The sequence below is a fragment of the Echiichthys vipera genome, assembly GCF_963691815.1.
Source record: "Echiichthys vipera genome assembly, chromosome: X".
In the NCBI taxonomy this organism is placed as follows: Eukaryota; Metazoa; Chordata; class Actinopteri; order Perciformes; family Trachinidae; genus Echiichthys; species Echiichthys vipera.
In genome coordinates, this window is record NC_139825.1 from 15,242,735 (window position 1) to 15,303,682 (window position 60,948).

Sequence of the window (60,948 nt, forward strand, 5' to 3'; positions counted from 1 at the left end):
ACACATTGAAGCAGATATTGGGCAGGAAAAGGGAAGTGACAGTGCAGCTGCTAAAAGCTATAAGACCTACACCCCCCCCCAAACACAAGGCCTCTGTTGTTGTTGTTGTTTGTCATGAATGAGAACTCCTCTGGCTGTTAGAAGTGAGATCCACTGAGAGGAAACCCCCTCAGTGATTTAGTCAGTATGTAGGCGAAGTCAGCAAACAGAAAGCAGTTTTTCCAAGAAACAGAAATATTTATAGATATTTACATCATGTTGAACAAGAAAGCAACAGCTAGTATCAAACACCCAAATATACCCACTGTGAAAAAAAATGTGCTGAAACGATCGAGCAACAAACAATTTAAATTTAGATATGTAATTTTCATGATCAATTAATTGCTACAGTCATTGTCCACACAACAATGCCAATTATTCTCTGGTTCAAGCTTCTCACATGTGATTATTTGCCGGTGTGTTTTGGTCACTTGGATATGACAGGTAACGAAAATATATTTGGTTTTAGGAATGATTGTAAGATAAAACAAGGAATCTGAAGTTGTTAATTTGGGCTCTGGGAAATTAAATAGTAATAAAAAGAGACCATTTTATGTATACATTTATGATTGAAACAATAATAGTTTGCAGCCCTAAAGAAATACAGAAATTTAAATGCTAAGTTTGAAGGTTCATTTCTGGCAGCAGTTGACATAATGAACTTATTTCCATTTATTAGCTGTTCTGGAGCTTTTGATCATATCACATGATCCTCATCAGCAGATGATGACTAAGAAAATACATATCTAAACGTTTACGTCAACATCGAAGAGAGGAAAAGATAAACATTTGAGGCTGAATGCTCCGTACCAGCTAATATACAGTATGTGCCTTGAAGTAAGATTGTTTTGTCAAATTTTCCTAATTAAGTAATTTTTCAAGCAAAAATCTAAAACATTAGCTGCTTTTCAAATGTCAGCCATTTTGTATACTTAACAACTGCTCAGTTCATCAGAAAAAACATTAGACAGGTGAATCTATAATGTATTATATATATATATATATATATTTTGGGGGTTGATCAAATTTCTAATCAGGGAATTTAAAAACTTGTAACCTAAACTGATACCTACTCATACTCATGTGTACATTACTTAGGGCGCACTCACACTGTCCTTCTGTACCGGACCAAAACCGCTTTTTCAGCTAAAGCCTAGTACGTTTAAGCAGTTGAGTGCACCCGTTCCGGACATTTAACAACAACAACAATGGCGGTGAAAGGTTCACGTCGGTGTGATGCGGAGGTGGAGTGTTTACTGCAGATTTGGTCGGATGAAAATATTCAAAAACAGTCGGCAAGACGCACAAAAACTCCAAGGCCTATGGAAAGATTTGTAAACAAAGCCACACACACGCGATCAATGCGTATGACGTGTTATGGCAAGATGACGTATGGACAGCAAGAAGCATTTGCGCGAGGCCCTGGCAGTGTGAGTACAAACGGGCCTGGGGCGCGGGGGGAGAGGGAGGGGGGACAAGTACCCTAAAGCACGGGGCACGGTGCGGAAGGACAGTGTGAGTGCGCCCTTAGATGCAGGACATTTGTTGAGATGAAATCTCATCTCATCTCATATCATCTTCAACCGCTTATCCGGGGTCGGGTCGCGGGGGCAGCAGCTTTAGCAGGGGAACCCCAAACTTCCCTCTCCCGGGCCACATTAACCAGCTCTAACTGGGGGATCCCGAGGCGTTCCCAGGCCATTGTGGAGATATAATCTCTCCACCTAGTCCTTGGTCTTCCCCGAGGCCTCCTCCCAGCCGGACGTGCCTGGAACATCTCCCTAGGGAGGCGCCCAGGGGGCATCCTCACCAGATGCCCGAACCACCTCCACTGGCTCCTTTCAACGCAAAGGAGCAGCGGCTCTACTCTCTATACCCTCCTGAGAAAACCCATTTCGGCCGCTTGTACTTTCTTTCTTTTGTACTTTCTTTCGGTCATGACCCAGCTTTCATGACCATAGGTGAGGGTAGGAACAAAGATTGATCGGTAGATCGAGAGCTTTGCCTTCCGGCTCAGCTCTCTTTTCGTCACAACGGTGCGGTAGAGCGACTGCAACACCACCCCCGCTGCTCCGATTCTCCAGCCAAACTCACGCTTAATCGTCCCCTCACTCGTGAACATGATCCCGAGGTACTTGAACTCCTTCACTTGGGGTAAGGACTCATTCCCTACCTGGAGTAAGCAATCCACCGGTTTCCTGCTGAGAGCCATGGCCTCAGATTTAGAGGTGCTGATCCTCATCCCAGCTGTTTCACACTCGAGTGCGAACCGATCCAGTGAGTGCTGAAGGTCACTGACCGACGATGCCATCAGGACCACATTGTAGGAGAGTAAGCTTACAAGTATTATGGCTAGAATATATTAGTCGCTGAATTAATTATGAATTAAATCGACTCGTTAAAATTTAGGATTTATTTTACCTCGAAGTAGGGCACCACACCAAAATAAGACAGGGTGTTTATTAAACTTTGGTGAAGGTTTAATACCTGTTAGTAATTGATTGTTTAAATTTTATCAGTCTCGTCTTGAACACGTTAGTTCGTACCACAGCCTTTATCAGGGACCAACACTTTCTTTACAGAACAGAAGACTCTCACAACGACGTAAAGTTATAAACATTTATTTGACTACCTAGCAAGGAGAATACAGGATAGTGCAACACTGAATAGAGAAGTGAAAAAGGGTTATGTGGATATAAAAAAGTTTAAGACCAGAGTGATTCAGACTTACGGGGCTGGTTTATAATATTACTGGTGGACTTAAACTGGCTCTAATTAGCCGACCAACAGAACTCGGATCAGACTTTAATTAACACCACGTTTCAACCAGGAGTTGTATTAAAAGGCCAACTTTACTTTGCCGTTGATATTACAGTCGCCCTGGCGTCTTACAGTACTGATGCAGGTTTCGTAGGTCCTAGTCCCGGTGTTTGGCGGACCTGAGTTCTGGTCTGTAGACTGGGTCAGCTGCGCAGTTGGATCGGCGGGGCTTGTCTGCTTCCGTCCCGGCTTGGATTCAGGTGGCTGCGGCTCTGCACGTGGCTTGCCTCAGGAGGTTGTTTGTGGGTTGACAAAAATTCTGACCGGTTCTGAACTAGAGTTTGATGCAATATGTCGGCCGGAAAAAAAGGCAAAGAAAGCCGAAGGGGTTTTACTATACTTATAAAAGATGAAAACGTGGCATAGAAAACGTATAAAGTTGCGCGATAAAAATAGATTAAAACAGAAAAAATTTTGGATAACAAAGTTGAACAAAAGAAACAAAAGAAAACAAAAAGTAGGAAGCGCAGGAGAGGGGAGAAGAGAGAAGAGTTGAAGTAAAGAATGAGGTGGGTGAAGTAGAGTGCGAAGAGCAGTGAGAGACAGAACTGTCCCTTCATTATCTACGGACGAGCAAGAAGGGGGGGTCTTGGCCTACCCCAACCCTCTGGTTCTGAGCGAATTAACTGCTTTATATGCCGGAATTCTAACAGGGAAGATTAAACTATCTGGTTGATTTTCCGTTATTAATCTTTCTGATATCCAATTTAACCAAAATTATTAGGCAGACAGTTTTAACAGATACCCTACTGAGTGACGGGAAGTATTATTAAAACACAGAATATTTCAGGAATTTGACATTGAGAGACTTTGCACTTCTGAAACCACATAAACATAATCACAACAAGATACAAATAATGCATATACTGTTACACATTTGCAAGAATGTCTATGAACAGCCAGTCGCGATGAAACATTGAACTTAAAAACTTTAACTGTTTTTCAAACTTTCAAACAAAGTCCTGTTGTTTCGTCCTCATGACTGAAAGTCCCTCTGTCTCCAAACAGAGACCAACCCTCCAGTTGGAATTGCGGTCAGATTTGACGTTGATTTAGGATAAAAGGGTCCTTCATCCTGAAGTTCTGGGTTTTAATTACTCTAGGAGGGTTTGAGGCAGTAAAACAGACCGTATCTCATATTGAAGTATAAAAACGTCTTATCTCCCGCTCCCTTCCTGTGATGCTGAGCAGAAAATCAGACACAGAGGACTTACATGGAGCACTTCCTATCAGGTCCTACAACATCATCTGCAAAAAGCAGAGACGAAATCCTCAGCCCACCGAACTGCAACCCCCTGCAACCCCCCCCCCGTGAAAATCACGAACAGGATTGGTGACAAAGCGCACCCCTGGCGGAGGCCAACCCCCATCGGCAACGAATCCGACTTACTGCCGAGGATCCGGACACAGCTCTCGCTTTGGGTGTACAGAGATTGGACGGCCCACAGAAGTGACCCCCTCACCCCATACTCCCACAGCACCTCCAACAGTATCTGCGGAGGGACCTGGTCATATGCCTTCTTCAGATCCACAAAACACATGTAGAATGGATGGGCATACTCCAAGTCCCCCTCCAGGATTGTTGTGAGCGTGAAGAGCTGGTCCGTTTTTCCACGTCCAGGACGAAATCTGCATTTTTCCTCTTCAATCTGAGGTTCGACTATAGGACGAACCCTCCTTTCCAGCACCTTGGAGTGGACTTTACCAGGGAGGCTGAGTAGTGTGATACCCCTGTAATTGGCACACACCCTCTGATCCCTCCTTTTAAATAGGGGAACCACCACCCCAGTCTGCCACTCCCTTGGCACTGTCCCAGACTTCCACGCAATGTGGAAGAAACGTGTCAACCAAGACAGCCCCTCCAAACCCAAAGCTTTCAGCATTTCTGGACGAATCTCATCAATCCCTGGGGCTTTGCTACTGTGGAGTTGTTTGACTACCTCAGTGACTTCCACCAGAGATATTGACAATGATTCCCCATCAGCCTCCAGCTCTGCCTCAACAAAAGAGGGCGTGTTAGTCGGATCAAGGAATTCCTCAAAGTGCTCCTTCCACAGCCCCATTCCCTTATCGGCTGAGGTCACCAGTGTCCCATCCTTACTGTTAACAGCTTGGACGGTTCCCTGTTTCCCCCTCCTGAGATGTCGAATGGTTTTCCAGAAGCACCTTGGTGCCGCCAGAAAGTCCTTCTCCATGACTTCTCCAAACTCCTCCCACACCCGCTGCTTTGCCTCTGACACAGCAGAGGCTGCAGCCCTTCTGGCCGGTCGGTACCTTGCAACGGCCTCCGGAGTCTTCTGGGATAATATATCCCGGAAGGCCTCCTTCTTCAGTCAGACAGCTTCCCTGAGCTACGGTGTCCACCTTGGTGCTCGAGGGTTACCGCCCCTTGAGGCCACAGCTCACCGCTGCAGCTTCAGCAGTGGAAGTTTTGAACATTGCCCACTCCGGTTCAATGCCCCCAATCTCCACAGGGATGCCAGAAAAGCTCTGTTGGAGGTGTGAGTTGAAGATCTCTCGGACAGCTCTGCCCCTCTCTTCACTCGAGTGTCCAAAACATACGATCACAAAATCGATCATCCACCTTTGGCCTAGGGTGCTCTGGTACCACGTACACTTATGAGCATCCTTATGTTCGAACATGGTGTTAGTTATAGACAATCTGTGACTAGCACAGAAGTCTAATAACAGACGACCCCTCGGGTTTAGATCAGGGAGGCCGTTCCTCCAAATCACGCTTCTCCAGGTGTCTCCATCATTGCCCACGTGGGCAGAACTATGGAGTCCCCTACTGGAGCCCCATACAGGACTCCATTCAGGATCTCCAAGAAGGCAAGAGTTTTCCCCCTTACCACCCGCAGGCGCAAGGAGGCGACCCTCTCGTCCACCGGGGTGAACTCCAACACCGCGACGCTCCGCCTCATGAAACTGAAACTAGCATTATTCACTATTATCTGACATACGACCTGCTAATCATGTAAACCATTTTTATCTGTAGCCCTCAACATTCACCTACACAGTCCCTCCTATTGCTGCACACACACACACACACCACACAGACGCCATCTTTAACAAAACCAGTCACCATGGCAACAACCAGCCCTCTTCCTTCCTCCTCCGTCGGCTCTAAAGCACTTCACTGACACTATAAATCTGACACGCTTGAGCCTCAGAGAAGCAAAGCAAACGCGCAGCCAACAACCTCTAATAGCCTCTTCTTGTTCCTCTTAAGCTGTCCGATGGGTTTTGTAATGTACCATCTACAGCTCGGGCGCACCGGGGATACAACGTGATTTATCACGCTTGGGAAAGTGGAAGCATGCAAGTTACATGATGCAGATTCCCAACAACTTAACCCATGGGGCTTACTCTATGAGACACTCAGCACTAGTCATACAACTTTGAACTCGCCTGAAATGTAGTTTTAACTGGTTACCTGCCTTTTGGTCTTGTGTCCCCTTAAAATGAAGAAAGATATCTGTGATACTTCAACGCAGTTTCAGGCAGTCAGTATTGACTGTTGGGAGTTGAAAGCAGTTCAACAAGAGTGATTTTTTTTCTTATAATAGTTTATTTGAAGGATTTTTAGAAGCTTTAAAAAATAAACATAGAGATAAAGTCAGAAAACTAGATAAAATTTCTGCCTTAAACCATCCTGTGACCCCTTGGATTCATCTCGAGGCCTCCTGATCCCCGGGTTAGGAATTAGAGAGTGATCTTCATAATGGATGCAACTAATCAGTGGGCCGAGTTTTTTCTCAATTAACAGATCTATTTTTTTCTTGATTAACTGATTGATTGACTAGGACTGCAACTAATGATCATTTTCTCAACTAATCGTTTAACCTGCAAATAATGTTGTCAATGTTTTGTCAATAAAACATTGAGAAAAGTGTGAATCACAATATTCTAAAGGTAAGCAACAGCAGTAAAAAAACAAAAACATATTTTATTTACTATAATGTAAGACAGAGAAAAACCCAATATTTTAACATTTGAGCATCATAGTTATGTCCTTTTTGCTTGAAAAATTACTTAACAATTAATTGATTATCAAAATAGTTGCTGTTTATTTCTTAAACTACTGCATGGTTAGGCTAAATCTTGTATCAGATGATCAGCAGATATTTTTTTTTCCATCAAACAAATTCAGATGAAAAGTATTTTTTAAAGTTTAAACCTATAGTGTCTTTCTGTTCATGAATTTATCATCAGGCAGGGACCTGGATGCACCTCTGGATAGAAGAGCTGCATGGCTGGTTTGTGTTGGCATGAAGCCGCTCGTTGCTGACCTGCACCGTGCAGCCGGCTGCTTAGATTCTGCTGATTCAGCATCTATAGGCACCTTGAAGCAGCAGAGTCGGACAGTATAGACACAACAGGGAATTTATTATGAGTGGCTGGGAAGATTCTTTCAAAACACCTCATACATAACACATGACAGTAGATTGGCCTTTCATGACTGCTATGTCAGCTATGGTTGAAAACTAGCAGCTCTCAACTTAAACAGATACCTATGCTATGTGTGTATTATTTACACAAAATATATTTTTCCAATCCTGAAATAATTTATCAACAAGTGAACTGACAGAAAAATAACACTTTCCCCATGATCGTTTAAGTTTATTTTAAGCAAAAATGCTCCAAAATCCCTTTTATTCGATTCTCAAACGTGAATATTTGATGGTTTGATGATAACGTTCACTCATTCTCTACTCCAGTATACTCTGCTCTACTCTGTAGATGATCTACAGTGATCAGTAAACTCACTTTTGGAATAATTATGAACCACCAGGATTTTGTGTCATCAAGGGCACAGATTTCCTTTCAGCAATGATTAAACACATATTCAATTTCGACTGTCAAAAACTTAGTTTCCTGCATTTGGGTGGATTTGTATGCACCACTTTTTGGTGCACATGTCTTTATTTAAATAAGGGAAAACACAGGTGACACTTTAAAACATTTACAATATGTCGTTGTAGTTCAATGACTAGAATTCAACCTTTTAGTTATTATTCTTGGTTAATTTGCATCTGTATTTGCAGCTTTTCTCATGTTTACTTCATCAATGTTCAGTCTCAACATTGTTTCTTCTTTTTTTCTGTTTTATGACGGATTGAATCTGTTGCTTTTGAGGTTGCATACTGCCCCTGGACCCTTTACCTGGTTGTAGTGCTTGTTAATACATACAATCAGGTTCATTCTGGCTTTTTTATTTTCTATCACAGAGCTGTTTCCATCTTACACAAAACACAAAACAATGAATGACATTTATTCTGTGTCCATGCGGGACAAATTTGTCTCATGCATTTATAGTTGGTAAGCCACTCCACAGTTCAGCTGCACAACACAACACAGTACTGTATGCCCTGGTATGTAATGACACTTGGGCCTTTAAGGAAATGCAGCCTGTTTTTCTCCCATGATCCCCTGTGAGGATCCTATCTCAGGCTCCAATTACCTTACAGTTCAGACCAAAGCCAAAGCCCTGCTCTTTCACAATGAGTCTCTAAACATGTATGGAGGAAGCTATAAAAGGATCCTTTCCATTCAGGAGTGTAAATTATTGACTTGAGTGTTCGTCCATAGATGTCAGATACAATCGCTTTGAAAAGATGCTCCAAATCTGCTCATTCAGATTCTTTCAGGAGAGCAGTACATGCATTTGAAACAATTTTAACATGTTGTTTTGCTATATTCTCAGTAGAACTGAAATCAAATTAAAAAATGTAATTGTATTGATGAAAAACCCAGACATAGATGGAAGGGATGTCTGAAGCCACATTCTTGGTAACAAAGGCAAAGGGGGACTATAGAAAAGAATAAGTTTATTCGCTTTCAATCAACTCACAACAGGCAGGGCTCGTGAGCACCAGATGTGACATGCCAAGCTTGTAAGTGCAAATGGAAATTGGAAGAAAACAGTGGAGTCCATGCCCACTGGGAATAACATGGTAGTTAAAAAGAAAAGAAAGACGTGGGGTTTAGTCTAATTAATTACATTAGCAATGATGACTCATCTGTCATTGCTCCTATAAAAACAGAGAAGTTGAACCAGGCGCCACAAATCAAATGAGCGCCTCCCATTTGTCTCGTGAATTAATCCAACTAGGCACTCACTCAAATAAAAGCTCTTTAACATTGGTGGCACACACATATCCACCCATGCCTCTTTTTCTCTCTAAATGACCCTCAACTATGATATTTATTTGAAATAAAACACTGAATCATACTTGAGCATGAGATACATTCTCCAAAATAAACATAATTATTGAGTGGCCCTCAAAAAACGTCCAGAGTTGTGTAAAACTTTATGACTCATATTCCTCCCTTTTGTAGTTCATGATAAAAAAAGAATGATTCACTCGCTCACACTATTCAGTTGCTGCATCCAAATGACCCGCTCTTAAAGTATATCAGTGTCTGTTTAAGCTTTGTTATTTCAGGTTGGCAGTTGATGATCAAAAATGAGAGCCGGACGAGTAGTTCTAATCACTTTGTTGACAGCAAAAACACTGAGTGGTAATAATTATTATTCAACCATGATTTTTCTGTAATAACAACTTACAGTGCAGAAACCAAATGTACACAATTTACAACGATTATAAAACGGGGAAAACTTGATTAATGAATTAATTGACTAACTAATTACCGTCATTGCTGTGGACTAATTACGATTAATCAACTAATCATTTCAGCACTAGAGAATAGAGAAGAGAATCATGAAATGTAAAGCTGACAGTCTTTTTGTCCAGCACACACTGTAGCGGAAACCTACCATTGATCCCTCTGCTGCAGATTACGCAGGTTATACACACCAAATGCAAATACACTGAGTGACATAAAATGTACTTTGTCAAGCTGACAATCTCCACCATACAGGTGGAAAGTGGAAAATGACAGTATTAGTCTGTTGAAAGGACTCCCAACTGTCACCAAGTTTGGACTCTTTAAAGTGTGATTCCGGCGCAAAAGCATCCCATGGTATTTTTCGGCAGTTACATACTGTACATCAAATAAGCCATTGATGTGCAGGGACTCTTATCATGCTACTTTAGAGGTTTTGTGTTATTTTGAGCAGCATTAGTGGTACAAAAAAAAGAGCCATTTTTATGCCTTCACTGTACTGCCCGGAGCAAATCAGTGTTAGCCACGGCCGGCGGTTAGCAACTCTACCGGATTTCCCCGTTAATAGTTTATACATGGAAAAAACTGTCTCGATGGCTTATTAGATGTATGTACGTGCCGAAAAAGACGATGGGAGGATTTTGTGCTGGAATCACACTTTAGAGCAGCACAGGCCAAGATATCCTGACCTTTACTCATGTTTACAAAGGTCAAAAACACTGAATACTTCACTTCCCAAAATGCAACTCTATGGCATCTTCTGTGGGACTTGCTAAATGCCCACTTCTTTTCTTCTCTCTGAGTCAAAGCTGAGACAGCTACAATGTCTCTATTCTAAGGGGCCGTCAAAACCAAGATTCATTCTGCTGTAATTACAAACATTTTGTATCGTTTTGGCCGATCATCCAGACAGGAGCCTGACATTTTTTTAAACCGGGGTCACACAGTGGATAAACCTCAGAACGCCACCCTCGCGTTGTCGTCTGGACGTATGTACACAGATATTCTTGAGATGATGGCTGGGAAAAGATCGTTTTGAGATGTGGGGACATACCCTTAGAAAACTTAAAAAGCTCCTCCAGGTCTAACTGTCCAGCTGTGGGTCAGCAGACCATCAGACCCATGGTGAATAGTCCTTGTGAACAGCAAACAAGGTGGAACACATTGGCCATAATAAAATCACACGACCCCTGGCCTACTGTGTGACGATGATTTAGCTTTTAATTAGAATTTTGTTGTTATTTATTAGTATTCATGCGCAGATATCTGTTTATAGAAATGTCATCTCTCAACCCCAACTCAATTCTCGCATCTCAAGTTGCTATGAGGACCGTAAACAGTGACGCCAATCCGAAGAGAAAGTCTTTGCCTGAATATCCGCTGGCTTTCCCGAAATATTAGCTGATGCCCACAGGAATAAATTGTCAGCTGATGGGTTCTGGGATTGCTACTCCACTGCTCGTTTGGTCATTGGTACAAAACCTCACCTCCACCACTTCCCACTGTCACTTTATATGTTAAGTTTATGCGGAAGGTACATACAAATGGCTGCCTCTCTGACCATTCTGCTAAACTGATTTGAATGGGAATGTCATTTCTATCCAATTTAATTTCTACGGTCCACAGTCTGAGCAGTAAGCAGAGTGAACTGAACTTGATGTGTAAAAACAGTGTAGCTTTAAGACATGAGGAAGAACAAAATGTTTTTTGAATACAGTGAATTCTGTGTAGATCAAACTGCTTCTATAGATGGTATTTAATACCTACAGAGAAGAGATGCACAGCAGCCTGTTGTAACTGTATGTAACAGCCTATCAGTAATCACACTTCAGAACCGTGGACAGAGCTCACACACAGCCATCACAGTCTGAGCTCACATGGAGGTCAGCACCTCACAGCAGCTGATCTACCACCAGCTACTCTACGATGATAAATCAAAGAAATGTGCTGGTCTGTAGGAAGCACAAGCTCTCTCCCCTGAGACGAAGCTTTTTCACTTTAGACATCATTCTCTGCCCTCTGCTGCAGCCACCACACAATGCTTCTCATTGCATCCTCTGCACAGCAACTCTACTATATGTTGTTGTTGCATGTATTTACTTATGTCAAACAGCTAATCTTAATTATATAATGTAATATAATATATATATATATATATATATATATATATATAGAGAGAGAGAGAGAGAGAGAGAGAGAGAGAGAGAGAGAGAGAGAGGTGAAAATAGTGGCTGGAAGCAGGGGTACTGTGCCAGTGCTTCAAGTTACCCGCACTTCAGCACAAAACTGCAGGTTTTATGATGCAATATACACTGTAACAACAATGCAATTTCCTCTCAAAAACAATTAACTTGTAATGTTGTGGACATTAATTCCGACTCAGCAACGACACCATTGGTTGGAAAACGCCTGTTCTCACCGATAGCAGATGTAACGGTGCAGCGATGTGAGCTATTAATAAAGACATTTATTCACAGTGAACCTAAAATAGCAGCCACTTTTATATTATGTGCTTATAAAATATCAAGAATAACGTACCGGAAGGGAAATTTTTAATCCGGCCTCTTTGAATATGTTTTAAATTGAGATCATTGTCTTCATCAGCAGGAGATGCCCCCTCCGTTGTATCGCCGGTAGATGTGCAGCTGAGAGGAGCCGCCAGATGGGGGGGATGGTCTGAGGGTCAAGGTGGAAATAATGAACCTCCACACCTCCGGGAGGCTCTTTCAAAATAAACGTTTTAAGAGGGCACTTTCAGCGTAAATGTATGCTGGAAAAAATAAATAAATAAATAAAAACAAGTTAAATTATATACAAGTAGAGATGAGATGAGATGAGTTAAAACTCATTATAACTAGGGATAATAAAAGAAAAATAAACTAATCTTGCTATACATTAAGAGTGAATCATATTATTTTAGAAAATGAATATGCTTTGAAGGTAAAACCTTATTCTGTAAAGTATTTAATAACTCAAGCTAAAGATGTAAAAAGTGCAATATTTGTAGTGGTGTAGAATAATAAAGTAGCATTGAATTATATATATATATATATATATATATATATATATATATATATTGAATTATATATATATATATATATATATATACATATATATATATATATATATATATATATATATATATATATATATATATACTAGCTGACAGTCATTTACCATTTACCAGTTCATTCATTCATTTACCAATTTATTTATTAATTTTGCCATTGCCGTACACCTGTCTATCACACATTTATATTATAGGCTTTATTTTATCCCTACATTTAACTTTTTATTCCGTCTCTTTCTCTTTTACTTGCTTTATTTGCTTTTTATACATAGACCTATGTAATGAACATTGTTGAAGGAAGCCTTAGATCTGTGCATGACAATAAAGAACTTGAAAATATAGTTACATTTCACTCCTGATTATCACAGATTTCATCCATTGTTTTTGTATGATTTTATAGAAATACATAATAGTAATAATAACAAAATTATTATTAATTATAACGATAAAATGTATGTATACAGTACATTTCAAAACAAAGTTACAAAGTTCATGGTGAAATCAGGATTTAAATATTTCAGAATAAGACATGTTGGAAATCAAACATTTTGCTGATATTAAAAAAAAGCTTATTTTAAAGATGTAAAGTAATTTAAAGTATGTCACATAATCTGCAAAACATACAGTATATACTTGTATGTTGTTATTAAAGGTTGAATATGGAGAATGAGCAGAACACCGCCATCTAGTGTCTCAAGATCGTAGTCGCAACAGCGAAAATAATTACTGGACCCGGTTCAGTAGCCTACCTTCGTCTGTTTGAGCCTGTTTGAACTATACAGTCCATGGTTTGGACCCATCCCCTCCGGTAAATCACACCATGAAAACAAGTAGAGGAGTTGTGACAGTGACTGACAGTTAGCGTTAGCTGTTACAGCTAAGTAAACATAAATTACAGTCTATGGGAAATACAAGTAATATTTCCATGTTTTTTGGATAGAATGTTGGCAGAAAGATGACAGACTACGGTGGGATTTGTATTTACGGACAGTCAAAGCCGGCAGTTTGTTTTCACCGAAATGGGGGCACGGCCTCATGCCTTACTCTCTTCTATTGACTGGGACAATGTAAACTGAACTTGACAGAAAGTCATAAGATATTTCTTTATTAGTCTCACAAAGGAGAAATTTCCTTGTCAAACCCGCCAAAAACTTTAAAATATTAATTCAGACAAAATATATTTTTTTTATGGAAATCAATACTTTTTATTTGAAATAAAACACTGAATCATACTTGAGCATGAGATACATTCTCCAAAATAAACATAATTATTGAGTGGCCCTCAAAAAACGTCCAGAGTTGTGTAAAACTTTATGACTCATATTCCTCCCTTTTGTAGTTCATGATAAAAAAAGAATGATTCACTCGCTCACACTATTCAGTTGCTGCATCCAAATGACCCGCTCTTAAAGTATATCAGTGTCTGTTTAAGCTTTGTTATTTCAGGTTGGCAGTTGATGATCAAAAATGAGAGCCGGACGAGTAGTTCTAATCACTTTGTTGACAGCAAAAACACTGAGTGGTAATAATTATTATTCAACCATGATTTTTCTGTAATAACAACTTACAGTGCAGAAACCAAATGTACACAATTTACAACGATTATAAAACGGGGAAAACTTGATTAATGAATTAATTGACTAACCAATTACCGTCATTGCTGTGGACTAATTACGATTAATCAACTAATCATTTCAGCACTAGAGAATAGAGAAGAGAATCATGAAATGTAAAGCTGACAGTCTTTTTGTCCAGCACACACTGTAGCGGAAACCTACCATCGATCCCTCTGCTGCAGATTACGCAGGTTATACACACCAAATGCAAATACACTGAGTGACATAAAATGTACTTTGTCAAGCTGACAATCTCCACCATACAGGTGGAAAGTGGAAAATGACAGTATTAGTCTGTTGAAAGGACTCCCAACTGTCACCAAGTTTGGACTCTTTAAAGTGTGATTCCGGCGCAAAAGCATCCCATGGTTAAACCCGCCAAAAACTTTAAAATATTAATTCAGACAAAATATATTTTTTTATGGAAATCAATACTTTCATTCTGTTCTCCTCAAAACGACCCGTGGGTGTATTATTATTATTATTTTTAAATATAGCTTTTAATGAAGATTCTAAATATTCAACCTTTAATTGATGGCTGTTAGTTTTATATTTAACTACAAAAATAAATTAGCAAGACACTTTTGGAGGACATTATTTTATTGGAAAATAGTTTTAAAGGCTCATAAGAACTTATATGCAGTCTAACTATAGTCTATGAGCCAGGACCCCATGAGCCATCGTTATCATCTGGGGGGTGTTGTGGGAAAATTTGTTTCATAAGGGTCAATCAAGAAAGATGTAAAAAGAAAGAGATCGGCTTCTCCTTGCAAGGAAGCCCTCTTCCAAACGTCTGCACAAGAAGAGTGCCCCCAAGGTCAGGTTCTGTAGTTTAAATACAGATTTAAACATTTCGTTGACAGAGCAAAAGGCCGACTTGTCCTGTACTTTGAGTAAATTCCAGTCCCACTTGTATCACAGGATAAAGGGAAGTATCTTCACGAGATATACAGGACTGTACGTTACATGCAAAGATAAAGAAAACTTTTGCATCACGAGGAGATAAAGAATGTGTTTTGTCCCGAGTTTTCAAACCCAAAACATGTTAATTGTAATTCCCGTCACAGGGGACCAAGTCTTATAGTCATTTTTGGCAAGGTATACACCCCTAGTACTAGAAAAATCTCGACAGCCATGCAGGGTCGGTAGCGTAATCTCTTTTTTCAGCCCATGAAGTTACTTACCTCCTGATAGAAATTGGGTTTTTGAAATCCGGTGTATACCTGCTTTAGGCTCATGGTAAGGAAATTGTCAGTATTCTATAATATGGAGCTTGGTATCATTGGAAAGGGGACCTTATAGGCTTTCATTTAAGCCAGTTGCTTTAGACTCAAATTGCTTTGGGGATAACGATGATCTGGACAAATGAGAACATTCACAGGTTTACTGTGAACTAGGAACTTTTAGTGCTCTTTTGGAGTACTCTTTAGTCCTTAGATAAAATGTTTTGTGAATATGGCCCCAGTTCTGGTGGGAGGTCCTATTCCTGGCCCAACTTCAAGAATGTGTCTTGTGTTTCTTTGTTGTTCATCAGGAGTGTCAGTGTCATTGTCTTCTCTTTGCCTGCAAAAGTGCTTACAGTGTCACATCCTGTGTAGGCGTGCAACCTAGTGAAAGCCCTAGAAGTGTTCATGCCAACATTGGCTGCAACCTTCCTGATAGCTACCAGCCTTGTACAGGTTCTTGTGCCACAATGGGCCCCTGAGCTTATCAGTGTTAGCCACGGCAAGCTGTTAGCGACTCTCCGGAAAATCTACGTTAATCGTATACACGAAAAAAACTGTCTCAATGGCTTTTTTTGATGACCGAATTTTCCTAAAAAGACCCTGGGATGATTTTACACCGGAATTTCACTTTAAGGGCTGGTGAGACAATGTTGACAAGCTCTTTTAGTTTCACCTTGAAGCTTGAAAAGAAGCAGTTCAGTTCCTCTGCCAGTGAGGCGTCATCGGCTGTTTCTAGGCTTGTAGTTGGTGATGTGCCCTGCCACACCTGCCGTGGATCGTTGTCGTTAAAGTGGTCCTCTATCTTCCTCTTGTAGGTCGCTTTGGTATGGCATCCCTGATCAACTCTACCATGTTCATAATGTTATCTTGATTAAGGCGATCCTTTTTAAAAGCTCACTATCATTTAATCTCTCCAAAATGTTGACTGCAAAAGCCATGTTAGGATATGTCTTTGGACTGTCGAAGGAAGCCAGGGAACCCGGAGAAAACAGAACATGCAAACTCCACACAGAAGGGCCCAAGCCGGGATTCGAACCAGGAACCCTCTTGCTCTTACATACAAACCAGTCTTTGAATAAATATATTCAATTTAAAACCTGTTTCTTTATTGACTTTTACAACTAATAAGGCTACATCCTATTGGTCCATTCCATTCACTCTATTCTATTTTGAGGACTTGTGCTGGCTGCACAAGTCTAATTTAAGGCTCACAGTCACCTCTCACAAATAAAAAGTATGGCTATATTATACATTTTCTGAATCACCAGAGTGCATTGAGTATTGACGTTGTTGAGTTTTATGTCTCTGATGTTCCTTCATGCTCCAGGGATAAAAGAAAGCCTGCAGTTTAGGTGGAAATTGTGAACAAATGTGTGTTATTTCTGGTTTAAAACAGTCATGTGACCTCTGTGTTTGTCAGACATATTCAGTACTGGGCTTAAATGAAAGCCTATGAGGTCCCCTTTCCAATGATACCAAGCTCCATATTATAGAATACTGACAATTTCCTTACCATGAGCCTAAAGCAGGTATACACCGGATTTCAAAAACGCAATTTCTATCAGGAGGTAAGTAACTTCATGGGCTGAAAAAAGGGATTTGTTGCCAAAACACAATGATAACGTTTGCTCCCCCCGATGATACCGACCACCCCCCCAGGCTCATGGACTACTATGCTTGGTACACTGCACTACTAAAGTATATACTCGCCAGGGGTTGTTCCCCTCCGCACCAACAGGGAGCGCAACGTCTCCAGCAGGACCCGGAATTTAAGACTTAACCTTCCCGATCAACGACAGGCGTTCTTTCTGGCCCCGGTCCCTAAATAAGTGGCAAGGTAAGGACAGACCCGGCGTTGTAATCTAAATACATCTTCAACATCTCGTGTTCTATAAAACTACAATGTTTGATGTTCGATTGTTTATCCTACCACAACATAATACCTGAAGCTATTTTATCCGTTAACGCCTCAGAAATGGTGGATATTAGACTTAGAAATGGGGAAGTGTCTCTGGCACTGATGCTCATGAACGGTTGCTATTTTTCCCAGTTAACACGGGTCGCTTTTTAGATAGTAGTTTGTGTATTCAAGTGTGTGGTAAGTGATGTGAATGCTACAAAATAAACTTACCGCATTGGTGTATAAGGCGTTAGTTGCAGGGTTGCTGCTGTGATCCATATCCTTACATGAAGCTAAGATGGCTAACGTGCTAGCCTGCTAACGTGCCGTCACAGTGGACGCTGTTGTAAACGGTCTGGCCTTCATGTCGACATTAAAGCATCACACGTGTCGCCTCACACAGATGCTGATGCCCAAGAAGAATCGCATTGCTATCTATGAGCTCCTCTTCAAGGAGGGAGTCATGGTGGCAAAGAAAGATGTCCATCTGGCTAAGCATCCGGAGCTTGCTGACAAGAATGTGCCCAATCTTCATGTGATGAAAGCGATGCAGGTGAGAAACTGGTGATGGACCTTGAACTGCGACATTGTTTAAGTTTGTAGTGATTAACTGCGTATATGAATAGTGGTCTGCTTCCTGTAGAGCCAAGCTGACACAGGTGCAGATCTTGGTTAGGACGGACATTATTATCATTAGGGTTTTCTTTGATGCAGTGTCAATATTGGTATTTTGTGATATTATGTTCTCTGTAGGAAAAATAATTATTTGTGATGCGTCTTTGTGATTAAAAGCTCACATTTCACTGATCATCACATTTACAGAAGTCGGTAAGAAAAAAAAACTACTTGTTTAAATAAGGACAGGGACTTTAACGCGTTAATTACGATTAATTCATTACATAAAAAAATAATGCAATTAAATGCAATTTATTTTTGCACTCGGTGTGGAACGTTGCTCAATGAACGAGTTCCCGCCTTATCCGTAATACTGACGCACAGGATGCAACACAAGAAATTAAACTGATGAGAAGGGAGAGGATGAGCTGTTGCTGGCTTCAGTCAACTAAAGTCCAGTTCAGACAAAAGATTCACAACTGGTTGATACTTGCAACGTGCAGGTCTGCAAAAACCTGCCATTTCAGACCAAGGAGACGAGAGGGTGTATCAACTCGATAGCAACGCCCCTCTGTACAGTTCTAACCTCCGACTTTTCAGCCTTTTTTTTGTTCGTAGCCGTTTGTGTCACAGAATTGTGTTTTTTCCTATTGTCTTGTATTGTAAAACATTGCCGGTGAATTATAATTTTAGAGAAACTGATTGTTGTTCCTGTCACCGGAATTTTTGCTTGATACATGGGGGGCAAAGACTGGGGATGGGAGGTTTTGAAACTCTGCTTGTGGTGCGCACATGGCTACGAGGGAAATGTGGCGTTGAATTAAAGTTAAAGGCTGGTTCATTTGGAAATAATACAAATGCAAAAGTTTTCTAAAGCGAGAAAGGCATCATTGGCAAAGAAAAACATAAAGAGTACTAATCTAATGTTGTTTTTTAAACGTTGAAGAGAAAGGGGTGACGCTTATCAAGCAAGTATCAGGGGAGCCTTGTGTCCCTTTGTTTTTAAAAACTAGCAGCTTCGGTTTTACCTGAACAGGACCTGATGAGAATAATGCTTATAAGGAAACTTTTAATGTTGATGAGGGTATTTCAGTAAAACTCAACAGGGCTTTTTTGTTATAAACACAGTTGGTTTACGGGATAAGGTAGGTGGGAGGGCACAAGAGTAAAAAAGTCAGAAACCATTGCCTGAAAGGATATGCTTATTGGACTGTTGTGTATATACTTATGGCAGATGAGTTGGTAGTACTCTACCCAGTATTAAAACTACATTTTGTCTGTGCTTTTCCTCTAGTCCTTGAAGTCATGCGGGTATGTCAAGGAGCAATTTGCCTGGCGTCATTTCTACTGGTACCTCACCAACGAAGGTATCCAGTACCTCAGAGACTTCCTCCACCTTCCCCCTGAGATTGTGCCTGCCACCCTGCGCCGCCAGACCCGCCCTGAGACCGCGAGGCCCAGGCCCAAGGGTAAAATCACTGATATACACACAATGCGGTTTTGATTATGTAGTGTATTTCTCAAAAGGGCGATGCCACAATCTGCAGAATACTGGCAGTGCTTTTTAAAGTTAGGGTCAGTCAATATCACTAGAATACTGAGGTTTTAAACCCTTTAGTTTTTTAGTTTTCAAAGTACATCAGATTAATTGTAGACTCCATTTTTTCAAAAACCCCAAGTCAATGTAAACCTGCTGAATGGAAGCATTCCAGTGGGATTTACACCATGTAGTCAAACGGCTGCAGCCACAGTGTTCAGCAACTCTCACAGATGGTTTCCAGTGTGGTATTAGCCTGAGATCACCTGTAACTCAATCAAATCTTAATACGATTTTCTAAATTGGTAGAAAAGACTTGGACTTGTGGGGGAACCACAAGCCCGATTATCATCCTTCCTTTCTCAGTATATCATATGCTTGTTGTTATAGATTACAGCCCTGAGTCTTGGGACACAACACTGAAAAAAATCAGAACCGCTGATGACAGCTAACTGTATGTTGTGGCCGATACGATAACAATTATCACCTAACAAAGGGGAAAGTTTATATTTTCATATTGTCATGGTTATTTTTCTAATAAAACACTAATATTTAGTGAGCCTTCACCATCCCTAGAATAAAGATATAAATTATTTGTGAACTCGTTTCTCATCTTAGGTTTTTTTTTTTTAAATCATTGACTGATTGTCAGACCACCCATGTCAGGGTGGAACGGTTCACAAAATCCACTGTTCGGTTCATATCACGGTTTTCGGTTCGGTTGTTTTTTTTCTATTTCTTTTAGATTCTAAAAATACGATGTATTAGATCCATAGCCTAATAATTAGATTTTTTTTTTTATCAGATATTCTTAAGGACATGTCATGCAATCATGCAAAACTGAAATAATGAGGCAGCGTGTTTAGGGATTATTGTAACAATCTTAAATGAAAGTGAAGTGAGATTTTGAAACAGTAGGAGACACATTGCTGCATTTATATATCTTTATTTGGCAAAAGGTGAACAATTGTTTGCCTTCTAGGTAAGAATATAAACACTTATACATTATCAAATCTTAGAAAAAATTAAGAAAATAGGTTTTCTTTCACTAAAATACGCACAAACAGCGATCACTGAACTCACTGAATAAAGGCTGTTCAATTCATTTGGATTTGAGGCCGGTTGACGAAAATGATCCAAAATGAGGGGCTGGAAAAATCTGAGCATCACATTAATGGATATTGTAAAACAATGCAGCGACATAGGTGTACATATATTATCTTTATTTTATCAATGTAAATATTAGTCATGACCTCAAAGTGCAACTGTCAAAAAACAATCCTTGTTAAATTAATATACCTCTCTTGTCCTTTACTTGAGTATTTTATTTACATGCTACTTTATACTTCTACGCCATTACAAACAAATCAGTGGAAATATTCAACTTTTTACTCCACTGCAGTTTGAAGCTTACGCTACGTTGCACATCATAAACCGAACAGTAAACACGTGTCCAGAACTGTGACAAGCGTACCGAAGGGGACCGATTTTTTTTTTAATAAACCGTTCCATACCTACAAACCATATCTTTTTACTGGAAGTGTGTGTGTGTGTGTGTACACTACAAAATCTAGCTTATTTGTTGATTACCCAACGTTTTGGATTTCATCATGTAATCTATAACCAAAATGAACCTGCAGGGTTCCCAGTCATCGGAACACCTAGAAACTGATTTAAAAAACTAAACCCACCCAAGACTGTGGAGATGACGGTAGACTTCAGGAGAAACCCACCCACCTTGTCCTCTATTTTAAAGAAAAACCCATTGAACGGTCCTAGATAACAGTCTCTTAAAGAGTGGGAACCCCGATCTTTTTTGATTTTCCCTGATTGTTTCTGCAGGAATGGAAGGAGAGAGGCCCGCCCGCCTTAACCGTGGAGAGGCTGACAGAGATACATACAGGCGATCTGCTGCACCCCGTAAGTATACTTCTAACAATTTTAGTCACCCTTTTAGTCAACTCCGAACTGAGTTGCTTTTATGTAGTCTTGTGTTAGAAGTTGAAATTTGCAGCATAATGTCTTCAATGGTTTTCACGTGTGAACTCCGGACAATGTCAGGTGAATCAGGTGCAGACATAGTCAGTAGTTTACATTACATTACATTTGTGACACACAACTGTAGACTCTCACTGTCAGATGTGTTCTCACATCTATATAACTCCCTCTAAGTACTTGCCTGGGTAGGACAAGCATTTCTTTTTCCCAACATCACCAAAAATATACTGCCCACCCCAGGTTTAAGTTTTGGCAGTCACCTTTCGTTCCCACCCTCTGAGGTTTGTCACTCACAGCGAATACAGCGGCACTGAGCGGCTTTATTCACGTGGTCACTCCGAGAATAAACAGATTTGTATGTTGGAGCTGGAAGGGTAAACTTTGACGCTGCTTTAGTATAATAGTTGATTGAATTTGTTTTATTACATTTTAAGCAAAGCGTTTTGAAAGTAAATTGTTTTGCATGGCACAAAAAATTACCATCTGTATTGGCTTAAAATTTTACCATCAGTGCATCCTTAGTGGAGAATACTTTTTGAACTACTTTTGTAAACTTCAAATGATAAACTTGTTATTTTGCTAGTTTTGGTGGCTAATTTAGTAGAAGCTTAAGTTTTGAAAGTTGTTGGCTGACTAATAAATTCATAACTTCTCCACAGCTGGTGCTGACAAGAAAGCAGAGGCCGGTGCTGGAGCTGCCACAGAATTCCAATTCGTAAGTACTGCTGCCATGTTTTCCCTCTAACGCCATGTGAATTATTTTTCTTAAACTTCCCTTTTGTGGGATTTTTTTTATGTTGCATGTTTGTGGTCTTGAATCATGTTTCTCTTATGGTAAATGAGGAATATTTTCTACAGCCACTATACAGCAAGAATGTCCAACATTCCTTCCTGAAACATTGTTAGCTTGCAGGTGGGGTTTTATAATGGCTTCAACAAGGAGAGCCAGCAAGCTGAACTTAGTTTGAAGTGCTTACGTAAAACTAAAATTCTCCTGTTGAACTCACGTTGACTGATTTCTTGACAAAAACTTTCCTGTTGCAGAGGGGTGGCTTCGGACGCGGCAGAGGACAGCAGCCTCAGTAAATTTTCACATCTTTCTGTACAATAAAGAAAATCAAAATACAACTCAGCTCTCAGTGTTGTTTGTATTAAGGGGGGTTGTGGGCAATAATTAATTTAAAAGTGAACAGCTTGTTTTAAACATTCTCACTTTCTGTCAATGCTGATCAAAGGGAGGTAAGCCTATTTAGAGTGAGCACAATTCAAGATGACCGTGACTAAAGACTGCAGAACCCAAACAGCATCAGGTTAGTCGTGTAAAATGTTCTTTGATCATTAAGTAGTAAAGGGGGGATATGTACAAGTAGTTATAAGTACTGACATTGATCCAGCAAGAATATTAACAGGACCCTGAAATTGAAGCAGCTCAGTGCATATTTACATCTGAGCCTTTTCTACTGGGACATGTCCAAGTGTTCTGTAAAAAAAGGCCCGTGGCTTATTTGGCTCTAAATTGTGCTCATTAAGGTTGGCAACCGGGTGGGTCTGTTGAGGTTAGATTATTGAAGATCCTTGGTATGCTCACACAGTTCCACCTAATTAGACCTCTTCTCACGTATAATCTTAGTCATGTTACATCTAGCATTGCTCCACCCCAACAGACAATCAAGCAGGAAAAGACATGCGTGAGTGTGCATGGTCTTTAAACTTTGCAAAGTGAAGATAAATAATACTGTATTTTTTCTAAAGCACAAGCCCATGTTTCTAATTCAATTGATTGTTGCTGCATGTTGATAAATGGTTTGAAATAATGTGATGGATTCTAAACATTTGGTTATTTAATCACACACTGATGGGGCAGATCTTTACTTTCTACCAAAAATAATTTGTGCTGGTCAGGGTGTACTTGACTGAAAAAATATTTCAAAGAGGGTACATTATTGGGGAAAAAAACATGGTGTGAAGTCCGCTTCTTAAAGTACAAGGAACAGCTGCTGCTTCAGAGTGATAAATTCTGTTATTACATGTTTTTCTGACTGTTCTTAATATGAAATCACCCATCAGCTTTGTCCCATTTCAACACCACACACTAATTTGAAATAGATCTTGAGTGTGTAGAAACTGGAAACATGTTGGGGTTAGGGGCCTTGCTCAAGTGCACCTCAGTAGTGGTAATGAGGGAGGGGCCCTGCTTATTGTATGCTTCACTTTCCCCAACAACCTTCACTGTCACAAGCTCTTTAGACCACCGTCCCTCCATACAGTATAGTGATTTTTGCACTTCACATTCAATGTTTTTGTGCTTTAAACAACTAAAATACAGAAGGGTGACAAACTGAAGGACAAAACAAAGAGTCATGTTTCATAATGTGTCACTTGTTTGTAACTATTTGACATGAAGTTTCCAGCACTTCATACCTTGACAATACTTTATTTTGGTCAAGTTTTGGATTTGAAGCCCCTACGCTGACCCACTAATGATATATTTTGTGATATATCAAACTTCCACTTAGACTTCACAGAGACAGCAAAATTGTTTATCCAGAAAATGTAATACTTTTCTGTTTTTTGAGGCTGTTTAGCCATCATGCACAATATATTTAAATGTTTTCCAGCTGTAAGCAGTTACCCCATTACCTTTGCACAATGGCTTTTAACTTTATTTCACTCTTTTTATCCAGTTTGCTGTAGTAAACACAGGATAGGAGAGCACATTGCATTAAGAGCACATTAAAACCTGCTTAAAATCAGTATGTTGCGCTGATTTGACAAGCTTAAAAATGTTTTTTAAATTATGTACAATGGTGAGATCGTGTCAGACAAATCTTTTAAATGCCCTAAGAATTACTGGTTATTACTGTATGCATTAGATCATTTTATATAAACTGCAACCTAATGCACCAATTATATTTTAACAGTGCCCCCAAAATTTTGTAAATGCTCTGATGCTTTAGACACTTGCACATCAAAAATATTTAGTAAGAGCTATGGCACTGACCACTGAGTTGTAACTTGGTATATTAAACTGAAATCTTAGCTCAAGTCTAGCACGCAAAACTAAACTTTATATCAATGCTCCCATCTACATTCTAGTGTAGTGTCGTGTGGAAATTAGTCAATAAGGGTCAATCAAGAAAGATGAAACAATAAGATCGGCTTCTCTGAGTTTATTCCAAATCATTTCCTTGCATATAAAAGCCCTCTTCTAAACACCCGCACAAACTGCTCCCACCTCGAAGAGTGCCCCCAAGGTCAGTTTCTGTAGAATGAGTGTTTGAAAAGTGCTGTGCAGACACACAAATCCAAATAATCATACTGATATGAACAAAGTCAATGACACTGGCCTGAATGTGAAATACTGGTGTTTATTTGTTGGCACATTTATATTACAATCTTCAGTCTTCTCGCACTGGTTTTATTCCACAGTCCCGAATGACAAGAGAGAGGAAAAGAAAAAAAAATCCAGTGACACATGTACCTTGGAGAACACAACTACGAGTATGTAACTTCAAGGCTGAGGTCGGGGGCACGTTAAGTATATTATTCAGTTATTTGTATTAGTGGTGATTTTTAAGCAGTATTTAATCAATCAAAGTCTAATTATTAAAGTCATTCAATTATGACTATCATGCCAAAGGGAACTTGATTGTTACAACCCTCAGCGGCAAAGTGTGTGCTTTTGATATTGTTGGCTTTGACCACAAGATGGGGCAATACATTTAAACCATTAGAAAGGAAGTGACCATCTGAAGCTCATTGTTCTCTCAATAATTCCTCGTCTGGTTTTTTCTTTTCAGATGCTTCAATTTCATACAAAAAAGGGCCATTTATAATATAAATCTCCAGGGATAAATGGTAGATGCCTTTAACTCCAACATGCTTTAAAAGAGAAATGTACTTCATAAATTCCCTCCTGAACTCCGGCCTAAATCACTTTTCCTATGTGCTGAAATTTGAATTAGATGGGGGGGGCAAGATCCTTATCGACCAATGCCGACAAAAGTACGTCTTCAAGCTGTAAGGGTGATGTGTTAGTTATGTACAAGACATTTGCTTGTCAACAGCAAAAAAAATATGGATCTAGAACAAGTGGTCTACAATAATTAAGTCACTGTTACTTGTGGAAATCCTCCTCACATTCATTTTGACAGTACTTGTCACCCTTATCCAACCAATCAAGTGCAAATTAAATCATCGCCAATTACTCAGAGGTTTTAGATTATTAAGCCATATACAGGTTCAACCCCTTAACATACGATTGCACATTTCAATGAGAGACTAAAAAGGTCTAACAGGAACTATCTTATGAAGGGCATCATAAAGCAAGACTTTGGCCACCACACCTTTCTCATACACATAAAAAAAAAATCAGATCAAAGTCTCAAACTGTTGTAAAGGTTGAGATTCCTTCTACGTATTCAGTCAGCAAAGGAAAAATGTTATTCCATTTGTGGGATAATAAAAGGAGTCAGTCTAAAGCTCTGCTGACAGTTGTGCCCCCACAGTGGCTTGAATAGAAAACCATGAATAAAAGAATCACCACTGTTTGACAATTACTGCGGTCACCGAAGAGAACCTTCCTGCCTCTTTTCTATGTTAGCTTTTGATCCACTAGCTTTCAGTTTTCAGTATGAAGGATTTTTCTCCATCAGCTTCTGAACATTGTGATACTTGAGTTTTCTGTCAACATTCAAAGTTAAACAAGCATCGGCTGCTGCTAAACTGAGCACACATCATTTTAACTATCAATTTTACTTAATTTGTCAAAAACTACAGCTCCTGTAAGTCTTAGATATAGGTGTGAGTGCTGCCAAGATAATCACTGACTTATTTGTATTGAATTGACTCAAAGTTCACTATGCAAAAGTTGTGCTTTAAAGCTGATATAATCAATGTTTATATTAAAGGTTGTGTGAAGGATTTAGGGGGATCTATTGGCAGAAATGGAATATTATTATTGTATTGGACTAATATCTATCAGCTGGGTACAAGCATAACACCAAATAAATGCTTATCTTGCTCTGTATATTTCCATATGTATGAATAGGAAAGGGTTTGCCACCTTATAAACTTAAAAAAAAAAAGCTGATGTCTAAGTTGTGTTTACAGCTCATTTCTGATGTTCCCAAGCAGCTATCCGAGGTTTAAATATGGACCGAAAACCACGGTATCAGAAGTCTTTCAGAAAAAAACAGTAAAAGAAGCCTTTTTCACTGACTGGAGATAGTGGAACAGCTGCTGGCTTGAAAAGTAACTTCATATCTGCCTTACTTATAAACTAAATAGTGGTTTGGAAACTCACCAGAGCTTGGCTAAACAGTAATCCCTTACTATTACAATAATTAATTGGTTTAGGTCTAAAATAAAAGGAAGAGAATATTTGATTATAAATAGAATCTTCACTCTCACCAACTACCACAGCCACATTCCTTGTCCTTTAGCCTCAGATGTACTGCAGACTATTGAAGAGAAAGTTCCCAACAGCTCCAAAAGCCAACGACACAAGTTCAATCAGTTCTTCCAGCCTCAGTTGAAATGATGTCGAACTCACAGATGTGTAAGAGGTGCTTTGTCATTTGTACTCTCACTTTTGATCTATACAGAAATAAACAATTTACAATAAAAACCTCTAACATGCTATCTACAGCGCCTCCAGTTTCACAGTATTGAGCCAGCTGCCTCACGCCACATCAAGGCCAAGTGACGCAGCTTGGCTAAAGAGACTTTTTCCAGACGTTAGAGAAGAAAACATAAAAACAAAAACTAGTATCCAAGAGCATTTTACATGTTAAAAACGAGGTCTCAAACTGTACAAGGCTTTTTTGTTCTGCATCAGCATAATAGATTCCATTACTTTCGATGTCAAGCAGGTGTTTTTAAATGTTTTTTGGGGATGCAGATTAAATACTTAAGGGTTGAAAAAAAGAAGAAGAAAGAATTAATGACCATAATGAGTGCCCACTAAAGTCACCTGTGCTGTTACACAGTGTAAACAATTGCTTTAAACCAAACTGAATGTGAGGAGTTAAATATGGAAATTGGATTTAATAACTTAAGTGATATGTGCTGCACTTTGAAATTACATGTCCATGATTTTTCCTACTTCTACTACCTCTGTAGAGGTATGTGGAGGAAGACTTTGTAGCCAGTCACAAGAGAGCAGTTTAAAAAAAGAAAACATAAAAGGGATTAAAATGAGGTAAAGACACTGAGGAGAAAGGTGGTTCATTTGTTGTTGTATGTTGACATTCTTTCTCTCTCTTTACAGTATATATATGCTGTTTGAGAGTGAAACCGGTAGTGCTTGGCTAGCTTCCCCAATAAGAGAGAAACACACTTGACACTTGAAACTGAGAAGCTAGAGAGGGGCTGCATCCTTCCCACTGAATAGACATCAATAACCACGATAAGGAGCAAAATGAATACCTTACCACAAGTCTGTTGCACAGTCAGCATCAGGTCACTCAAGCGAGTGAGACACAACATCAACAGTGCTCATGCAAGACAAGTCACTTCCCACAATTCTGTTCATTCAGATACAGACAACATTTCCTATCCTTACTAACAGGGGGAGGGAGTACATAACTAAAAAAAAATGGAGGAGACTTTAAAAAGACCTCCAAAAGCCTTCAGCTTAAGCACTAAGTATACACTTTTACATTACAACAGTAAAAAGTAGTTCTTGCATTCAATAAACACCACGCTAAGGGCGCGTTAAGGGAAGAGAACGAAGGGTACATTTCATGCAGTTGTCAGTAAAAAGAAAAAAATAGGGGTCAAAAAATTACATTTACATTTACAAAGTGTTTCAGACTATTCACCCGACACTTGTCATCAAGTCTGTGCCACAGTTCTGGCACAAAGGAGTTGGCAAGGCAAACCATGTTATTGAGACAGAAGAGAAGGGAGAGAAGAACAGAGAAGAGAAATGACACAAGTAAGGGCGCAAGTGGTGGCGAAAGCTCCCGGAGGTGTCAGAGTTATGGTTTTAGTTATCTGATACCCGAGACCGAGCTCTGATTGATGCTGTAGGTAGGGGAGAGGTCCCCACCTATCGTGGCCACCAAAGGTGTTCCATTACTGGTCAGGCAACTCTCCCGGAGAGCCTCAAAGTAGGTGGCCTGCACAGGCTTGTGACATCGCAACACTTGCATGGCATCGTCTATTTTAAACCATTCCCTTTTTCTCCCTGTCGACAGAAAAAGACAACATTGAGAAACAAGTTAAGACATGTAAGAGACAACCCAAGTAAAACAACATTATGTAAAATAGTTTTGACCAATTATTAGTACTGTGCTAAGTGTTGAAGTGAAAAAGGCAGGAACAAAGCTGGCGTTATATAATCTCCCCCCAACAAACATACAATGAAATCCCTGAACTGTAATGTCACCAAGGCCTGGGAAAGAAAAACAAAGCCACAGACAGCATGTGACTGCCTAAGAACTTTGTCCGTATGATCCTCATTTCAACAAGTAAACAAATGCATTGCTTTACCAATGTTGACCGAGTCCTCCCAGTCCTCCAGCAACTCTGTTACAATAAGTACATAGACGTAGGTTCTATGTTTTCTCTCTTGGTTCTGTAGAGACAAAAAAAACAAAAAGGTATTTTCACTTCTCATTTGCAAACCTGCTTCACAGTTTGTTGACATTTGAAGACCAAAAAAAAAGAAGAGAAGAAGTCGTCAGCAAACAAACCTCACCTCAAATACTCCAACTAAACGACCTAAAGTCCCCTTCACCCCGGCCTGTAAAATAAAGCAGAACAATTAAAATGATGAGCAAACACATATCATAACTAAGGGCCGTTCTGAATCTAGTAGCCTGCCAGTAAACACATTTTTAACCTCGTAGTATCTTCTTGGGACTGTAATTTGAAATTGTTTGTGTTGCAGTGGATTACATTACATCATAAGATTATTTTTATCCCTCGCATTCACTCCATCTAATTACTGGGTTGTTGCTGAATTGTAACACACTAGTAAAACATGTGCAAAAGCACTGTCATGTCTTGCATTCTTCCTTCATTAATTTCACACTTCAGTGCAATGAGGTCTAATTTAGCCAACAACAGTAAGATAGAATATTTTGTTCTGGAAACAGACATTTATAGTCACAACCAGTTAGTTGGAAACCAGGGGCCAGTTTTTGCAAAGATATTTCACACTGGTCTATGGTGTTAGACCAGTCTAGAAGAGTCTAGATATTTGGCTATCCTGTTCCCAGTCTAACTGGACTAAGAGCTGTGTTATTCAGATGAACTTAGACGTCTATCTAAAGTCTAGACTAGCAGCTTGATCTAAGTCAAAGTCTATCTTGTGAGATCTTTTCTGACCAACTGCAACTCAGACTAAAGGTGCAATTACAGTATAAACTATATTAGGGTTGCAATTAACATCCATTCCCATTATTGATTTACTCTGCCAATATTTTTCTATATTACTGAATGATTAACATTTTGTAGACCAAATGTTAGAAAATTGTGAAAAATGCCCATCACAATCTCCCGGACCCCAAGCCTCACATGTTTTGTTTTCTCTGATCATTTGTGAGAAACCTACAGATATTCTATTTACAATTATATAAAACAGAGAAAATCTTCAAATTGAAAGATTTGAGAAGCTGGAAGAGTAAAGGTTTGGTATTTTTGCTTAAGAAATTGTCATTGGAGTAGTTGTTACAGTTCTAAAATGCTGCAGAATACATGTAAACACCTATCACTTACTTAAACATACTACTGAGTACCATAAAAGATTGTGTAAAAAGGTCACAGACAAACAACAGATTTGACTGTTATCGTTGGCCGTAGCTCTTCCTATGAAGCCTAAGCCATGCAAATGTCACAACCTGCTTTCCAGACAACCTGCATGTTACCTTGACATATAAAATATATTCTAATAAACAAGATAGTACCCAAGGTAGATCTTAACTCCCAGAGGTGGATAGGTCAGGTATAGATACAGAGCCGGGCCACTTGCTGACATCTTTGCAGCCTCTTCTACAGGTTCCAGTTTCAGTCTATAAATAAATGTTGACTGCACTCACTTCACCATGGAATTAAACTCTTCAGGCCTTCAGCAAGTTCATATGTTAAAGAACAGGCCCACCACTAGAAACCCCAAAGATGTGCCAGGGATTAAGCAATAGGCCAAAAGTCAACCTCTATGTTATGAGATGGAAAATGTCTCCCAACTCAAGCATTCATGTAACTGAAGACTACTGGGCATCATCTTGGGACAGGATGAACAGCATTGAGACTGCATTACAAGTTATGCAACACTGACCTGTGCCTTCTTGGTACAGAGCGTATGACTACCAGGCATAAGCCGAGGTCGTGATTAGTCAGAGACACAAAGGAACCCTCTGTAACCTTTGGCCTGCTCTTGAGAGCTGTGTCTTCACTGTCATCCCTGGCAAGACTCCAAACCGATAAGCATAAGCAATCACTCACCGCTGATATGGTCATCAGAATAAGCTTGTCAGGATTAGGATATGTCCTGTTATACCACCGTCCAATAAGAAGCTTAGGAAGTGGTGATACTTTGAGTACCACTCAAAGTCACCACAAAGTTTCTGAATGTGGTTTTCACAGTTTTGAAAAAAATTAGCTGTATTTAAAATACTGAAGAAAAAAAACCAGTGGGCTGGGATTGCCTCCACATGGCTCTCACAGACCACTCCCCACTATGTGAAATACCAACGTTTGTTCACAGCCTCGTGCACTAACATCAGGGTCCCCGCTTTTTTCTCGCGATTATTTTCCAGGACTTTTTCAGTGATGATCTACCTGGCATGACAGACAGAGATTGCGGCATACACTAATGTTTTTCTCTCTGTGGAAGTCTGATTTAAATATCCAACCAGTCTATGACTATAGCTTCTCTGTGAAATCTTCTCTTAGATTCTTAGAATGTATGACACATTTCAATTTACCAGGACAAATAAAAAAAAAAAAATTAGTTCAGCGGCGGTGTATTTTGGTTAGTGTAGTTGTTTTAATACCAGGTCATCAAAAATGCCTCCGATACAACCCAAAATGCATGATTGGGTATCGGCGAGTATGCAAATCTATGCACCAATCCGTCATTACGTAATTTAACCCTGAAAAACTCAACTTCATCTTCAACTTAATTTCACTGGACTAAAACAACCCCTTTTCCCAGAAATAATTTTGTCTTATTTCGTCCTATTCAAAATATTTTTGTCCATATACTAATGTTACCATTTTAATATTAATATGATCCTGAACATTACTTAGCCCTTTCAGATGACAATGTTATACATTTTCCATGTGTTTGCCATGACTGGAAAATTGGTCCACCGTTTCTCAGGAAGCGTAGTAACATACATGCATGCATGCATGCATGTCTGGACCAGCTATTAAAACAAACAACAAAGAAACTCAGATAACAACACCCGCAGCTATTAAATGTTCTAAATGTTGAGTTCAGCTCCTTGAACAAACATCTGTGACATTGCCTTTGAACCCGTGGAAATGTATTCGCAAGACAGGGTCCTGTAAACGCAGACGTTCCTGAACAGCAGGAGCCGGGATAAGGGATGATATCTACAGCATCCACCAGTGTGATGGATCACACACAGAATAGGCTTTGCATGGTCAAGGACCCGCCAAGAGCTGAATGCCGGTTGAGATTCAATGTCTTTAGTGCCCTGTCGTCATTCTGATCTAAATGCCCAAGCAATGAGCAGCTTGTACACAAGGGGGATTCCTGATTTAAGGGATGGGCAGTATAAGCAGTATTATTGATTTCCAATGAGCTGTAGGACTGTTTACCAATTGCTACCTATCCTCCCAAACTCGCAAACAAACACATTTTGCCCTTCAAACTGCCTGTTTAATAAGGCTGCTGTTGCAAAAATAGAACTGTCTAAAACAGACAAAGAATGAAAGCTGATTGCTTTATTTGTAGGTTTGGATAGTCCTGTAGTGCAACCGCTGGGCAGCCAGTGTTCAATCTCAGTGTGACCTCCTTTGACACCTAAACACAGCTTTGTAACATGATGCTATGATACAGCTTACATGTTGCTAGGCTCTCTCTCTCTGTCCATGCAAACAGAATGACTGCATTGACGAAATGGCGCTTGAGAGCAAGGTATTAGGTCCAGTGTTAAATACAGACATGATTTAATAGAAATGAAATACAATACATCTTATAAGTGTACACTCAAAACGTATTTGCCACACTGCCAATGGAAATCCATTTCTAATTCTCAGAACAATATTACCGGCTATGAACTTAGTCATATTTCACAGCCAAGTTTAAAATACAAGCATCAAGTAAAGTTTGTCAGGGCACATTCTACATAACGAACATCAGTCAGTTAGGAGAAGAAAAAAGAAAAGGGACCCACAATACAGGCTTAATACATATAATAATTATGAAAAACTGTAAAGAACCAACCTCTTCACACACTTCTCGAGCTGCAGCAACATTGGGCTCCTCCTCTGGCTCCATTCCCCCTCCAGGAACTATCCACTTGTCAGGATGTCGACTACTGCTCACCAGCAGCACCTGTAAAGCATCCCACACAGGACTGGTTAGACATCAGTCTAATTCAATGTTGATAATCGTGTATTACCTGTCGATTATGACAATGAACTCTATGAAGACTATAACTTCAGGTCAGAGTGAATAACTAGTGTCACAGCTTTCCTTTTTCCCCCACACAAGTATGGTGAGTTCATGGTGTCAACAATGTGTTGGGAGAAAAGCTGAGGCTTGGCTGACCGTCGTTCTGGTGGACTTCTTTCTTAAAAGTTTTTAGTTAAGTGCAGGTCCTACTGATGTTTCCTGTAATCAACACTTACGTTATTCACAACCTGGCCTCTACTTTAACCAGAATGAGTAATTAGTTAAGTCTCTATTGGTCACACTAACTGGTAATAATGATTCCACTACAATTACATCTTTGTGTGTATTGTTGACTGGACATCCGCTTCCCAAAATCGCCTCTGATCTCAAATAACCTTTTGAAGGCTTCTGAGTGCAGGGTTCTTACACCTTATCCAAAGTCAAATGCAAGCACTTCTCAAGCATTTCAGGGTGCATTTTCATGATTTTCCAGCATTTTCCAGCTGTGGAAAACTACACATTTGTATCAGTACATACAGTATATGAGGGCTGTAGGATTTTATCGATTCTGCGATATAAATCGATATTTTGTTTCCACAGAAAGTGTCGATTTTTGGCCACAAGTATTAATACATTAAGTCCCATTCAAATCCCCCTGGCAATTTGCTCGCTGCCCATTTCCTCCCCGTTCGCATTGCAGGAAGAGCTTTTAGGTCCACCAGCCGCTAGTGTCACTGTAGAGCATTTCTAGCTGTCTGTCAAGCAGATATGGGGACTCAAGATTTGAGACTCGTGCAAAATCTTTTTATCTTTTTTACTTTTTGGAGCATTAACATCAGGAGCAGAAAGTCATTCTCTCCCACAGAGATGCGTGAGCGGCCACACTCTGCAGATGACACGGAGAGCATGTCACCGGCTGCTGCTGCTGCTGCAGGGGCAAAGTTAGTTTTAAGTTGGACAGGCAACAGACCCACTCCGGTCCCAGTCTATCCAAATATCCAACTTCAAACTAACTTCACCCGGTCTGCTGCTGCAGTTACATTAACATATTGTCATATTGTTTGGCTTTAATAACTTCAGGCACAGCAGAAACTAAAGAATAACAGAATGTAACTTCTGTGTTTTAGGCTCAGCTGCATTGAACTATCAACGTTAGCTTGTTACTAATGTTAGCTTTGTGAGAGGCTAACTTTTAGATTGGCGTTCATTAAATTACATATTTTTGAAAAGTGTTTTCTTGCCGGTGCTGCCACCATCTGCTGGCTAACGCCGTTAAACCTGGAGAAATACACGTTAAATATTAATGTCAGCTAAAGACAAGTTTAGGTTACAGCTTTATTGTGACCATGTAATGTTAATTTAACTGCGTTATTAGCTTTAACCATCACACTGAGTTTGAGAGGCTGGAGGATTCTGTATTTATTTCACAGAAAGAGCTCACTGACATTAAACATCTCTTTTTTCAGAGTGTCCTGAGACAGACAGCAGCACAACTGACGACGTTTCTGACAAACATAATGAGCAGCCAATACAAAATACGTAACTATAATAAAATAAAATATATCAAAATCGAGCATAATCATGACTATATAATGCAGAATATCTAAAGCCAGATGAGTCTGCCTCCAAGTTATAAAATGTCTTAAAATCATTCAATGAGAGCAGGACCTGGAGTTTCAGGTGTGTCTGTAATTAGTTCCAGGTAAAGGGAGCAGCAGACTTTCTTTATTTACACAAGATTATAAGCTGCCATTAGTTGGGACCTTATGTAATTATACAACAAGGTTGCACTTCAACTATATTTTAATATTTATTAAAACCATAAGCGACTTGATTCGGACTTGCTGCTTCCCTCAGAGACTTGACTTGGACTTGCAAAAAGTGACTTGTTAACATCTCCACTGTCCACTCACAAGATGTCACCAAAATCACACTGTCCCTGAATATCGTGTATCGTATCGTGAGATTAGCGTATCGCTACAGCCCTACAGTATATTCAGTATACTGATTATAGCACTTGTTCATCACATTAAATCAGATGTTATTGTGCTATAATCAGCCAACATTATGTTTCGTGAAAGCTTTCTACAGAAGGGTGACAAATTCATGATTCAAAATGTCAGAAAATGCTGTTTTCAGTCTCTCAAATATGTAGATCTTATTTTCTCTGTGTTATAGCATATGTGCAATCCCATACAATATAACAGGAATTTCACTTTAAGCACTTTATCCAAAATCCAATCACTTTTCAAATCTTGAAATCACCACACAAGGATGTTTTTTAAGGATTTCAAACACTTGTACGAACCCTGTGAGTGATTCCTGTGACAGCTAGTATACAGCTAATAGCTAAATTTGTATACAACGAAACCGATGTTGAGTTTGTTATGAAGCAGAGTGGGTTATCCAAATCTTACTGTGTTATAAAGATGAAAAGTAAACAACGTGTAATACGAAGTGATGTAAGCTAACTGGGTATCAGTGTCATAGACAACACCTCTCACCCCCTGCACGCCTCACTGGAGTCCTACAAGAGCCCCTTCAGCTATAGACTGAGACCAGAAAGAGCACCACAAAACACCACATGAGGTCTTTTTTTTTTTTTTTTTACCTTTTATTTTCTACCTGTAGCCATCAAACTGTACAACTCCTCCCCTTTTTGGCACGAAGGAAAGCTGACACGTCGGACTGGGAATAATCAAATCAATATAATGTTCAGTATTACCTTCCATGATCATGTGCAGTATTTTCAAGTTCAATACCATGGGCAATATAGCTCTTATTACATCACGTTATGTCATATGCACTTTAAATTTGCACACTATTTTTCTATTTAACCTTTTTGATGTTCTTTTGTTATCTTATTTGTAATTGTTAATACTTTTTATTGTCATATTATACTGTTATTGTAATTGTTGCAATGATGGAGCAATATGGAACAATATTTTCCTTCGGGATTAGTAAAGTTATATTTTATCTTATGGCTACCAGTGCTGTCTTGGCTAAAGCTACACATCAGTTCTATGTTTGGTTAGCAATGCCAGTTGCATTAACACTCAGTTATTTTTGCTCGCCAAATCACCTGTAACACGAGGCAATAAAATATTTTAGCGTGTCACTTTTACAAAAGTCAAACAACGATTTCTCATCGTGATAAAGTCAGCACTCATCATTACAGCCTGGTTCTGTGGGCTGTGGTCGCTGCTGGCCGAGAGCCGTCTGAACCACAGCAGCAACGGCTAGCAGTTAGCAGCTAACATTAGCACGCAGCTAACAGGTTGACTCCTGTGTATAAAAGCTAAAGAGGCTTATTGCATAACACCTGGATGAGAACGAGCTCAACACTGGTGTTTAATACACAACCCACATAAGAAAATACAACAGGCTTAAAAACCACAACTGGTGTCGATAAAAAAATACCGATTTACAGACTTAGCTCGGCCCGCACAGACAGCTTCATCCCCGGACTCACCTCCTCCTCAGACTCGCTCCTGAAGCACAGACAGGCGGCCCGCTTCTTGTAGCCGTCCCCGTCGTACGTCCGGGTTTGGTTCGACTTGAGCTTCATCATTTCAACAACAAAAGTTCAAAGTACAGCTAAGTTTTACCACTTATAAAGACGATGGTTGTTGTAGACGCAAAGTCCTTCCTCCGGGGGAAACCTAGGCGTTTTTTCACTTAAAAGAAATAACTTCTTCTTCGCTTCATTTTCACCAGACCCTAGGCAACATCTACGGCACGGTCGCCATTACAAGGAGCAGCCGCTACGCCCACGACGTAATTTACCCTTTATTAACTCGGGGGGCGTAAGAAAACGTACGTAATACACGTTGAAGAATTGGAGCAACGTTTCTTACGTACACGCACACGCGTACACCACGCTCTTGACTGGAGTGAGCCGGTGAGGGGAACTGGCACTTTTGGCTCCAACCCGCTTGTCACTACCATTTGTTTGAGACTGATATGAATAACTAAGATTGTACCAACGTACTAGAAGTATTTAAATGTAACGTTATCCATTTATTATACCGTTATAATCACAAAATCTGTTGATTAATATTGGCTTCATAAATCAGTTTTTCAGCACCGCAGGTATTGGACAGCGACGCACCATCATCCTCAAAACTGATCTAAAAATGGAGTTGCCAATCTTATATAATAAGATCACCCTTGCCACAATTAAAAACATAGTTGGTTTAATTGTTAAGGCAATTATAGCTTAATCAGGAACTATTTGATAATCAATTCATATTTTCAGTTATTTTCCAAGCAACACAAGCCAGACACTTGTTGGTTTCAGCCTCTGAATGTTAACGTTTCTTTGTCATATATGATAATAAACCGATTATGTCATTTTGAATTTATTTCTCAATAATTTTTTTTTCGATCTTTAAATTGTCAGAAATTATGAAAAATCCTATATGTCATGATGGTTTTTATTACACATATCTCAATGCAACTCAGTAATATGACTGATGATGGGTCTAAGTTTAATCGAGAGGTGTGTATTAAAATCAGTATGGCATCTAGGAGTTTTCACAATTTCTGATCATTTAAAGATAGAAAAAAATTCAGTTTATTGAGAAAAGATCCTACTGATTAATTGATAAGTAACATATTTGTTAGCTGCATGTTTCAGCTATGGATCCAGGCAATACCAGGGTCATAATCACCAATATTGATGTTGATATTGATACTTTTTATTATTTAAAGTGATCAATGCACTATCATGTAATGTCATTTGCTGGTGCTTTTTTTTTTTTTTTTTTTTTTTTACTATTTTCTGTTCTCTGCTTATTAACTATTCAGTTTTTAATTTAATGGTAAATAACGTTTATGGTGTGAATTCTCTAAACAAATTAGATCATTGCGGCAATCATGCACACATATGGACCTTCGCTACTTCACTTCAGTCTTCCTTCTTGCTCTTTGTCCTTTTTTTCCACAGAGAGGTACACATCTTAAACCTATGCATGTGAGCATAGGTTTAATGCAAGCTGCTTTTTGTCTTTCCAGAAAAAAAAAACTTGATTAAAAAATATGACCTTTGTCAACAGTAACTTTCCACAACAGATACTTTCTTTTTTTAATATAAATTACTTTAAAGCAAAGTGAAAACAATCTTTTTTGGCCTCTGCAAGGCAAATACATATTCATGGAACTGTTTGCAGAGAAATTCATATTTAACACAATATATTATTAAAAGCATTTAGATAATTACAAAAGCACTTTACATTGTATTTACATAATAAGCAGGCTCTGTGCCGCAGTTTAGGGTACTGCATCTGATTCTCAAAATAATTAGTACGCACCTCAATAGTGGTTAATCTTAAATGTGCAAACTCATGAATTCAATCAATACATGTCTACTCACTCACCTAACTACAAACACTATACACTGACTGACAGCAGGCAGCTATATTAGTAGAACTAACTGCAGAGAAATAGGGGGTAAAGTCTAGAGCTGTTGCCCAGAAATGTTCTCCTTTTGTGTCTCATTCACACAAACACAAATATTCAATTCAATTCAATTCAATTTTATTTACAGTGCCAAATCATAACAAAAGTTATCCCAGGACACTTTACAGTCTAGGTAAAGACCACACTCTATGACTTATTTATGATTTACATAGGCCCAACAATTCCTCCGTAGAGTACGGTGGCAACAAAAACCGTCCCTATAACAGGCAGGAACGTCAGACAAACCCAGCTCTGTGGAGGACGGACATCTGTCTGCACTGGTTGGGGAGGAAGAGAAGAGGAGAGAGAAAGAGAGAAAAGACGTACAGATGGACAAAGAGAGACAAAGACAGACACAAAGACAGAGACAGACACACTTATATTGTATTATTATTATATTATAAATATTTAAAATAATAATTTGATGCTTTGAAAACATTGGCTCTCAGAAGGGACTATAGACAGCTCTATGTGTCGTCTTAACTCACTGCCTTCAGTGATGACAGCACATGAATAGACGTAGATCAGAACTCCTCAGTATCAGTCAAAATGTTTTCTGTCTGGGAGTATCATAAGATATTTAGGGAGGGGAAGGTGGTGCAGATCAGCACAACTACTTTACATCAAAAAATAATAGTTCAGTTAAGATGAACAAGCAAAAGCTGTAGCTCTGCAAACTGTGTTACTATGTATAAATCAACAATCCAATTTTAATAACATATTATCAGGATAATATTGTTTATTATATTGGTAACATTTTTTCAGTCCTTTTATTATTTCTTTCATAGTCCTGCTTTTTGACTTGTCTGTTGAAGTTCCCATTGCTTTTATTGCTGAAACAATTCAAATTTCTTACCAGGGATAAATACAATTTCTTCTTAGCTTATTTACTTACTTTCTGTCTGAAGTTTCTACCAACAGATACATTTGAAGTGGATCTTACTTTCCTCCCAGAACTTCTCAGATGGCCCTTCATTGAAACAAATCCCTGTTTTTCCCACCCAAAAACTGTTGTGTAGAGTCTTTTCAAATAAAAAATACCTCCTATTCTGCAAATGTGGACATATTATTGTATTATACCATATCTCTTTTAAAGACATATATATTTTTTAGAATTTATTTCATTATAATACATTTTGGATTTGTAGAATTGCCTGCAATCACATTTTTTACATGCAAACATGGAAATACAGGAGGTTTTTACAGTTCTTTGTTCACACATCTTTGTTAAATTTCTGATCAGTCAATGACAGCGTTCATGTTATTCCTGAACAACAGACCGTTGCTATGGATGCAGTTCTGATCATAGTCTCTGGAGGACCTTTTTTTAGAAAATTATTTTTAAATAACCATTTTTTGAAAAAACGATTGATATCTTTAGTGAGTAGCTGTGTGATAAGCGGAAAAATGTAGAGCGAGCCAGTCATTATTATGAATTCAATTCTGCGTCACCCTGTCAGGGTTTGATTCACAATAATGGCCCGCTCTATACATTATGCCTTACATTACAATTCATGTATTGTATGCACTCAGTGTTGATGGTGTCCACCATCCCCCTGTGTGGAGCTTAGTTGCTGCTGATATATTGTAGCATATTTAAAACATTATAAAATGCAGGAAAGAAAATTTAATTAGTTGGACATGTTGCCCCAGGCCAGCCGTGAGCAGTTAATATGCAGGCAGCATTAACATATAAACGTACATAATTAAACTACAGTGACAATAAATAAAACTTTGAGGCAGAAGTCATCATATTCTTAGTTGTAAGAAGAGAAACAGTTTCACCCACTGTACTTGTACACATTCAGCACTGCCACATGTCTTACTGTTGACCACTGGGAGAAGATAGGACAATGAAAACATAATACAGAAGACTACAGATGGAATACAATCTGTTTGATAATAAACATGCAGCAAGAATGCAGCTCATAAATGTATTTACATATACTGTTGAGGAGGATACATTTATTTATTTTATCAAGGTACGGATGTAATTCAACCGAAGTTTCTAATCAAAAACTATACCTTATCAAATGTATTTCTATAGAAACAACCCTCTCATGTGGTTCATTCATGTGCCCCTCCATTCTATCTGGATGATGAGAGCAGGCTTTACACAATTATTCATAGGCTGTATGTATAGGGTCATACTCAAGAGGTTGCACTTTTAATATCTGCAGTTGCTACGGCAACCCATTCTCTTTTGTAAGTCTCTGGTGAACCGTTCACACCCAGGAGCAGCAGAGACGCACAGTGCCTGTCATGCCCAAAAGAGGGCGCTCACTTCTAACATAGTGTGAGCCAGTTTTTAAAAAGGTGCGCCACTCAGTTGTTAAAACACATATCCTATAACTTTGTTCTGCTACAGGTTTTTTTCTCCTTTTTTCTGTTAAAGGGTTGTTTTTTCCCCTTTTTGACTTGAGGTCTACGGTTATAGTTGTGTGTTATTCAGACTGTAAAGCCTATTTCTCCATCATTTGTTGGTGGGGATACATAAAAGAGAGTAGCTGGCGAGGAGAGTGATAGCATGCTTCACTCAGCTTCATATTGACATTTTTTTTTTTTCATTTGTACAACAGATCAAGGGACATGATTCATGTATGTAAATGTTTATGTTACGATAGAAGGCTGCTAATGTAACACTAGTGAAGCTATAATTACAGTGGCTGAGCAGGCCATCGCATTCAGATGAAAATGTCCATCAAGCGAGTAGGGCCAGCACATGTATTTAAGCCTGAGCAGATGTACAATGCGATATAAGGCTGGGTCAAGACAATGAGTATCTGCATATCCTTTTACTTAGAGTTTAAGATAAAAGGTACATAAGGTCAGGGTTAGAGAATGATGTTGCCTGTCATAAGGCCCAGCCTTAAAACCAATGAGCTTTATGTTAGGTCAAAACATCATTTAACATTTATACTGAGCTTCCAAAGAAATGCTCACCCAACGTTTGGCACATTTCATTATGTGTATTGATGAATAAATAAAACTGCAGTAACATCTGAATCCTGCAAGAATTGTTTTGCCATTCCTGAACCGCAGAATCTGACCAGCACAGAATACTGAAAACAGTCTAACAAAGGGCACTGCTAAATTATGTTTTTGTTATCTTTCTGTCACTTGTAAGTCTGCCACTGGTAAATGCACTATCATGGAGCCAAAAAAACGTATATTTTTGGAAGTTATGTTACAGCTTCAGTGACTTCCTGTTTATTGCTACTTCGCTAGGCTAAACTAATTGATTATCAACCAGGACCTTGTGCCAAAAGTAGGGGGGTAGAAACGCCTCCCCCCTCTTAACGCTCTGGCCTGATTTGGCGATAGCGCCACAACCGTGCAAGATGCAGTCACAAAACCTCATTCCAGGAGTTACTGCCCGATGGCCCAGTTTGGCGTCGCAGCTAATGTGATCCCATCAAAGGATGGCGCGGCACTGTGGATGTTTTCTAACTGATTTACACATTATAAGTCTTAACTAGCAAATAAATATATTACATTTGAATGGTGCAACCATATTAAGGAAGTCCCTAGTTTGACATAGTTTATATAGGATTGTATATGGTAATCCCTGGAAAGATGTATGACACACAACCACAGGCTATAGCGACTGAGGTTTGTTTAATCGAGGACTGCAAAGATATTGGCATCATTAACCTTTGGAGCACCTTTTTTCTCCAAGTAAATATGCACATTAATGACTAAATAAGCAGGAGATTGTGTTGTTCAGCCCAGGGCCAGAATAGATTGTGCTTGGCTACACACATAAGAGAAGCAATTTACCGTGCTGTGATCTTCTGGGCTTAAAGTGACACTGCCCCCTCTCTCTCTCTCTCTCTCTCTCTCTCTCTCTCTCTCTCTCTCTCTCTCTCTCTCTCTCTCTCGCTCTCTCTCTCTCTGTATACAGTATGCTTTACTACACAAGTACCACAAGCTGACATGATTTAAAATCAATCGTTCCTTATAGTATATGTAGGATATAGAAATATATAAGGTAAGCTATTATTAAATGCTGTTTTTTTTAATGAAAAAAGCATTTAAAGGCAGAATTAGAAATTAGTAATATCCATTTAATACCAGGAATATCTACTTTAGATGTTTAATTATAAAACACATCACTGTATAAATATGCAATATTTCAACATACTAAACGATTTAAGGTGTTTAACTAAATGTCATAACCACGAGGGGCTGCTGTCATGCCAGAAACCCCCCCCCCCCCGTCCCAAGCTAATATTTCTAGTGACATTCAAAAATGTAACATTGACTTATTTGTTTAATAGCCTCAGAGTAATACATCAAATAATATTAAATCAGTGAAAAAGCTTGCTATTAATAGTGATATAGTTGTTACAATACAGAAAAAGACCTTATATTTTGTGTTCCTGGAATGTCTCTGCCTCATGATTGACACCTGTAATTGTACAAACATCTGTCACAGATAACAGGTCTTTGAATAACTTATTTTTTATTATTATATATTATATTATATAATATGATATCAATTCAGGATCTGTAATGAACTATCCTTTTCTGTTATATCAAACGGCACACATAAGGTTTTAGTGAGAAAAAGTGCAATGAGTATGCTTCCACTCTACTCAGCAGACACCCACAGGAAATTGATATTTTTAGATTAAAGGTACATATAAAATCCACATACTGTAATTTATATGGTCCTTTTTGTGATCTTGGCCTCACACTAAAAGCACACTTTGATGTCATCCATTAATGCCCACCACAACATAATACTAATCTTTTATAGTTCTTAACAAAGATCTGTGTAACACTTTCTATGAAGACTACATCTATGGTGCATTATGAGGGCATTCATAGTGAATTAAACTTGGACTTGTAAATCAGTATAAGTCACATCCATATTGTTTATGTTGTTTATGACCGTTGATATAGTGTACCAGAAAGCATTATAAATTTTTATGAGTGTAGTCATAAAACATTATAAATGCATGATTATTGACTATGGATGTCCTCATAATGCACCTTGATGTGGTCTTCATAGAAAGTGTTACCAAGACTTTTGCTTTATATGCCAAAAATAACAAACTTTTAGTATTTTGCAGTACTAGTATTCATTAGTAGAGTATTAGTACTCAATATCAGCAGCAGTTGTAATGCAACTAACGATTGTTTTCGTTATCAGTAAATTCAGATTACTTTATTGTCTATTAGACTTGCATAAAGTGGAAATTTGTCACTGATGTATAAGCCATAGATGCCATATACAACAATAAACAACAATAAAGACTAATACAAACAAAGGAACTAAGGGTCAGCACTTGTGCATGCAACCCATGTGATCCATCATTTGGTTTATAGAATATCAGAAAACAGTAAGAAATGGCCATCACAATATGCTAGAGCCAAATCAGGTTTCTTGTTTTGTCCAACCAACAGTCAGCTGCTAGTTAATACCCGCTAGACATGTTTAACTCAACACTGCTACTACCGCGCAGGAGTCAATGCTCAGCGCCATTTAACAGACAGTTATGGAGTGTAGCAACACTTTTTACTGTGAGAAAATGCCAATAAATATGATATAAACCAGAAACTACACTATCTGAAATTATGGCATGTTGAGCAGACGTTATTGCAGTGTTTACATTTTATAAACACTGTGGCACATGCTAATGTCCGTGAAAACTCCATCCTGTTTGCTGATTCAGTTTCTCCCTATTTTCGGATCACATTCCTGCTGGGACTTGTTTGATTGTGTAGCTTATGGTTTAGAAGCTTTATAGCTGATTTTTAACATTAAAAGGTGCTGCTACTCCACAGTCACATCCACTGCTAACTAAGTTACATGTAGCTATGTGTTGTTAATTTCTCCCCAGTTTCAGATCTTATTGTTAGAAAATGTTTGATTGTGTTGTTTTGTGTTTATTAATTAATTAAGTCTTTATTGGCGATTTCTCACTGTAAAACACTGAAACAAGTGCTGCTTTACTCCGTTAAAGTCAGTCTAAAACAGTCAGTTGCATGTTGTCGAATCCTTAGTATCGATTCCTGCGCAGTATGCCCATGTTGACGTCAACATGTCTAGTGGGTGTTAACTAGCATCTACCCAAACAGTCCCATACAAAAACATGCAATTCAATACAATGTAAGACCAAGAAAAGCAGTGAATTCTCACAGTTGAGCACCTGGAACTATCACTCTCTTTAGCATTTTTGCATTGGATAATCAAAGTAATTGCAGATTTATTTTCTGTTGACCAACTAATTGACTGATCGTTGCAGCTGTGACCTTTTAAATAAGTTGAATTAGGCTGTTAGTTCTATAAAACGTCACAACAAACAACCACAAAACCTCTGTACATGGTTGATCTGAGCATTGTTCTACATTTTCCATCCTAAACCTCATTTTGTCAAACGATTCTTGAGGTTAAGACATCACTCTTATGAGCAGCATTTTTTTTTCACAAGACGACTTCCTGACACAAAGGACAAAACAGTAATCTGAGTCTGTCTCCAGCAGATGAAATGTGAGGTTCTTCCCTGTGCACACTGGGTACTATTGATAGGATTTCCACTGTGGCCAGTCTCTTATATAAAAAAGCTTTTTGAGTTCAAAGGTTACACCTGTGACAACTGTCAGCCAGCCAGCATCACAAACGAATATATCACTCACGCATGGAGCATATGGCTGTCCGCCCTGGCTGGTCTGTTTCATCTTTGTAAAATATTGCTTCAAACTGTTACAAACGGACTCATATCTATGTCTTCCAACTTTTGTCAGTAAATAGCCTGTATCAATATTAAATGACAGAAACTGATGAAAAGCTGTAGGATACTGACATACTCACATTTTGTTCCAATTAGATTATCATTTATTTCATACTGACAGATTCCCATGTCTTCACTTCCTCCCTCTTCTCATCATTGTTATTCTGAAGTTGAAGACTTTTAAAGCAGCGTTTCCTCAGTCAGACAATCAACTCCAAATTGGTTTAATGGAGCAAGTTATTTAGAAATTCAAATTCTCTTTTACAGTCTTTAAAACAAAAGTGCTCTTTATAAGGAAGCATGTGAGTGGACAAATAAGCACTGCAGGAGCTTTGGCCCTTAATGAATCCCACCAATAAACTGAAAATCTTGTGACCTCATTTACATTTTGAATATTTTCCATAATGTATCCATGAAATGAGAGACGTCTGGGGCCAGGAGATTACGCCTTAGTGGCTAGTCTTTTTCACTGGGATTTTCACTAGTGACTGGAATTGACATGGCTTAAATTCTCTCCGCCCCATAGCTAATTGAAAAAAGTAATCTCAGAAGTTCGCCTTGCACAGAGGGATGGGGAAAACTCAGCGGCGTAACATGTTATCCTCAGAGCAGACACGTACAACAAGACCGTCTCCCAGTGCACTGCAGCAGAGAGCAAAACAGAAATGGGTCTCCTGGTGAAAATAACGTTTGTATCCATTCTCCACAGCTAAATAATTCACTTATTATGCTAACTATGCTAAACAGAAATAGAACACGGGGTGTGAGGAGCTGACAGATGGGAGAGAGCTGATTATTTGTTGGGTAATAAAGACACATAAAACACTTTGTTCAAAAAATGAAAAAAGTTTTCTCTGTGATTTTTTTTTTTTTTGCAAGACTTTTACAGTTTCCTGAGACTGCACAAGACTGTGTCAGTCAGTCTAGTCATGCAGCTGGAATTTGCTCCAGCAGAGGTGGAGATGAATATTCAGAGGTTCAGCTGCCTCTAAGGCCCACAGAGACATGACACACACCCCTCAAAGGACCCCCCCCCCCCCCCCCCACACACACACACACACCTACTTTCTCTTGATGTGGTGGATTCAGTCCAACACTCCACAGGTGTAACACACTCAGAACTGTGAGAGCTTCCGCTAAGTGCTCTGTCCTGTGATCAAGAAGGCAGAAAGAGCAGCTGCGCATATACAAGAAGCCAAGGCAGAAGTGTGACCATGAGTCTTTTATTAGACACAGTGGAACGTCAGTGGTGAAAGAAGTATTCCGATTTTTTACTTGAGTCAAAGTAACAATACTACTTTGTATAAATAATAAAATAATAATTAAAAAAAAAACTCTGTTACAAGTAAAAGTCCTGCATTCAAAATCATACTCATGTAAAAGTGCAAAGGTAGTAGCATCAAAACATACTTAAATACTGAAAGTAAAAGTACTCATTATGCAGAATGGCCCATTTAAGAATCATATTACTGAATTATAATTAGTGGGGCATTAATGTGTTTATCACTTTAATGTTACAGCTGGTAAAGGTGGGGATACTTTTAATTGTTTTATACAATGATGGGTAGTTTACTGTTGCTTGTTCATAATGTATTAGTTGATTTGTAATTTGTATTAATTATCTTCAAAGTAATTAAAGCAGATAAATTTAGTCATAAAGTAAGTGACGTATGAAGTAAAGAAGTGCAAGTTGCCTCTGAGATGTTATGGAGTGTAAAAAGGCATAAAATATATATACTCAAGTAAAAACCCAAAAATTGTACAAAAGTAAATGTAATTAGTTACTTTCCAACACTGGAGCACGAATCAATCCCCCTCCAACAGGTCTGCAGGTTGCACCGGTGCCACAGTTAAATTGATAGATGATGAGATTCTTTGTCTCTCAGCCAAACACTCTATACTTTTGAAGGTTAATAGCCTAAAGATTGATCCATAAATCGCATTAAAGTCTCAAATAATAATGTGCCATGGTCAGTTTAAAAGTAATTTCTCGCGTTTTTTGCTGGATTATGTTGGACATATACAAGCATGCCTTTGGACATGATTTCATATACTCTGCTGCTGCAGAGTGTGGCTGCCAGTCAGTGTGACACACACACACACACGCACACACACACACACACACACACACACACACACACACACACACACACAAAACCGACCGAGAATAGATTGAGTTTTCGCATTCAGTGATTGGACTTGATATGTTCGTCAATGTCCACGCACAGCATCCCAGGCGCTTTGAGACTCTACACACTGCATTTGCTGCTGTGCATCAGCACCTGTAACGTTTGAGTAGACCCAGAAGCGTCACATTCGAAACAATCACAGCCCATCTCCTGTTCTCACCGTGAGAACTGAATTTATTACGCGCGTGCTATTTTACTGCACATAATTTGATCATCCCAGAACATCATTAGATCAGACATGAATAATTGTTCCAGCTTGTCCAAATGAACTGACAGATATAAACTGTGTTAAAGTGGTGAGATGTCTTAAACCCTGAGTTTACAGGCAGTGTGCTTGTTTGTCACTTTACAGAGAAAAAGAAATGCACAAAAACCGACACGGAAGTCTTTGCTGAGAGGTAAGAAGACACCAGGCGGCCAAATCGACGTTAAGATTGAACAAATGGAAGCAAAGGCTTCATGTCACACTTTGACTATGCAGCCAGTGCCAAAGCGCTGGTGGTATTACACGCTGTAATCTGGCATTCACACATTTCCCCCTCCGATTCATTGATGGTGCATTTTTTCCCTGATAAAGGCGGTGTGCTGCGATGCTTGTAACATCAATCACATCCAGTGCACGGGGCGCATATCGTCTTCCGTCTATCAGCTTGAAAGTGCTCTAGCCTCGGGTGTGGGATATGTGCTTCTCTGCGCTATTATCCCGTAAAAATCAGATCATCTCTACGCAGGGGCTGTATTAGTGAGTGGCCGTAGTCGACGTGCCATTTCCTTTTCATTCGCACACAGCCTAAAGTTGGGACTTGAGACTTTCAGAACCACTTTTCCGTGGACAGCGCTCGCAATGATTTTGGGGGATCGACGCAGCATCGAAATGCGTGTGGATTCCTTTTGGATTCTATTCATAAACAATGTTTAGATGATAATTTAAAAAAGAAGGAGTAGAAGAACAAGAAGAAGCCAGAATCGTTAAGGAAATCGTCCCTTCACACATATATACAAGATACGATTTTGCTTTGGATATGGGTCACTTCTTATGAAAGGATTCTTCGTGGGCAAGAGATAGGGGTAAGTGCAGCCACACAAGCAACAAAAATGGGTCATCTACGGCAAGAAATTGTTTAACAAAACGTCGTGAGTTAAATTTACTTAAGGCGGAGGGTTGAAAAGATACTGACAATTAGGATCCGTGAGACAAATCTGGGGATGCACGTAAAACATTTTGTATGCAACTTGCATGTATCAGTGCTGTTTAATACTTTAATAATTTATCAATGATTCATAGTGTTACAACAGTTTTGAAAAGTAGATTCTGTAGATTGCGTTTAACCAGCAGTGCAACGCCCAGGACTGTAGGTGCATTGATTGTTTTTTTTTACGCGTTAAGGCGCAGCGTTTTGTGTGGAGCTGTGTGTCTTGCTGCGCTGCAGGGGCGCCCGAAGTCTCACAAAATATGATAAAAGAATGATTAAATATCCAAATTACTGGAGTTACAGGGTTTTAATGTGATTATAGATAAAGCCTTGCAAGTGCAGATTAGACCAAAACCATGGACACATCGTTTCTCCAGTTTCACTCTGAATGGAAACAACAGGATGCAAACAGCTGCTTCTTCATCCCACCTCCCCCAGATTTATCTAATCTCCACCTCTCTCGCCGTGTCTCCCTCTCAGCTCTGAGACATGAGGAGTCACGTAGGGGAGCACTCTGGCTGGGTGGTGTTTTGTGAGGAGTGTGTGTTGGGGTGGAAGGGGTGAACGGTGTGTGAACCATCGCTGTCAGTCACTGTGCTGTGCAGATGTGCAACCTCCTGGCAGTGGAAGCGAGATTGGAGACAGCGGTAGAACTGCTGATGTGAGACTGCTGCTGTGTACCCCAGAGCAAACTTCAATAGGTTACTTAGGCATGCATGGTTGTTACTTCGAGGCCATTACGTTGTTGACAAGGGTTGCATATTCTCCTTCATTTGCATGTACACTCTTTGTCTATTGGCATACAAACCCAGACTGGAAGTGGTGGTCAATGACCATAAGTCGAGTTAAGATACCTGGCACGCAAAGAAACCATGGTATTAATACTGCTTACATTCCGGACTGCTCCCCCAGGCCTTTTTGTAGGACCAGAGATTAGCTTTGTGCTATCTTACTCTCATTGCTCCAGTTCATGGTGGGGGGGTTTGCTGTGATTGCAGCCAAATATGCCATTGTCTGCATTCCCTCTGAACTTACAGCCAAGAGGGGAACTGTTCCTCATATCAGTGAGCAATTATCTAAAGAGTCTGACTCAGCAAAAGAGAGATTTTAATTCAATCTCGTCCAGCCTCTGAGCCCCCCATGGCCACCAGATAGATTTTATGTCTTACGTTGGGTTATTCTTGTTGGCATGTTCTTCACAACAGCAGTGACGGATAGCCTACCTGGATCTGGCTACAAAGCATGCTTAAGAAACCTCCCCGAGAGAGAGATTGGGAGGAATACTGTGTGTGTAGATTGTAGCCGGCAGGAAGGTGCAGGCTTATTCAAACAGCCTTAGATTTACTTTTCAAGCTTTGCCTGGCTTATCTTGTCCTCCGAGTTAGTTTAGTAAGTGCAGACTCAGCGTAAGACCCCTAGTTTGCCTGCTGCTAAGTTCTCTTTAATGTGTCATGGGCCAGAGTGTAAGCAGCTATATGAGGAGATACTGAAGCACTGCCTTAATAACAACAACACAGGGATACACCAGCTTGCTGGAGATTAGCTTTCCCAGGGAATACAAATTAGTCTTTATGGTTTATTCTGTTTGCAAAGGGGTCAAATGATGAACACATTTGCTTGATGGAAACCATGATGATCAAAGTGATTGAAATCACTCTAAGAGGAGGGGGAGCTGCAGAGAGTCTCTCCAGCATCCACATCTTTTGCTGTATAGTGGCTGCTGCATAGATCCAACAGCAAGACTGCAATAAACAAACAAGTGCACCGTTTCCCAAAACAGACCCATGGTTAAATTCCCGATAGACCTCTGCTGTTCCCTTTTACAAAGACTTGGGCTGGAAATGGGAAAATATGTGTGTGCACTGTATAGAGCCCAGGTTCTAGCTTTATTCTCCTCTCGGCAGACGCCATCTGCTCGCTGGGGAGGTTTTCCAAACAATTCCATAGTAAATACAGCGGAACTGAGAAACATAGCTGCACTACAAACATACAAAAACAGCAGATGTATCACCTAATATGAAACAAAAACAAATGAGTAAATAAATCTGAATAAATACATGTTTAAATAAAAATTCCTGCACTTATTCATGCCCTGATGTTGCATGGATGTGTGGATACATGCATATTTTCTAGAAGCATGGATGTATTTCTTCATCCGTCAGGTTTACAGAAAAAAACATCCTACAATCAGCGGACTACATTTTATCCCTCTGATGACAGTTTCTCTGTATTTTATACAATATTAATAGTGTATAGAAATGTTTAAAGTCCATGATATTTAAGTTAATGGATTTGTGGTGTGTATCAATTACATGAGTAGGGGTTCATGAAGACCATTTATTCTGAATTATAATAGACTGCTGACACTCAGTGAGAGTTCTTTCTTAGGCTGATGAATGGACAATAAGTGTTTGTCCTTGTAACAGGTGATCACATACTGTATAAGCAGACACTGTTATCTCTAAATGTCTTAAAATTTCCATTTTGTGCATTAGGTCGCAAATTTATCATAAAGCAACAGGTAGAAATTACACCTACAAATTGCATTTTAATGTCGGTAATAGCTCTTGTGAAATAATTCACAACCAAAAACTGACTAGTATGAATGCCACAAATTCGGTCCTTATTATATTCCTGACATATCATTCATTCTGAAATAGTGTGGAAAAAACAATGGATTTCTAATAATTAACAATGGAGAGAAACGACAACAGAAAGATCCAGAAGAGTGATGTTGTGAATTTCCTGAGTCATCATACACACAGATTCTTCCTAGGGCAGCGCTGTGTGAAATGGAGTGTGAAATGAGTGCACTTAACATCCCTGCAGTGGATTATACACATTATCATGGGATTCAAGAGCATCTTGCCTCTCGCCTGCGAATCTGTCATCAAGTTACATTCACCTTTACTCAAGTCCATTTAATGTTCCCTACATGCTTCAGTCCCTTTGTTCAATCAGTCCATGCCTGGAGGTCCAAACATGAGGGAAATAAAATCTTAATAATAAAGTTTACTCGGAGCACCACACACATTTTGCTTAATTAGTGTCTAAAAACTGACTTATATATATATATATATATATATATATATATATATATATATATATATATATATATACACACACACACACACAATAATATATGGGATTGTATGTCTGTCATGTTAATGGAGGGGAATTGTTCTTTGTTGTGCTTTTGTATACATAATAAATACACGTCTCTATTGAAGTAGAAATTCAACTCAGACAGACTACTCTGACACCAATAACAGCAGCTATTGCCTTTGTAGTTTGTGATGAATTTTTCTTACCCTTTTGCATAACTGGACAAACACATGGTGTAAAACATGTGTTTTTGCAATGTTGGGGGCATGTCCTGTGTGAGTTTCCTCCCAAAGACATGCAGGTTAGGTTAATTGTTGACCCTAAACCCCCTGTCAGTGTGAATGTGAGCGTGGAAAGTTGTTGTCTCTATCTGTGCGTCCCAATACCTTTACTACCATACCAGTATGCAAGCCATTATGCTTTTCTGGCTATTCTGACCCACAATCCTCTGCACAGCAAATATGAGTAAGAGGGGTCAAAGTTCAAGTGTCAATGTAATGATGAAGTATTATGTCCCAGTTGTATGTATACTTTGTAAGGGCAGCTGCAGTATGTACTGAAAGTAAAAATAAAATAAATGCAAAATATATATGGAATGGAGCCAACGTGTCAGCCCTGTGATTGACTGGCGTCCTGTTCAGGGTGTAGCCTGCCAAATGTCAGCTGGGATTGGCTCCATCCCCACGTGATGGCCCTGTTAAGCGTAAGTGGTTACAGGTGATGGGGGGATGGATAGATCTACAAAGAAAGAACCACAAGGGCTAAACATGAAGCCAACAAAAGCTGCAGTCTCTTGAATGTCCACTCCAAAAGAGTCAATCCCCATAAACCACCTTGTTAAAATGCCCAACTTTACTGCAGAAATAAACATGTTTGCAGTCTGGTCTCTATAGCAAATTTCCCTATTTGTGACAGGGTGAATTTTTTTATAACTATTTGAATTATATTAAGGCCTTAAGTCATGAGTGACAGGTGGTTGCTGTCGAAGGTGACGAACATAAACTGTAGGCTTCATTCGACCCACCTCAGCACCATCCACAGAAATCTAATGACCTATGGGAGACATCACAGAGAAAAACTGTAAAAACTACCGCTGTCATAAAATAATTCTTTTCCATTAATTATAGAATTATTATTGTTGAAGGAGCCAGTTGAGGTGGTTCGGGCATCTGGTGATGGTGGCCTCCCTAGGGAGGTGTTCCAGGCACGTCCAGCTGGGAGGAGGCCTCCGGGAAGACCCATGACTAGGTGGAGAGATTATATCTCCACACTGGCCTGGGAACGCCACGGGATCCCCCAGTTGGAGTTTGTTAATGTGGCCCGGGAAAGGGTAGTTTGCGGTCCCCTGCTAAAGCTGCTGCCCCTGCGACCTGACCCCGGATAAGCGGTTGAAGATGAGATGAGATGAGATGAGATTTCCATTAATTAATTACAGAAAAAATATTGTGACAAAAAAACTCTGTAGATTAATTGCACTATGCTCCTTGACCCCTTATGCCACTGAATATACACCCACCCATAGCTCTGTAAACATGGTGGAAGAAGATGATACATCGCAGCTGGGTCCAGTTAATGAAGCAGCATGACTCGGGAAGGACTCGACAGCCAGTGAGAGAAAGAGTGAGAGAATGCGCAGTGGCATTATACGCCATTCACTGTGTTTACCTTTATTAAATCACCTGAAAACATCAGGCTGCTGTAGTATAACTACACAAACCACATCAGACTGCTCTGTTATAGCTCAACATTTCCCCATTCTCAGCTGAGATTGACAGCATAGCGCTGCAATATTTCAGTAATCATACATCAAGTAAAATCCCCAAAATTAAGACATAAGGTCTTGGCTCCCCTGCCTCTCATAGCTCTCAGCTCCACTCAACCTTCCCTCCTTCCTTCCCTCCCACTATAGTCCCTCCTCCGCATTAATGAACTGCATTAACATATAGACACGGGCATTTCCAAGACAATATATATCAACGAGCAGCACCTAAATGCATTCTTTTCTCAACATTAAATCATGGGAGCCATAAAAGAGAGCCGTTCCCCTCTTTTACAACCAAAGAATGACAGTTACAATGACATCTGAGTTGGGAGCTGTGGCTGAGAATGAAAGCTTTGCCAGCCCTGAACTGTTACCTTCTATTTTCTCACCTGTAATTTCTTCTCCTGCTATTCAGGAAAAATTGCGTAATGTTTGTTGATTTTAGTGCTTCTCCTGTATTACACCTGCATAATGAAATAACAGGGGGAAAAGCTGCTCTCACATGTTTTATCTCTCCTCTTCACCACCAGCACAACAAAGGTGCTTTTAGTGATGTAAGAAATACGGAAAAAAAGGATGGATAGATGGATACTTTCTGATCTGTTCTTTTAGCTGAGTTCAAGCAGCCTAAGTAAAATGTAACGCTCCCTGCTGGGATATTCTTTCCACCTCTGAATGTGGGTGTAAACGGACAGAGGCAGTCTACAGTGATCACGCTCCACAGCCCTCTTGTGCTCACTTTCTTTAAAAAAAAAAAACCAACTCTTTGCGACTTTTGAGGAGGTTTAGTAGTTTTTCTCAGTTCTAAAAAAAAAACCCATATCGGACAAATTATGTATTGTCTAAAATATATGTTTTAGAGTCAACATAGTTGTTTTTTTAGTGCTCTTGCCTCTCAATACCAATAAAAAAAAAACAAGATAATGTAGATCCAAAGTCTTTTGTGGCATAATAATAAAAACCAGTGACTAACTGTAGGCTGGATCTTGTGCAATAATAATAATTACATTATTTCTAATAATTACATTCATACTTGTACAAAAGTTATATTATTTCTTGTGCAATAAATTAATTCATACTAGTGCAAACATGACATTTATTCTGGTGCAGTTATTTTAGAACCTGTGTTGTCAGCTGTGGCATTGTTTTCCTTTCCTATTGCACTGGAGTAGTGCTCCTAATTTTGTTGTAATTCGTGCAATGACAATAAAGGCTTGCTTTTTGCGAGTCTGTCTGTTATGCCCTGTCTGATGATGACTTAGACACAAAATAGTAACCATTTTGTCAGAAGAGAAGATTTAAACAACAGAACTTATAGTTTCTCACACTGTGGGTTCATTACAACGAGCGACCCCCTTTACACATAGTCATTTGAGCCATTGCTTATATAAAATATATTAAATATAGCAGCTTTAAGGGCAAATTAAAGGAAAACCTTAATTAATGTGAGGACTGAAAAAGGCATAATGAATGCAGAGGGTCCTTATTCCCTGTGACGATATGACTAAAGACACCCACCTGAAACACAATACCAGAAACATGTACAATGGTGATGTCAAGGATTACCACAGCAGAGGACTCTGGGTATATGAGTGTCTATGGTGACTTTCTAAGGCTAAAACTAAATGCGCCACACTCTTTCCCCTCCCCTCTTCGATGTGAAGGCATCACACCACATCGCGCAGGCGAGTGCTGCCAATCTACTGATGTCATACAGTCGACACTGTTTGGTTTCGAAAGGATATCTTGGAGATGAGGTCCCAGAGGCGCACCTGCAATTACATCTTACTTACATATTAAAACGGGTGCTAGAAAGAATTTATCTCAATTCTTACGGATTATAACTTCAGTAAAGCATGTAGAGTCCTTACCAAGGAGCACTAAATCTCTTCTGTCTGCTGGTCATGGCCCAACACCTTTATGTTGTTTTTTTCCTGTAATTTGTCACCCAAATGTATTTAAAACTGTATCACAAAATTAGCAGTTTGTTACAAATCCATATGGTAAGTGCCTCTCTTATATTCTAAAATGCAATCTTTGTTCTAGTTATTGCAGTCATGGGCATAATTGGATCCCTTCTAGTGAAAATATTACCCCAAAGTGGCGTCGAAGGACACACAATTACCTATTGTGCAATAAAGCATCTTCTTGAATGTGAACAGGTACAAGACTGAATTATACATTGAAATCATCTATTAAACACACTTAAGGTGGCATGTCTGGTGAGTCTATATCAGGTCATGTAGTTACAGCAATTGATGAATGAAGCCTTGCAGAGGGAAAACTTTTAGCTGCTTTGTTGCTTCCTTTCCGATTAGCACAGCATAAAAAAAATGTAGTTAATTGTCAGTAGATGCAGGTTTTTACGTAGGTTTCTACAATGACTCCCTCCACTGCAGAGGAGATTTCTACAGAGCCACCACCTATATGCACAGGGGTTCATAAAGGGGCTGTAATTACTGGCATTTAGAAATGGACGCCTGAGCTGTCACCTGCGGACAGTTACAGTTCCCACACTTTTACTCAGTTGAATGTGAGGAAACTATTTGATTTAAAAAATGGCTCTGCTCAGAAATAGATTGCTGGGCTTTCTGCGATGAGATTAGTGTGCAGGTTCTGGAGAATCGACAGAACATGAAGAAAACTTTATAGCTGCTATATGACTGATGCGGCCTAGCATTAGCGTCTGAGGGCACCAAAGCAAAGTCTGAATCCTCTGATGTCCTGTGGTGATTCATTTTACTTTGCAACGGCTGATTAAACTGTCTCTGCCTTATTCTTAACAAAGCATGACGGGATGACAGTTTGACAGTGAAACCTGTTTTATTTTGAATCTGCGGTGCACCGTTTACAGCCACCAGTGGCATTGGCCTATTAAAGTGAAACTAGCAATCTCTGGTGTAGATGTACACACACACAAAAGCAAACTGGCATGGCTCCATTTATTTGATAATCTACCTCAATTGCAACCCCAAAATTGCAATTTAAGTTTCAAATTGTGGTTTGCGAATGAATTTGTGTGTGCACAAATGTGTTTGCACATTCTCTTAACTTTTAATTAATGGAAAATAAAACTGAAGAAGGAAGGAAGGTAGAGAGAAGCAGAGAGGAAGTTGTGCTAAACAGAGATGTGCAAGTTCTTCCTGTAGTTATTTTCATATTGCAGCAAATAAACAAAATAGCTTGAGCAGACCTATCAGCATTCACACATGTGAATATTTACTGATTATCTATGCTATTTCTTTAATCCTCTACATGTGGGCATCATTACCAAGGGCTGCCTAGAATGAAATCGAAAACCTATATCTCCTCTGACCAAACGCGGCACACATACACATAAAAGGCGGAATATGATTTAAGTTCTGTGAATATCTCTTTCAACCACATCCACCTACACTTTGCACACAGAGCCCAAAAGCATATGCACATGGTGGTGAAAGGCACATGCACACACACGAAATGTTCAGGAATAGACACTTATTTCAGCATGCTACACATATGATGTATTACACATATCTTAACATGCAAATCACAAATGCACGCACAGCTAGGGGGGCGGATGCAAAGAGAGCGAGTCCATGAGCTGTATGAGAGCTCTTCTGAGATCCCTCCAGCCTACCGTGGGTGTTTTGTCTTTCCCGCGAGGGATGCTCGTTGTTTTGCGGAGGCAGGTTCAGCTCTAGGATTAATGAAAAGCTTCATCTTAGTCATGAAAAGAGCATTTTCACAATCTATTTAGCATCATGCATACCAAAGGCTCACATTAGGCACTGTTGACTTATGTTCGCCTACAGCAGTGTTTTCTGATGCATTCATTGCCACTGCTGTGATCTTCTGTGGGTAGGCTGCCCCCCTCCAGCCCTGCCCATTGAGTCTCTTGCATTTCTCATGTTCACTGTCAGAAAACTCATTCTTCAGCGCTGATGAAATATGGCACGCAACTGGAAGTCTGAGGGAGTTAATGAAGACATGAGAGTAATAAAGCTTCCCAGGACTTTAGTGTTCTTTTTGGATAATGCCCCCCCTCCCCCCACCCCCATCTGGCGATGGATGATTGTCCACTGAAACAGAGGATTCAGTGGCACAGAACATGGTATTAGCCAATTTAGTCAAACCTTTATAGGTCAAACACAGCACTCTGTGAGCTTGCTGTGAGTGGTGCCAGGTCATAGGATTGTAATGCAGGATGTTTCTATCTCAGTTGCCAGGCTGACCCGACAAAGACTAAAGTGGTGTAATAGGCTTCAGTGGAAAAGCTTGCAGAAATGCATTCCATGAGTGCTGGATGTTATTTCAGCGGTTGCTTCTGTTGAATTATTTAGTGCAAATGGTTGTAATTACACAGTGACTACAGTGAGGGCGATTAGCTTGTGGTGTGTCTCGATCATCTTAGGTATCACTTGACTACGTGATGAACTCAAAGGCATTCCAGGAACTGCTGCGTGCTCCTGCTCGCCTCTTCCTCACTGCCCTCCTTCCCTTTAGCTCTGTCAGCGATTTGTCTCATATGAGTGGCTGGCGTCAGGCCGGCCCTCTCAGAGCTTTTAAAAGGCTGTTAAAGGTCCTTGAGAGACGCAGCCCCTATCCCGCTGCTGCCACCCACACCATCCACCCAGCCCGCCCACAAAGCCCTCGAAGCAATCACAGCTTCTCAGGATGTCAGCTGGCATTACTGTAACCCTCCCTTACGCCTGCGATCAGAGCTCAGCCATGCAAGGGGAACTAGGGCACTCACTCATGGCAGCCGAGGGAGAGACCGGTCATCACCGCCACACTGACCTTTGAGGGCCTTTCGAGGATCGTGATGTGATGGCGTGGGCAATGAATGATAGTGAAAGTAACACTCTGATGCATTTGTTGGTGTCAACACAGAATGACTAGCACAGCAGAACAAGATGCAGCTAAGGACTCAAATAAGACACACATGTCATCCAATTCACTTTTTTAAAAGGAGAAGACAAGTGGAGGGCCCATTATGTGGCCCTCCGCTCTCCTGTCCTGTATAGGTAGGTTCGTCTGTCAAGGTGAAATGGCAGGACTGCAAATTCGGCCTGACAGCTGCAGCTCCCCTCAGGGAGACTAAGTGGCATCAACCAGTCGCAGTCACACACTGTTGCTGACAAGGTGATGATGAACACCTTTCATTAAAAGGCAGAAACCGGGCTTTTCCTCTGAGAGGGCATGTTACGGTTTTAATGTCAAAGGGAAAGGGCCACGGATGGAACAGGAAGCCTTGGGGCCAAAACGTTGTGAATTCAAACAAAAACTATGTTACTGCATCCAAACGACATGGTTAGGTTTTAGAATATATTGTGGTTTTGGTTCAAATAAGTCCATCTGTTATGTAGTTAAGTTTGAGATGGGACATTTGACCCAACTCAACTTCCTCCCTAAGCGGCATTTGAGGCTTGTAGTAGCTACTACATCACCTGATTTCCACGGCACTTGCTCTGAACGTGTGTTATTAATTTATTTGAAAGCCTGTTACATCGCATATGGAAGTCAAAGAATGCCCAAAATGAAGAGGTGCAAAAAACGTTTCAATCTTCCCACAAGTTGTCAACATTGCAGATGCTGCAGTAAACATATGATCTGTGGAGTCATATTGCTTAAAACTACACTTGGCAATGACAGTGGCTCCAAATGGCAGTGACAGTTAACTATATTAACAATTTAAAGTTTACTACCCAGAAATCAAAGCTTGACAAGTCATTACACTGCACACAGCAATACTGGCCAGTTTGTGATTGCTTTAAAGGGACAGAAGAGGCGAAAGCTCATAGCTGGCGGAAAAAACATTGCTGAGTGCATTTTTTTCTGTTCAGAGCACTCAAATACTAAAATTTTGATTTGTCCCTTATGTGCCCAACCACAGAATTTAATTTGGATAAACAGGGTTAATCAATGTGGTCTCAGTTACGCTGGATGGGGCGTTGGCTTGCAGCCTGATTTTGACTGATCGGACAAATTTGCTTTTAAATGAAAATCTTGGCTGCTGCTGCTTCACAATGTTATATATTGTATTAGATTTTGAATAAATACTGCATACTGTAGCTGAAATATTGACTGTTTTTTGGCATCACACTGTCACACTGCTGAGAGTTTTTGACAGATGTTCGGTATCTGTGAGGGAGTTAAAGAGTCAAACTGTGCAGCATAAAAGCAAATTCCCTGCCAGAATTTCACAATGAAGAACCACCTGCTAATGTTCCATCATAAGTCCAAAATACACAACACTAACAATAATAATTAGGATTATACTAATAACACTACTCCCGATACTGCTTACTCATCGTAATGCCACCATTAACACAGCTATAGTGAGCAATATGATCAAAAACATACAAAATGTTTTTAAAGATTATTTAGTTAAACAAAAAGGGAAGACGTGTAGTGTTGGATCCATTAGGGTCCACTGGCAGAATGTAAATTATGACATTAGGAGCGATAAAATAGCTCAGATCTCTCAGTAAACACGAGTGTCTGAAGTACCCTGGCCACAAGCATATGGCTTCAAATGAGACACAACTCCCACACCTACAATCTATCCACAAATCATTACTGGCCTAATGAGCAACATCAAACCCTGACATTACGACAAGTTACTGCCATCTCCATGACAACTAGGATTGCAGAAACTGTCACTGGAAATTCCTTTTTCGTTTGCATGCTGCAGGTTTCATACCCTGAAACTTTATATCATCAAATTTTGGCATTGAAATTTGTTCTGTTTCAGTTGTGTCACCACTGGCTCACATAAGGGCAAGACAATGCCTCTGCACGTTATCCCTTTTTATCATTAGAGAAGTGTATCTACACTGGTTATTGCAGTGACCACACAGTGTTCAATTACATTGATTTTTTTCGCTCTTCCTTTGTTATCCTGCTGGGTACTTTGTATAAGCTTGGAAGGTGCACTGTCTAAGTGAACGCTAGTGGAAGGAAAGAACAAGTTTAACTGCTATCATTTTATCATCAGATAATTTAAAAACATCAAAAACAAACAATGACAAGAATTTTAAATAAACACATTACATATTACTATTGCAAATGTACATTAGTCTGGGCCCTCTTAGTTCATATTTGATTTCCAAGATACTCTATCATCAGTGCATAGAGATATCCGTACAAATGGTAAATGCACTTGTACTTATCTAACGCTTTCTAGTCTTACAACCACTCAAATCGCATAAACACAACATGTTACATTCACCCATTCACATAGACATTAATTCATTGATGGCAGAGGCTACCTGCTCATCATCTGATCTAATTATTCAAACGCACATTCATACACTGATGGCACACATTGAATGTCGAACTGGAAGGAGCCGGACAGAGAACAAGCGTTCTCAATTTACAGCTAAACAGTAAACTAAAATGCGTTTCTGTAAACATTTTGGTATGTACAATGTCAAGTCACTGAAAATCTGTCTGTGTGGGAGTGGGCCA

General features: G+C 39.6%; 2 protein-coding genes across 2 annotated transcripts; one reads left to right on the top strand and one right to left on the bottom strand.

Annotated features, from left to right (window-relative positions):
- Positions 1-17,132: 17,132 nt before the first annotated feature.
- On the top strand, positions 17,133-22,579 carry rps10 (ribosomal protein S10). Its single transcript, XM_083939063.1, has 6 exons — positions 17,133-17,238; positions 17,705-17,854; positions 19,211-19,385; positions 21,296-21,373; positions 22,111-22,166; positions 22,496-22,579. The coding sequence occupies exons 2-6, from the start codon at positions 17,705-17,707 to the stop codon at positions 22,535-22,537; spliced, it is 501 nt and encodes a 166-aa protein (XP_083795189.1). The 5' UTR covers positions 17,133-17,238; the 3' UTR covers positions 22,538-22,579.
- A 2,220-nt stretch (positions 22,580-24,799) lies between these two features.
- nudt3b (nudix (nucleoside diphosphate linked moiety X)-type motif 3b) lies at positions 24,800-36,784 on the bottom strand. The gene is made up of 5 exons (XM_083939062.1): positions 36,520-36,784; positions 32,877-32,987; positions 29,157-29,201; positions 28,949-29,033; positions 24,800-28,643 (listed from the first exon to the last, which is right to left on the bottom strand). The coding sequence occupies exons 1-5, from the start codon at positions 36,616-36,618 to the stop codon at positions 28,447-28,449; spliced, it is 537 nt and encodes a 178-aa protein (XP_083795188.1). The 5' UTR covers positions 36,619-36,784; the 3' UTR covers positions 24,800-28,446.
- Between the last annotated feature and the right edge of the window lie 24,164 nt (positions 36,785-60,948).

What these genes read in the sequence shown, in the direction of transcription:
- nudt3b (XM_083939062.1), bottom strand. Translation starts at nt 36,618, where the DNA reads ATGATGAAGCTCAAGTCGAACCAAACCCGGACGTACGACGGGGACGGC. An exon ending in GGAGCGAGTCTGAGGAGGAG is followed by an intron (nt 32,988 to 36,519) that starts GTGAGTCCGGGG and finishes GATGCTTTACAG; the next exon opens with GTGCTGCTGGTGAGCAGTAG. An exon ending in GGAGGACTCGGTCAACATTG is followed by an intron (nt 28,644 to 28,948) that starts GTAAAGCAATGC and finishes TTCTGTCGACAG; the next exon opens with GGAGAAAAAGGGAATGGTTT.
- rps10 (XM_083939063.1), top strand. Translation starts at nt 17,705, where the DNA reads ATGCTGATGCCCAAGAAGAATCGCATTGCTATCTATGAGCTCCTCTTC. An exon ending in CGCGAGGCCCAGGCCCAAGG is followed by an intron (nt 19,386 to 21,295) that starts GTAAAATCACTG and finishes TTGTTTCTGCAG; the next exon opens with GAATGGAAGGAGAGAGGCCC. An exon ending in CAGGCGATCTGCTGCACCCC is followed by an intron (nt 21,374 to 22,110) that starts GTAAGTATACTT and finishes ACTTCTCCACAG; the next exon opens with CTGGTGCTGACAAGAAAGCA.